The sequence below is a fragment of the Pomacea canaliculata genome, linkage group LG13, assembly GCF_003073045.1.
Source record: "Pomacea canaliculata isolate SZHN2017 linkage group LG13, ASM307304v1, whole genome shotgun sequence".
NCBI classification, from domain to species: Eukaryota; Metazoa; Mollusca; class Gastropoda; order Architaenioglossa; family Ampullariidae; genus Pomacea; species Pomacea canaliculata.
Window position 1 is genome coordinate 9,466,177 of NC_037602.1, and position 72,089 is coordinate 9,538,265.

At 38.4% G+C, this 72,089-nt stretch overlaps 2 protein-coding genes across 2 annotated transcripts; both read right to left on the minus strand.

Annotated features, from left to right (window-relative positions):
* Positions 1-15,184: 15,184 nt before the first annotated feature.
* LOC112554397 (mannose-binding protein C-like) lies at positions 15,185-20,289 on the minus strand. Its single transcript, XM_025222157.1, has 5 exons — positions 19,875-20,289; positions 19,647-19,759; positions 17,708-17,842; positions 16,475-16,564; positions 15,185-15,417 (listed from the first exon to the last, which is right to left on the minus strand). The coding sequence occupies exons 1-5, from the start codon at positions 20,093-20,095 to the stop codon at positions 15,185-15,187; spliced, it is 792 nt and encodes a 263-aa protein (XP_025077942.1). The 5' UTR covers positions 20,096-20,289.
* A 13,079-nt stretch (positions 20,290-33,368) lies between these two features.
* LOC112554398 (cartilage matrix protein-like) lies at positions 33,369-44,408 on the minus strand. The gene is given in 12 exon segments (XM_025222158.1): positions 33,369-34,912; positions 35,208-35,416; positions 35,718-35,756; positions 36,011-36,322; positions 36,806-36,856; positions 36,859-37,050; positions 37,238-37,306; positions 37,771-38,047; positions 38,175-38,316; positions 38,503-38,668; positions 39,071-39,092; positions 43,925-44,408. Coding segments are annotated over 12 exon segments (1,899 nt in total). The 5' UTR covers positions 43,976-44,408; the 3' UTR covers positions 33,369-34,543.
* Positions 44,409-72,089: the final 27,681 nt, after the last annotated feature.

Sequence of the window (72,089 nt, forward strand, 5' to 3'; positions counted from 1 at the left end):
CTGTGTTTAACTTCATGTCAGTAAAGTTCTTCTTTTTTGGAAGCAAACGTTTGGAAATAAAGTAAAAATAGTTTTTACGCCCTATACAAATTTTATCTTGATCAAAGATGTGAGGTCTGTATTTGTCTTTCCTTGCTCAACTTTTGTTTCGTTAAAAAATGAAATAAGGATCTATAATTACAGCGTAAGGGGTGCAGTAGTTAACGCTAGCAATATATATATATGTATATTATATGTAATCCAGAAACGGTTATAGACAGGTACATTTGTGTACTATGACATCCCACTCAAAGAGCAATCCTACTTGCAACAGTGGCTTGACTATGTAAGTAATATTACTTGTAACAGTGGCTGGCCTAAGTAAGTATTATTAACTCACCGTGTGAACTTCCTACTCGTAATCAAGATATTGGAGGTAAGTAATGGTCTGCTTAAAGTTCGTATTAATGTTCATGATTGATTATGACACATCAAACTGTTATTTTATTGGTAAAGCCGATGTATACCTTATCTTTTGCAGATCCAGTGAAACGTGGACACAGTTCTTTTATAAAAACATATTACTTAGATACAAAAAAAGCAGCCAAAATCGTGTTAGACATTTAATCTTTAAAAGAAAGAATAATGCCACCAACAGTGCCGAACATGATAAACATTACAGATATACTTCTTAAATCAACTGAGTTTAGCTCCCGAGCAGACCTAAGCTCAGCGTGGCAAGTCCTGGTATGGATGGCGAAGATCACGTGTCCATTGTTACTGGTCTTTGGTACGTTTGGTAGTGTGATGACCATTGTTATTTTTCGTCGCCTTAAAACACGACGGAATGTATCTGTGTATTTCACGGCGCTAGCAGTGTCAGACTTAGCTGTTCTGTATCTAGACTTAATACCATATGTATGGCTCCCGTTTAGTTTTGATATTTACATTCAACATTTTCATTATTTAATTGGTTTATTTCAATATTATATTATATATGTTAGCATGTCGATGTCGTCGTGGTATTTGGCTATACTGACTATACAGAGAGCTATATCTGTGGCTTTTCCTCATCGTCATCACACACATTGCACACACAGGAGACCTGAATTTACTGTTAGCCTTATTACTGGGATAATATTGTTGGTATATGCTAAAATCGGTTATGACGTAACGTATCAAAACACAAATAGCTCAAAGAATATTTCACCTGACTTTGAGAATTATATGATATTTAATGTTTATGTATGGTCTTGGGTTGATGTCTTGATTTCATCCATCATTCCTTGCACATTGCTGGTAGTGTCCAACTGTGTCCTGGTGAGACAGGTGCTGATGTCGGTGACATTTGCACGACTGAGACTTACATCCAGCAGCACAAACTGCGCAGGTGAGGTCACGGGAAAGAAAGGTCTCATCTCTCACATCGTTGATTATTATTTTGTCCTTGAAATGTGTACTCTTATCATGTCCAGATCGTTTTATCTCTTTGTTATAATTTTGTCAGAACCGACGATTTGGACGAAAGGATTAAGCAGAACATTATTTTTACAATTTTGCACTTGTTACATATCTGTGGCAATGCTTCACATTGTTATGTGTGCTGTTTAAGTGGCTACAAATTTCGGTCAGAGATGATAAACATCCTGTCATTTTTTGTAAATAAAACCGGTTCTTTTAACGGTTCAAAAAGTATGAACGAAAGAACACTAAACAGCAGTTCTATCCATAGAAGTAACTAACTAGGTTCTTACTTAGTATCTTGGAATAGTTAACGAAAATGAACGAAAAAAACTACCCCGACTATAGTCTTCCTGAATGAGTTGGCTTGAAGATAGACCACTCTCTATTTGATTCTTCCTACTTCAGCAAGTTATTCTGTTCTTCAGAATGTCTGTTCATGTGTTGTCAACAAGTTGTATCAGTGTGTTAAGGATGCAGCCTGTCACCGTTTTGACAATGTTTCATCTCGCTACAATGTCTTTCATTGGAGTCAGTCTTCTTGTCTGACATTCCCCTGATATGTTTAACAGGCACTAATGTGGCCTCTATAGCGTAGGAGGTTGCGTGCCACGAATTTTTCATGTTCTGTTTTACTGGTGGTTTGTGTTTCAAAACGCCTCCCCACATATGCTGTTGGATGTTTGGATATGAAATCGCGGATAACAGATGAACCCTTTATGAATGCCATGACTAGATGGTAGTAAAGTCTCTTGGGCAGTTCAGTGGAGGACGTATGATGAAACTTAGGCAGAAATAGGCAGCTTTTCATTAAGAAATCGAGTAATCAACTCTGAAAGAAAATACAACAAAATAAGTCTCTAATGTCTTCCTTTGACTATAACAGAGATAACAAAATTTACTACTTGACAAGCACCCACGAAAAATAATAAAAATACAACAACAAAATGATTGTCTCACCTCACACACACACACACACACACACTGTTTGGATGTTGTATGATTTGCACGTCGTGAAGACTTTTATTCAGGTTAGAACAGCGATGGAGCTCGACAGCTATGTAATTTATTTTCACTGAACGAAGTTTGAACACTGTATGTATTATTTTCTTCTGCAATTAAGAGTAGTTGATGTAACTTCCACCTCTTGTGTGTTCAGTTGCCCAGCGCTAGTTTCTAGTGTTTGGTGAGGAAACAAAGGTACATTGTAAGACTATGTCAAACACCTTCTATATAATTATACATAGATATTTAAAAATTTTGTTTGAATGAGAACAGAAAGAGCTTCTAGTGATAGCCGATGTTTCTTTGATGTGAGGGCGTCACTGATGGGCTCTATTAGTATAAATGTTGAAGATTGCGACTTAGAGAAAACAGAGCAATTCTTTTCGCCGGATGTGTGTCCTTGTCTGTAGGGAGAAGAACATGAGCTTTTTCTCCAATGCAGTGTTTTAAGTATTGAAAAGACTTCAAGTTGTAAAGTCGACAAAAAATTGACAAAACCGATACGAAGTGGACATTTTTCATGTGAAACCTGTTGAGGTGTTTGGCGCGGTTTTGATTTTTGAACTTGTTTAATGTAAGTTTTTGGAATTGTATTTCTTATTAGAGAACAGTAACAGCGCAAGATATTAAAGGGTGTATTTTTTGTCCAGGCTTTTTCTGCATTCTTTTATCTTTCTGTGTTTGTGTAGGGTGGTAGCTGAATCTAACTGAATTATAATAGGGGTCAACTGTTTAAAGACTGTGTATCGTGGTTCTTTGGTGGAGGTCCGGACCTGTGTTTTATGTATAGTTAAGTATTTATCTTTTTGAAGATTAATTTTAAAAAAAATTATATTCGCTTTTTGAAATTCAAGTTTTTGTTTTTGTTTTGTAAGTGAAACACTGTAAGCATATGATGTTCATTTTAAATTATATTTGTACATTTCAATGTATTACTTTTGTGAACGTATTAATTAAATCCAATTCTACATTTCGTCTTCTTCTTTTCCTTTTTTTCGACTCTAAGGATAGTGTGTATGAAAGAGGGAATGACATTGTATGCAGATCTCATGTGTGTAGACATGTGTTGGAGTGAGCTTGACAAACGTTTATTCTTTCCAATACTCTACCTTCATCTTTCTCGTAGCAGTCTTCTGATTATGTTTTACAGTAAACTCTGGAAAAATAACAACCAAATCAATGTTTTATGCCTCACAAGCTCAGTAGAAAAGAAAAGAGTAGAAGTGAGAGAAAAGAAAAAAAAAAGAAAGACACTTCGTATCTAGGAGTTCACGTGTCTTTTTTCGTGTGCGGTGGAAATTGTTTTCGTTCAAAAAAGGGCTATCAGACGGATCGTTTTCTTAACGAAAAGCTGAACCAATATTAAAGAATTCCGAACATGAATCCCTCATATTTCTGCCTAAGCTTCATCATGCGTCCTTCCACTGAACTGCCCAGGACACTTTACTACAGTACATATTCTATGTGCTCTGCTTTGATTTCTTTAAACACATTTACCTTGCCTATTTCTCCAAACTTCTTTTCCCTCTGAATTCTAGCCGAGCCCTTTACTCTTTGTTTGACCAGCGCATGCTGTCGACTCCTGTAAGTAAAACAATAGTGTATGGTCACTAGTTTCTTGGTTATGGTACAGAAAAAGTAAATCTTCTCTTTTCACCACTTACCACCATTGAATCTTGTATACGCTTCTTAAAAACAAATTATTCATATGAGCACAGTCCACTTGCTCCTATTCCCTGCCATCCTTTCTATTTTTCTTTTTTAAATATCTTTAGTTTATCCAGACGATACGCTTTGTTAATTACTTTTTCTGTCAATCTTTCTTTATTGTTTGTTACCTGTGTGTCTTCATTGTCTTTTATACTTTAATTTTATTGCTGCCCATCTTTCTGTTCCTTCATGGACTGCATATTTTTTTACACTCGCGCGCATTCGAAGGTACGCACGTGCTATTCAACCCCAACCACACCCATTAGACCTGAAAAAACCCCAGACAGATCAAACGTATTCTTGAAAAAAAAGATTACCTTTGAAATGCAATAAAAGATAATAAAACATTAATAATATAAGTGTGCTATTTTTTAAATTTATTCTTTCAAACAGATCCTTCTTTTCAAAGGCACTGTATTTATCTTAGCAAAGTAGTCTGTGTGAGCAATGCCATTTCTTGAGTCAACAAAATCGCCAACTTTATCCTTTGGGGATATAAAGTAAAACCAGTTCATTTGCGCTGCACAAATTCCATCTTGCTGGAAAATATAGGATGTCTCTTTGTCTTTTGTTCTAACATGTGTTTCGTTAAATAGACTGTTAATGTGGCCATGTGATTATAGCGCGCCTGTGATGCTGTAGTAAATATTAAAGGTCAATTTAATCTGTTAAAGATATAAAAGTGTATAAAATACTCACAGTCGTAACAGAAGCAGTGACGGGCTAGTGTGTTTGTGAACTTGGACATCACGACCTGGTAGGTTCATCTTATGATTAGAACCTTTATTTCATAAGAGTAGCTTTAGTTGATGTGAGGATGCAACCAAAATAAAGTTTTAACAATTTTCCATCTTCTCGTAAGTTTGGAGACAGACGATAACGAGGTTTTGTTGCTGTCACTTAGCTTCATCTAATAATATTCATTGCCTTGTGAAGATGTTTAAGAAATTCGAGCGGATAAAAGGCGTTTGGGGCAGTGAGCGATCAACAACCTTAATTATAAGATGGACAGCATATCAATTCGATTGCATTCTCGCCAGTCATTAGATAGCAAAGGGGAGTTGAAAAAAATGATCTCATTAATAGTAAGAATTGGGAGCTCACTTCCATTTGTAACAGTGGATAGATTAGTTCAGTACTTTCTGTAAATGATCTCCATGAAGGAAAGTAATGAATTAAGAGCTTGCTGTTCGGCTCCCAACATGAAAAAGTTTTACAATAATATGATATAATCATATGTAACGTAATATATATAAAGTGTCACGTGTCCGCCATGTTTCTGTGCCTGCCTTTCTCACAGCCCGTGGGACGCACCGGAAATAGAAACGCCGCTTACAGCAGACGACGTTTGACGTCATAGTTCAGGCTATTTTTATCCTGGTCGCGGGGAAAGGTCGAGGCCATTTTTTCGCTGACTGTAACAACGTGTCGTCTGCTTTACGATGAATTTCTATTTCCGGAGCGTACCAAGTGCTGAGGGAAAGGCAGACACAGAAAAATGTCTGACACGTGACATAATGTACACAAACAAAAGTAAGTATTAAACATAGACAACTGCTGTTTCATATTTTTAATTTGGATACGTATCCTTGCTTTGCAGATGCAGTGGACAGTGCTATGAAGATAAACGCACAAAACTTGAAAATAAAAGTTGCAAATAGTTTGATATGAGGTATTCAATCTTTTTAAAAACAGAGAAGCGGTGCTTCAAATGCAAGCAAATATGATAAACATTACAGATACACTTTGGATATTAGACATTTTTACTCTATTTACTTTACGAACAGATATAATCAAAGCTTTGCAAGTCGCATTATGGCTGATAAGGATCGCGTGTCCATTGCTAGTGGTATTAGGTACTTTTGGCAGTCTGATGACCATCATTATTTTTCGTCGCCTTAAAACATATCGGAATGTATCTGTGTATTTCACGGCTCTAGCAGTGTCAGACTTAGCTGTTCTGTATCTAGACTTAATACCATATATATGGCTCCCGTTTAGTTTTGATATTCAATATTGAACAGTTTTCATTTCATAATTCGATTACTACAACAATACGTTCTGAATGTAAGCACGGCCATTGTCGTCATGGTTTTTGACTGTATTGACTGTACAGAGAGCTATGGCTGTAGCTTCGCCTCATGGTTCTAATTCACACTGCACACGCATCAAACCTGAAGTTACTGTTTGCCTTATTACTGGAATAATGCTATTGTCATACTCGCACATCTTTTATGGAATTAACTACCTAAACAAAGATCGTTTACTTAATTTTTCGCCTGATACCGATCATTATTATATATTTGATGTATATGTGTGGTCTTGGGTTGACCTTATAACCACGTCCCTCATTCCTTGCACATTGGTGGTTGTGTCCAACTGTGTCCTGGTGAGACAGGTGCTGATGTCGGTAAAATTTGCACGACTGAGACTTACATCCGCCGTACACACTGCACGCAGGTCAAGTCACGGGAAAAAAAAGGTCTCGTCTCTCACAGCCTTGCTAATCACATTGTCTTGACATTTGTTGTCCTGACATGTCCCGATCGTTTTCTTTTTGCTGTTACTAGTTTGTGAAATCAAAAAAGCTGGACGAATTTATCATGCAGCAAGTCGCTTCGTTTATTAGTCATCTGTTACATATCTGTGGCAATGTATCACATTTTTACCTCTACTGCATAAGTGGTTATAAATTTCGATTTGTGGTGAAAAACATCCTGAAAAGTTGGGCAAGTAAGATATTTTCTTTTACCGGTTCGATAAATGTGAATGAACGTACTCTATACGCCAGTTCCACCAGTAGAATAAACTGACCTTGTATCTTGGAATAACTAATGTACAAAACACGAGTAATAGTACCTCATGATAAAGTTGAGGTAAAAAATGAAAGTAGAACAAGTGAAGTTGCATGAAGTTGTAACTCCTTGATTATATACAAAAATTGTGAGTAGAGTGTATCTTAGGGTAAATTCCTTCTGGATAGAAGACCCTAGGGTTGTCTGTTATAACGGGTCTTGGTCACACCTGCGTCCTGCAGCGACAGCCTGTGTACTTTATTAGACGCTTCTGTTTCCCCCTGACTGCTTCCTAACTACTAAGAGTTACCGATCTTACATAATGAGCTCTGACCAACCCATTAACAGATTCCCATCCTGACTGTAACATAGGAGACATTTAGGTGAGGGGGAAGAACGTAATGGACCTCGAGGTTTCATCTCCCAAGGTAGTCTTCCTGAATAAGCTGACTTGAAGATGGACCACGCTCTATTTGAGACCTCCAGAAAGTAAGTCTGTTCTCCGGAATGTCTGTTAATATGTCGTCAACAAATTGTAGCAGTTTCTTACAGGTTGCAGCCGTTTGACAATGACAATGTCTCATCGCGCTAAAACTCTGTCGATGGCGTCGGTCTCTTCCCTGTTGACATCCCTGGTAGGTCTGACAGGCACTTGCTTCTATCGCTGAGGAGGCTGCGTGTCAAGAATGTTTCCCGCTCTGTTTATGTGGTGGTTTGTATTATTTCGAGACGACTCCCCACATATTCTGTTGGATGTTTGCATGTAAAAGTGCGGATAACAGATGGCAGGAGCCCTTTACATGTGCCAAATATTATCGGTTTCAGCTTTAGTTAAGCGTTAGCTTGGTTAGCCAGATACCCTAAATGTCTAGTGTTGGCAAATGTAAATTGTAACACTGTACGACTTGATTTACATTTTGAATCGATGCGGGTATACTTTAATGTTTTGCTTTCATAAGCGCAACTTACTCCTTTTTTTTTTTCCTCCTCCTCCTCTTTTTTTTTGACGTTAAAGATGGAGTGTAGAAAATAAGAATTACATTGTAAAATGATTCATGTCATACCTTTAAACATGGAAATAAAAGTGTCCTGTTTCTCTTGAGTACACAAGAAATGCTTGGAGTGATTTTGACGAAAAACTTTTATTTTTATCAACTATCCAAGACTCTCTGTTAATCTACTCTTGGCAGTCTTCTTGTTACGTGTTCCAGAAAAGGCTGAAAGCAAGTAAACCCGTTCATCATACAAAGCAGATCAAATGTAATTTTGAAAAGCAGTAAAGGCTAAATTTTTACTAATTTAAGCGTGCCATTTCAACATGAAAAATTATTTTTTAAAATCTTTTTTAAAGAAGATATACTTATCTTAACAAAAGAAGCGTACTTGCAACTAACGATTTTCTGAGTCAACAAAATCGCTAAACTTATCATTGTAGGATATGACCGGAAGCGCATACTTCACCACAAATAAATACTGACTTTCAGTTCCCCCACTGTGGATATTTTCCTTACTAATTATCTACTGTAAATTATCATGAGAATTAAGGATTTGTGACGCTTTTGTGCTGCAAAAAAGCAATTTTATTAATTATTTACTCCAGCTCGTTTGGGTAGCTTCCCAGCAAACTCGAAAATAAGAAACTTTAAAAAAGTAAGAATGACACTTACGTGTGACTATGTACGCTTCTAGATAGAACCTGACAACAACAATAATAATTTTTCTTTTGAAAGCGAAACTATGAATGCTAAAAACGTTTTCAGGTTACTCTTCACGCCTTATTCTTAAACTCACAAAGTACACAACAATGATACACGTTTGTTTCTCATTCATTTGTTCTTCTGCACTGACTGCACTTGCCTATTTATCCAAACTTCTCTTCTCCTGCCCTCTAACTAGCTCCCTTCACTCTTTGTTGACCAGCGCAAGCTATCTACTCATATCAATAAAATAATAGTACGTGGTTACTGAGTTCTTAGTTATGTTGCAGCAAGAAAGTGAACTTCTCTTACGTTTTATCTACCACTGAATTTTTCAAACGTTCATTGAAACACATCTTTCATATGAGAGAAGTTTTCTTACTGCCACTAAAACGTTCTTGATCATTCTCTCTCTCTGCCTTTATTTTCTACATCGCTTAATTAGTCTATCCAGCGGATATTCCTTTGTTCATTACTTTTATCTAACAGTTCCATTGTTGTCTGACCCAGCTGGCACGGCATAAAATAAACAAACATTGTCTGTGCCTATGCCTTACTTCCTTTTTATTTATTTTTTTAGCCCATCTTTCCACTCTTTCTTATAATACCTATTTTTTTTTAACAACGCACGTACTCAAATACACACACACAGTCGTACACAGATACAGATACACGAGCTTCTACTTTCCAACACCACCCACACCGATAGGTTAAACAGAAGCAGAAAGATTTAACGTATTTTCAAATTTCGCAAAAGCTTACATGAAATTAATGATAATCATGAATACCCCTTTAAAATTAACAAAAATCTTATTTTGTCAAAAACTTTTTTTCAAAGTAACTATTTATTTTAGGAAAAGAATCTGTTTGGAAATAACCATTTCTTCAGTTAACTTTTCCCGTTTATTTGCGCTACAAAAATCCTACCAATCTCAAAAATAGGAGCTCTTTATTTGTCTTTCCTTTTTCCAAGCTGCTTCGTTAAATAGAATGTAAATATGGCTCTATACTTTTAGTCTTCCTGTCCTGCTGTAGTAAATATTACTGGGGTAGTGTACTTGTAAACTGTAACATCCTGGTCTGGTATGTTTGTCTTGTACCGTGTTTAAACACTTGTTTTATAACTGCAGCTTTCTCTCTTGTTTACCAATATTCCCTTCTTCCCGTGCGTGTCACAACAAACGTTGCAGACACGATGCATCTTTAAATATCGGCGTTGCCTTGTCAAGATGTTTACAAATGGAGCGAAAAAACGGCATTTGGGACAGTGAGCGATCAACTGATGGAATGACCAGCAGATCCATTCAACTAAATTCTCGCCATGTCATTTGAAAACCAAAAATCCGGTACTATTCTAACAAAAATCTGAATCCTGCTTATACCAGTGGCTATCGTATGTAAGTATTTGCTGTAAATGGTCTCCCTTGTTTTCTTACTTCTATATATATAAAGACAAGGGTATAAAGGAATTGAGCTCTCTTTTCGTGTTCGGTCCTCAGCGTGTAATTAGACAATATTTCACGATAATATTATATAAGGTATAAATATACATACACATAAAAGGTTATAAAAATATTAAGCCGGAAACAGTCGTTTTACATTGATAACTCAGATATATATCTTACTTTTGCAGATGCAATGGACAGTATTACGACGATAAACACAAGACTTGGCAAAGTTAAAAATAGCTTATTTGAGTAATAAAATATTTAATGAGAGGATTAACGCCTTAAGCCAAAGAAAACATGATAAACGTTACAGGTATATTTTCGATATCAAACTCTTCCGGTATACTGTCACTACGAGCAGATATAATCACAGCTTGGCAAGCCGCAGTATGGATGGCAAAGATCACGTGTCCAGTGTTACTGGTATTAGGCACCTTCGGCAGTTTGATGACCATCGTTATTTTTCGTCGCCTTAAAAGCACGTCGAGGTGTATCTGTGTATTTCACAGCGCTAGCAGTGTCAGACTTAGCTGTTCTATATCTAGTTTTAATACCATATGTATGGCTCCCGATTAGTTTTGAAATTCATATTGAAAGTTTTCATTATTTAATTGGCTTATTTCAGCAGTATGTTATAAATGTTAGCATGGCGATGTCGTCGTGGTATTTGGCTATACTGACTATACAGAGAGCTATATCTGTAGCTTTCCCTCATCATCACACACATTGCACAGGAGACCTGAAGTTATTGTTTGCCTTATAACTGGAATGATTCTGTTGTCATACTCTCACAATTTTTATAAAATTACCTACCTAAACGGAGATCGCTTACTTAATCTTTTTCTTGGTATTGATAATTATTATTTATTTGATGTGTACGTATGGTCTTGGGTTGACCTTCTGACTGAGTGCCTCATTCCCTGCACATTGGTGGTAGTGTCCAACTGTGTCCATGGTGAGACAGGTGCTGATGTCGGTGACATTTGCACGACTGAGACTTACATCCACAGCACACTCTGTGCAGGTCAGGTCACGGGAAAGAAAGGTCTCATCTCTCACATCGTTGCTGATTATATTGTCTTTGACCTTTGTAGCACTGACATGTCCTGATCGTCTCCATTTTTTTGTTTTTCAGTTTGTGAGACCAAGTGACTGGAACGAAGCATTATTGCAGAAAATTGTCTTTCTTATTCTGCAGGTGCTACATATTTGTGGCAATGCTTCACACTTTTACCTGTACTGCATAAGTGGTCAAAAATTTCGATCTGAGGTGAGAAACATCCTGTCGCCTTGGGCAAATAAGATTTTTCTCTGTCGTATCTCAAAGTGTGAATGAACGGACACTATACGCTAGTTCCATAAGTAACAAAAAAGATAAAAAAAAAAGAGAATCAGCTTGAGATAAGTAAACAATGGTGAAGGGGCAAAACATGAGTAGTAGTAGTTTCTCATGAAGAAGTAGGATTAGGTCGAGAATAAGTTGCACGAGGCTGTCTGCCATTGTTATCTACAAATGTTTTAAAGGTGTTCTCATGTAATGAGTTGTGTTCAGATCTCCTATTGTTTCGTGTATGAACGGTGTCTTGTGTATGACGTCTTGTGTATGACGTCTTGTGTGCGTCATTAGTTCCACGTCACTTGAAGCAGAAAAAGACGTCATGTATGATGGACGAGTGAGCGGTGAAAAACATCGGTCTTCGTCCGCCATGACTCTCACAGTGAAATTCCTCTAAACTTGTGCCTCTTCGACTTGCTTTACCTACAAATCTTTTTATTCTCATCGTCATCTACGGGGCTCGAGCGTTGTGTGTGTGTGTAATACGTCGTGCGTATGCAAGGTAAGTGTACGTGCGTCTTACTACATCTTATTGTAAAAGTGTAGTTCTTGAGTAGTTTTATATTGTCACAGAATGATATGCAAACGTTTCTGTAATATCTGAATATTTTTCTTTGAGAAACATCAAGGCCCGGTTAGGACCCACAGCTACCTTTTATACACTGTACTAAATTGTACATTTGTCACGAATTCCTTTCTAAAGTAGGACGATTCTTATGGCGGCAGTACTTTTGAAGCGAGGATAAGTCTTTGACTGGAGCAAAATGGAAAACTCAAGGTAAAGCGTCTTGTTTCCGAAGTTAAAAAGAAAGACTCCCTGGGCACTATTTCATGTTACTTTGCCCCAGAACACCTTTTCCACCGCTTTAAAATGCGTTACAGGTGTAAGACATCTACGGGGTCTGGACGGTTTATAATTTCAGAAACAAGAGGATTTTCTTTGTGTTCCCTTTGTTGCTCCAGGGTAAAGACCTCGCTTCATAAGTAGCACTCATGGAGTAGAAAAGTAACTAGTCCTCTTTTAATGTATTTTAAATGCAATTTCCTGTTAGCATGGATCATGGGAAGACAACAGGGCTTACGTGCTTGCCAGCCAGTAGGTATAAGCAATACACTTCTCGATTAGTAAGACAAACTCTGGGTGCGCCTAATGCCGACAGCATGGTACTCCTACCGCTTCTGAGTTTGACTAAGGAATAAATTTGTAGGAACAATCAACCAAAACTGGCCCAGTTTTGACATGATGGTTACAATAAAAACTTCTAGACTTGGCAAATGTTTGTCAATAGGTGTTTGCAGCTGCTACTTTCCCTGAAATCTCAGGGGTTGACCATCTCGAAGGCTTAAGCTACTAGGCTTCTCAACAACCTACAGGCTTATTCGCACACACCTTGTATCATCTATTATTTTACTGACATGAGTTAATGTGGAAAAATGTGTCCAACTTTCCTTAGACCTATGAGAATATCATAAAAATGTCATCATTCGTTGCTCCAAGCTCTGTCTGCATTTAGAAACGGTCACGCACGGTGCAGGAAGATTAAAGTATGTCGTGGTCAGAAGTTTACTGTAACAGTTGATATGTAGTATTATAGATTGTGATCAGCGCTATTGTCACCAGCAAGGGAAGTAAAGCACTTTCTCTTCTCTTCCCTACCACACACGTTGTTTACTTCGGTTTGTTACCCTGAAATGAGAAGCTCTTGCAATAAGATTGGTATTATTTAAGTTTGATATGATAACGGGGATTCTGATTTTACACATTTGGTTTAGTCCTTCCTGTTCAAAATTCTAAAATTGAAGCAGAAACATAACACGTTCTAAGATGCATTTAATACATTTTTTTAAATGATATATATGGAACAGTTTGAAGCAAATGACAAAAGCACTGTTAATTACTAAGTTAATGTACTAAAACGTTGCATAAGTAATAAAAAACTTAATAAAAGTACACAGCTGCCTTAGTACACATCATTTTCCAACGCGAAAATCTCTGGTCTTCCTACGTGCTAAAGGTATTTGGTTCTTAGTCTTTTACTTGTCTCCTTGTTTAAGAGTACAAACAGATGGAGCGGTATGAATGAGAAAATGTGACAGACACTGACAATTTGTGATTTAAATCCAGTAATTTTGCAATAAAAGCCAAAGGCTATGGTAAATCCTTAGAATTCCAAAACCTCAATATAATACTTAAACTTTTAAAGAATATATGACGGAACTGTGTATATTTGACAAAACTGTGTATATTTAAAATTATCGAAGGTAAGTAGAGCGTCTTTATATGCCCCACATTACTTCTAAAGATAGTTCAAATCGATTGGGCAGGATTCCCTTATTTCAGAAGACAGGGGATTGTTTACTACTCCTTTTTGGCTTGAAACAACTACTTAAAAGTTATCCGGATTGTAGCTGAGTATCGGAAGAAGGATGAATGTACTCAGCTCAAACTTGCAACAATTAACCATTTGTTTTGTTGATGTTTAAACTATGAATTAAACAAACAAAACTAAAATTTTCAGGATTAAACCTTTGCTTCCATAAAGCAGTAAAATAAATTCTTTGTTGAGTTTTTTTGCATATGCGTGTTTGTTGGTGTGGAGATAAAAAATTGATAAGGAAGAAGTCAGTAGCAGACAGCATTTTCGATAGATGTATGCATAAACTCTCTCCCCATGGGCAGTATACCTTATAGTATTTCTCTAGCTCAGTGTACCAGGGTCTTCTTTTTGTTGTGAACATTATTAGATTATATTTAATGGTTGTTTTTTTCCCTATTTTATGCTCAGCAGCTTAATTGACTGGGATTTAACTTGTTTTATAGTTTGTGTCTTTTTTTGGCGAGAAAAAACCTACAAGTCCTATGGGAAGAGGTTGGAGAGAGCTATCCGGAGCCCGAAGGGAGGAAAGTCTCCCGGGGTGGACAATGTCCCATTTGAGTTGATCGAATGTAGCGAGAAGAAATAGTGAAGGCCCTTACCGTCTTGTGTCGGAAGCTATGGGCAACCATTACACCTCCGTGTAAAACAGCATAAAAAAAAAGCTAAAATGAAAGTCAACATTTCAAATGATTCACAGAAAAAATGTATGAGTTAGACACAGTTTTTAACTTTAAATAATTGTAATGTACATTAACGAAATATTACACTTTATTTAATGTAATACACTTGCATGTTTTGTACTTAAAGACTTATAAGACAATAATAGAAATCATTGGTGTATGCCAAAACACATGTCAAATTAATATAGAAAAACCGCAACGTAAGAATTGTCATACACAGAAAAGTACACTCATACAACAAATTTTATAGCCATTGCACAGAAAACGTACTGTAGATCGAAGCCCGTCAAAAATAGCAGAAATGTTTTTTCTGTTAGTACGGACCAGCATGTGGCCTCGGCTTGTTTAGAATACTTACCACTGAGCTGATGTTAATTCTTAATAAAAAGCTGTTGAAAATGAAACAAATGAGTTTATTAATCCAGAGTCATTAAGTGAAATTGGAATAAATTGAACTAGACTAAGAAAAGAAGTATATGTCACAGACACTCGAGTACACCCAGACGCCTGGACATTTTAGCGTTCTTTTCTTCACAAAAAAACTCTGCCTCTTTTGAAGGTCTATATCCATTTATTGATACTATCTAAATTTAATTAATAAAAATACACAATACCTTTTTAAATAATAATTTTCCAGTAGGCATACATTAGTCAATTCTTACCAAAAATATTGTCGAAAGTTTAGTCAATGAATATTAAAACTTGTTCCAAGCCATCTTACATCTCTCGCAGACTGAACTGCAGGTGTAATTGCAGGGGACATCATTCCACAGACCGGACAGTCTAATGGTTCCACAGTCTTCCATTGTCCCTAGGTAGTTATTCGGTTCTCCTTGCCTCCAGTTGGTATAGGACAAGGGTCTTCCGCTGGTGAACACCCAGTTTCCATCGTGCGCAATGTCGTTGATTCCTATCAAAGCTACTGTCACTAAAACAAATCAAGATATTAACACCTCAGCGGTAATTTTTGTGGGCCTAAAATGATTATTTCTTTCATTCGTCTTATTAAAACGACCATAATGTACCTTGTGTATACAGCTATCACTTTTTTCCTAAGGCACTACCTGTTAGTTATGTATATTTTAGAAAGTTTAACTGTTTGGCAGTTCTGAAAAGAGAAGACTTTGTCAACTGTCAAGGCATTAAAACACTACGAAAATACAAAACCAGGGAAGAAAATGACTTTTTCTCAATAATGTTTAATCTATAAAGCCATAGTAACCATTCACGCACTGTTCACCACATATACTGTAAGAAAATTCTAGGTTATGTTTAATATTTAAAATCACAGGTAGAATTTCTGGACTGGCCATTACATATATTGCTAAATAATTTAGAAAGGAAACTGACAGTGAACTGTTTTAACAGGTGAAGCAGTTATTACAAGTGAGCAGGGAGTGAGCAGATATGACAAGTAAGCACGAATGACAGCTAAGGTCTTCGGTGTTGAAACTAGTTAGCAAGAGTTTGAAGATCTTTAGAAAACCTCATAAGCAGACCTTTACTACCAGCAGACAAAAGTTCTCACTCCTAGCGACCGTGCAAGGGAAAGAAGCTTATTCTTATAAACTGAAGTCTAAACAGGGACATAACCGTTGGTATTATATTTGTGGGTAAATACACTATGTTATATTTGGATTTACAAATTATTTCCTCGTTTTGTAACGTTTTTAGCAGCGTTTTGTAGGGGGAGTTCTAGAATGACTACATCTCCACATGAAATGTTCTGAATATGTCCTTACAAACTTTGCTGCTAGTCTAGTAAATGTTGTAATCGACTATGAAGCAGAAAGTCGCTGGTTCGACGCCTTGGCTTGAAAACTTCTGTCGACCAAGTCCAGCTGAAACGGGTACCTGATTATTCAGACGACGCAAAGGTGGCAGAAGACGAGGATTAACCTACTGTACTAGATGGTTGACTATTCAAATTTACTTTATTGTACTTTCGGATTATCTTCATCTTAGCCTTTGTCAGTTTCTCTTACCCCCTTTCATGCGGATTAAATTGTAAACAAAATCATTTTCTTCTGCAGAGTCGATTTCGACTAGGTGACTCATGAATTTCTGCAAAAGCTCTGCAACGATTAAAAAGAGTCAAGTAGTGCAATGAGTTTTTTTCTTTATTGTGTGAAAAGAAAGATATAGTAAACGTAACATTACAACATTTACCGTTTTTAAGTTTCATAATCATTTCATAATCTATGTTGCATGTGTAAGGCTATGAAGGAAGTAAGTATTATTTTTTTCAGAATGTAGATGAAAACCACACAAAAATCGTAAGCAAAATGTAAAATGTAACTAAAATGTTAGGGGACACGTTGTTGTAAAATAAATACAAGTTCAAATATGTAAACTAACCTACAACTAGCACATGTGAAATTGTAATGTTCCCACCATACAGAAATACAGATTATAAACGATGAATTTTCTTCCCGAAACATAGAACTATACAATTTGTTCAAGTCCGTTATAAGTCCTGTTCTTTTTTTTTCTCCAAATCGTTTTTAAGACTTTACAATCTTTACCTTAGAAACAGAAATAGTGCATTGTCCTTGCTAACACCTGACACAACATCACTGGAGCCAGGCATAGAGATTTATTCTTCGCTCACTTTAAGCGTACTTCCTGTGGTGTGGATTTTTATAAGCAGGCAACCAAGTGTAACTGTCTAAGTAAATACATGAATTGTAAATGTTGGATTATATTTTATTGACCAATAGTATTAACATAGGTGCGAACATACCTGAGCGTCCAACCAGTTGAGTGACCTACTAATAAAAAGGTAACAAGAGTTGCTGAACAGACTCCACGATGGTGGACACCAGGTCTCTGCAGGCAGAAGAATAAAAGAAGGTTTTAACACTTGTATGGTAGCCGGGATTTTGACAGGCAAGAAAATGAGAGCGAGTTTTTAGACACTTCCGACTCTTATTTCATAGAATATTACCTTCTAGAACTCTTGACATGTCTTCCACACAGGGTTTATGCTCATTAAGAACTTGTACCTAGGTTCCTGCCATCTACAGCGATAATATTTAAATAAGATAAACGAATGATTAGGTCATTGTGTGAGGTCGCTATAAAACATGCCAAGTTAAGTAAGTTCCCGTAAGGCTAACCGGCAATGGTGTAGCTGATGAGAGCTGATATCAGGGAATCGAAAATATTCATTGTGCTCTAACTACAATGTTAATAAAGTTGAGCAGGAAAACACATACCATTTTTCTGTAAAGTTGTTTCGATAAATGAAAGCCTTGTCTTCAGGCTCAGCATCTCGTCCTGCAGAGACTTAATGATGCCTGCCTGTTCTTCGATAGTAATTTCCAAGTTGAGAAGGTTAGCGGAAACATTTCCTTGTAACCAGAAACAAACTTTAACAGTTTAGGCACGAAATAATTCTACAATTTACTTGACACAGAAACTTTTTAATTGGAATAGAAATGAGCTTTGAAATCTGGTTTTCCACAGGGGTTTTCTGAATTGCAACCTTTCAATAGTTATTATCACGCAGATCGTAGATCGTAAATTGATGTATTTGTACTAAATAAGTGCATATACATGAAAAATAAAATAAAACAGCTCTCACTTTTGACGTATTATACCAAATACCTGTGTTGCCTGTTACTTTTGGTTTTTTAGTGTATTCCTCAATTTTTGACCTTCCTCTGATCTCAGTGTTGCAGGATAAAGTAGATATAGGGCTGTATTACACATTCCTATTATTGCGAGGTAAATAACGGCTAGTCCATCGTAGTACTTACACAGTACATCTTTGCGACTTCTGCCAGTGACAATATCGAGAAAGTTTCGCAAGATAAACAACAAAATGGACGGCGTTTGAAACTCAAAACCGTTGTGTTTGACAGAAACTTTCTTGCCCCACAACCCGATCAGAGGCAGCGCCTAGAAAGTAAATTAACTATTATATAACACGTGTGGAGTTTTACAGATGAGGGTCACAAAATTAGGGACATTCTTTCAACACCAGCAAAAGCTATTGTCTTATTGGTCGTGAAATTCTAGTTTTCGGGACGAAAGTGTTTTGGGCAGGAAAACAAAAGAGACCCGCAAAACAATAATCAGCTCTCCTCTATGTTCAAAATACAATTTGAAACAAACCCAATTATCACATATTATGTGGAATCTTCAAGACGAAAGAAGTCAACAGATTAATTGTAAAGGACATATAAATATAGACTTACCACATAAAAGCAAATTTCGACCATCAAATGTGTGAATATCATAAAGACCCACTGTTTTAACCTTAACAATGTCTTTATTCGAAAATTCCAGTGAATTAAAGAGCGTTTATACGTAAGCTCTACTTGGACATACTTTGCACTTTATTTATCTAGGATCATTGCAATATTATGACAATGGCAATCAATGTCTTTGCTTTCAGCCAATAATCGTGATTATAGGTGGTTTAAGTATTTTGCATTATTATTTGGAGATGGATGAAAAGAATCGTAATAATGCGTTATTTATGCGATGAAAGCTTGTGTTTTCTTTCGAGACACGTTCATTTACACCTTCCTTTAAGTTTATTATTAGTTAATAAGGAGAAAATATGTGACCATTAGCGTGACATTGAAGTGAGATGTGAAATGAGGGTAGAGTGTAATTAAATGGTCTCAGAAACACAACAGAAATATAAAAATGAAAGAAATGCGTTTCTTTCCTGAATTTGAACCTAGTAAATATTTGCAGTACAATACTGGTACTATACAATCGCACCATTCCTTCCGATAGACAACATTTCAAGTTTAAGTTAACACAGACTAACCTGTGACAGTCGGCAAAGTATACTTTATTTCTCGTAAAGTGAATGAGTATTATTCGTCTCATTCTAAAGCTGAAACTTTCATATAAGTCGTCTACAACTTTCTAACAATTGTCTCAGTCGCGAGTGTACCTTGATTTCTAACGATGTTGTTATGCTACACACGTATGCTAATGAATACTTCGTATGTTGTAAACCTTATTCTATAACTTGATATTTATATAATACTTTTACTCACTACTGCAGTGATACTTATCTTTACAATAATATGTGTCGTGTTCCATAGCTTTTTATTTTCAGGAAGTATTACCCCTATTACAATAAGTATTAACTGTTCAATCTTACTTCTTTCATAAAAAAAGGGTTGGACATACCTGAGGCAGGAACACAAGGGACTTTGGCCTTCAGCTCAGAGCGCAGGGCGGATAACTCACTCCTGATTGAAGTTATGTCGCACACACCTGCCGCATCGCTGTTTGCAGGTGGACTGAAGTGAAATATAAATAAACACATCTTATTGAATGTTATATAACGTGACACATATTATACACAAGAGCAAAATTGTTGACGGCTTACAAAAATTTCTCAAAAAGTTTCTCTACCTGCGAATCTTGCGCTCTTTAGGTGACGTGTAGCTGTTCAGCCTGTCTCCATATGTTTCTGACTGCTGTTCTGTTCCGGCTATTTTCTCCAACGGAGCCTTTACGTCGGCCGGCAAATCACGGGGAACATTGCTTATCTCTTGTGGAGCACCTCGATGTCGTTGTAGAGCCAGTAAAGAAACCAGGATCGGGAGGAGGAAGGTAGTTATTGTGTGCAGCATTGTCTTCCCTTAGACGTACGTAGATAATTGATGGCTTGGTGGCTTTTTGCGCACTCAGCGACAAAAATACTACTACTACTACTCATGTAGCCCTGAAAGGGGAAGAGAGAAATGACCAAATGCAGGGCCAAGATCCGGTAACAAGACCATTGCCTTTGCGACACCGGTCACCGCTTAACTGATTGGAGAATTATTCAAAGACAGCTCATTACAAACGAATATCACTACAAATCACGTTTAGGTAATGACAGTCTCTGTATCGTTGGCCTGTACTAAGCCTATGACTAAGATATTAAGGAAGGATGTATAATGTTAATAATGATGTTTATCGCTATCGAGGGTCTCAAGGGCTTTGTATACATAAACTGACATAGACGAAGGGTTTCAAGCTCACACATTGCTTAGGGGAGGCAGTAAATGTACCTTCAGACATACAGCGCCACAACAAACACTCTCTCTTTCTATCCTTCTCTTTCTTTCTCTCTCTCTCTTTCTCTCTCTTTCTTTCTCTTTCTCGCTCTTTCTTTCTCTTTCTCTCTCTCACAAGTAGAGGGAGGCTGAGAGATAATACTCAGAGTTGACAGTAAAGAAACAAAAGTGTGTAGGTGGTGAGATTATCAACATTGTGTCAACACTTTTGCCACGTGTACATTCCTAGCCTGCCTGGCACTGCTGAACCAGCTGTAATTTCATGAAGTTTAACAATTCTCTTCTTTCCGACGTTGTTTCCCTTTAAAGTACAAATAAAAGAATGTATTCATGTATATTCCTGCGTTTAAGTGCAACCATGTGTGCTTATATATGGTTCAAACGGGCTTTCGCACGTAAATATAAAATATGTTACAAAACTCCAACTTGACCATGGTTTTATTGAATGTGTATAGCAATTATGATTATGGCAAGTAATTTTGTTTACATCAGCGTTCTAAGGCAAGTGTATATGCACTATAGTACTTTTCCCGTATCAGGTCAGCATCAAACAACTGCCAAAGCTTAGTGCAGACCTCAGGGCCTTCATTGGACAATTGCTGTTATCTTGTCATGTGTTTACTGCCAGACTTCCTGAGTACGAGTATACCAACGTCCTTAGTAAGCGAGTGTAAGACAGAAATAAATACTATAAGAAGTGGTATTAAGACAATCTCAAGAAGTTTCAGTGATAAGACTGATCAATATTTAATAAATACTATAAGAAGTGGTATTAAGACAATCTCAAGAAGTTTCAGTGGTAAGACTGATCAATATCTAATAAATACTATAAGAAGTGGTATTAAGACAATCTCAAGAAGTTTCAGTGATAAGACTGATCAATATCTAATAAATACTATAAGAAGTGGTATTAAGACAATCTCAAGAAGTTTCAGTGGTAAGACTGATCAATATCTTCATGTGACACTCAGATGTGTGTTAACGCTGGCTCTCAACAACCTTTACGAATGCTGCTGAATGTCGGAGCGCAGAGTTATTAAAAACTGTCGATAAAACAACCTCCGAATGATATAATGATATCAATGTTGACTAATTACCCAAAACCACTTTTTAACATAGTAATCTCCCAAGATAAAAAGAAAAAGGCTCATTTCTAAATAGGTTTTACCGCAGAATCTGACTAGAAGTCTGCTAAGGGCAGAGGGGAGCTGGTGTAGCCAGACCACCGATGTGAAGAGGATCCTGCCATAGTCGGTGTATTTTCTTTTACAAATGTCTGGACACATATCAAAGCATCACACTTGGATATCGACTTTTGAGTCTGCTGAAGTGGACTGGTGGAGGTAGAGGGAGGGCTGGGTATGGAGGTTTGGTCAGCGCTATCATGTTCTCATCATGCCGGACGTGACTGGTGTCGGAAGGCCGACTGTTTACTACACATGTACATTTATTACACTTCAGGAAGTCGTAGTAGGTAAGATATGAAGCTGTCTTTAAACCCTAGTTCTCGTCTCTTCTTTAAGCTGTCTCATATTGACGTTCACTGTTCACACGACAGAACTCCCTCACTCTGGGAGATTCCTCATATGAAAGGGGAAGAAGTCTGATCCTATTTTGTTTCTTCTTGTCATTCACTGACCATTCACATGTACACAACTCTAAAATGTACACTTTTGTAGATTCTAATTATGCTCACTTTTCCTGCTGTTATTAAATCTTGAAGAATTATCAATATAGACACTTGAACTGTCAACACATTGTGTATGACTTGAAGACAATGACCTTAGAACGTTTTTTCTTCTTCTATCCATTTCAGATTTACAGAAAGTACGAATGGTCATGTGTCTCTACATCTACTGTGAGACAATCAGCGCCTTTGGAATCATTTATATACTTTACACGATGATCGATAGCATAAATATCCTCTAAAGTAATTATAACCAGAATTTCAGACCCAAGGTACACCTACAGAAGTGTAATCGGCAGACTATTCCAGTGTCCTGCTGTCTTGTCCCTAAGTCCCTCGCTACATGGACCCACCTCTTGCTCCAACGCAGACACGTAGAAATCATAATCGTTCAAATATAAAAGCACCATTTTTTCTAAGAAGAGGACTTTTACAACACACCGAATGTCTATTTTCGGAAAAAAATCCGTTTAATGTCATGTAATGAAAACAGGCTTTCTTTTGAAGCAAATATGCCTTGTGTCAACGAAGCATATTTTTATTTATCCTTCTGGAAAATAATGCTAACATCGTTTAAGTGTGTCGCTCACTTTGTCTATTTATTCAACACGGAGAGTTCTCTGGTTTTTTCTTTCACCTTCTTCATCCGCCAAACGTCTCTATTTAGAGACTTTTCATGTCCTCGTGGTAAACAGAGAAAGACAAATAAAGGCTTGAAAAGCTGCGTATAAATGATACAACTTTCTTTCAGAGCTCACACAAAACGTTTTTACTTACAACTTAAACAGTTTGTGCTAAATAAGTGCATAAATATGTGTAAATCCTTATGCGAGAAGTTATAAAAACGTTTGTAGTGGAGAAACAACTGAAGTCTTCGGCGACTGTAGCAGACAAAAGGTAAACTAGTTCAGAGTGGACATGACGATGATTGTGCCAAAACCTATTTTCTGCAATCTTTAAAAATGGAAGACAAAGTGCAGACGACAGGTATGTCAAGCAACAATCGTTCTTTTGTTTTTTTTTTTTACATTACGTGTTGTCGAGCGTCTTACAATGGCTACACTACGTAAATACAGGCACGTGCAGCACGGGGTCTTTATTAGTGTATGTTTGTAATTATTAGAAGTGAGTTAAAGACAATGTATTAGCATAAAAAAGATAAAGTAGCGTTGCAGTATATCTATTGACAGAATATTGTACTGAGTGTACTTTATACAAAATAATCTTTTACATGATCTTTTAATATATAGATATTGATAATTCTGACATTTATTTTGCAGATTCCGTGAAAATGGTAACCATTACCGCTTCAAACTTTAAAGGAGTTACCAACTGAAATTAATGTTCAATAGATAGGCCAGGATAAAAAAAAACTATGATTAACATTACTAATACCCTGTGGATTCAACTATTCTTGTCTACACTTTCTAAGCGCCGATTTGATCATGTTATGGAAAGGTACCAAAGTGCTGTCGGAAATCACCTGTCCAGCTTTGTTAGTCTTTGGAACCTTTGGCAGTGTGATGACTATCATTATTTTTCGGCGCCTTGAAGCTCGTACTGATGTGAGTGTGTACTTCACGGCGTTGGCGGTGTCAGACGTGGTTATTCTGTATTTTGATTTAATCCCAAATATTTGGCTGCCCATTCAGTTTGGTATTTACGCTGACAGGTTGTATTATCTTTTGTATTTAATTCAGTACTACGTTTTGAATGTTTCCCTGGCGATGTCGTCGTGGTGTGTGGCTATACTGACTGTACAGAGAGCTGTCTCTGTAGCCTTTCCCATCGTTTAAGTTCACTTTTCATCAGCCGGAAACCAAAAGCTAATGTCTGCGTTATTGCTGGAATAATACTGTTGTCATATTCGCACAATTTTTGCCTTATTAGATATTTAGATCCTTCAATGAACGCTTCGATTAATACCGATTATTATTATATATTTTATGTATACGTGTGGTCCTGGGTTGAAGTCTTGATTTCGTCCATCATTCCTTGCACATTGCTGGTAGTGTCCAACTGTGTCCTGGTGAGACAGGTGCTGATGTCGGTGACATTTGCACGACTGAGACTTACATCCACAGCACATACTGTGCAGGTCAGGTCACGGGAAAAGAAAGTTTCATCACTCACAACACTGGTGATTGCTTTGTCATTGACCTTTGTAGTCCTGACATGCCCAGATCACTTACTTTTATTTATACTTAAGTTTCTTCAAAGCTATGATGAGACTAATATATTCGTGAAGAACACCGTCTATATCATCCTCCACCTCTGTCATCTCATGGGCAACGCTTCACATTTTTATTTATATTGCATGAGTGGTTACAAGTTTCGGTCAGAGGCGGTGAAAATCTTAACAGGTTGCAAGAGAACATCAGCTTTCTCTGACAATTTCAACAGTTTTAATTTACAAACAATACCTGCTAGTTCTACTGAGTGTAAAAAAAGCTTATACAATTAGCAACAGAATCGAGATGAATGTCTCTGGTTATAATCTCGTCCTCGATTGAAATCGTGAAATAAAAAGTAAACCCTGACTCAATCTAGCTTGTCGGGTCCAGTTAACGGATATATAATCTCGGTAAAGACTGTTATGAATTACAAAAGACAAGAGAAAATTGCCATCCAAAGTAAACAACACCCAAAATAGTAGACAATTAGGAAATATTGCAGGTGTTTTTTTGATTCCAAAGATAATAGATTAAACACTTGATACACGGTTCATAAACTAGTATACTAAATAGCTGTAAGAGAGAATTTTTCATCTTCAGGCCTCTTTTGGAGTAATGAGTAGGGAGGATTGGTAGATCTGTCGGATGGATCGAGTAAAGGAGGGATATGTTTAATACTGAACTTTTTTCGGATAAACAGCCATGCCAAGAAACCTCGTAAAATTTCAGTATAAACGAGACCCAAACGTTTGTGTATTTTGCCGAGGGCAGACTTGCCTTAATGAGACTTGTAATTGTAAATGATAAACTACGTCGAGTATCTGTATGTACAGAAACTAATCAAGAACGTCGATATGAATAAAATTATGTGTAGTTTTATATTGTATTGAAACCTCGGTTTGGTATGTCTAGAGATTTATGTTTAGCGTGCACCTTCAACTACAATTTATTTCACCATTATTTTTATTATTGCCCACATGACACTATAACATTTCTTAATTTATTTTATTATTTGAACCTTAAAATACTAAGGGTTTTTATAGTAACACTGGAAAAAAGCCTTCCATAACGTGCTTGGTAATTATCTCCTTGATTATATTAATTTTTTTATAAACCAATGGTAAAGACGAAGTTAAAAAGGGTTATACGCTATATTTCTAAGTATAATGATATAAATATATGTGTATAGCATGGTAAATTAACCTAACATAAGAATATCTGCTAGTTTCATGATCATACTGTGTATTAATAAAAAAAAATACAGCTTACACTTTATTAATGAGATGTAACAATTTAAGGAGATGTAAGAATTTACAAAAAATGTATGTCAGTAGGAGAAAAAGCAGACGAACTGTGACATTATCCGAGTCCTTTTCTTTTTATGTGCTTAGAGTTTTGCACTTATTAGAGCAGCACACGATTACCTACACGATAAAAAAACACCAATGCATATGACTAAGGGGATAAAGAATGATGTATTAATAAAAGTAATTATGTTCAATGATGTAACACTTCCATTCTACACAAGGCCAGTCACAAAGCCTTTTATATTTTTAATACATAATCTCACATAGAAGAAGGATTTTGAGGCATTGTCTAGCGAAGAGAAGAAATCTTCTTTCCACGCTCTCTCTCTCTCTCTCACTCCCCTATGCACACACAGTGACAGAAAGGAAGAGATCAAGCCAGGTGTAAGATGACTGGTTGATGCTATTTTACGGAGTCGACAACAAAATAACATTACGGCAGTCTGGCCCTGAAAACATGTGCAGAGAGAAATGACAAATGCAGGGGTGAGACCTGGCAACAACATTCGTGCCTCTGAGACAAGTTTACTCAAATGTCACTTCCGATGTTTAACATGACAGAAACAGGAAACGTGTGGTAGCACTTAGTGACCGACTGGCGGCACTATTAAAATGTTACATTATATAATATATTAAAAGACAAATCATATGAAATTGTGTCACGATAAAAGGATCGATGGATAGTTGTTAAATAGATATCTCATAAAATACCTGATCTAAGTAATTTCAACGATTTAAATTATTGATTTTTTAGAGATACTTCCAGTGGTCTGAAAATATTGAAATTTATTTGCGCTGCTCTATTTTTATGTTGTTACTAATAAAATAGTAATTACTAATTTCATTGTACTGTAGATGTCATAAACTACACTATTTCATGACTGTGTCAATTAAAAATAAATCACTGAAATAAGCAACAAACCTTTTTCTAGTATCTCTTCAAGACCGTCAACTCGAAAAAAGTCTGATAAATATTCAAGAAGTTCTAGTATGGTAATTTGTTACCTTCTCATTCACTGAACATCCACATGTACACAACTCTAACAGGTACAGTGGTGTAGATCCTAGTTGTGCTCACTTTTCCTGATGCTATTAAATGTTATTAAATTCTGTGGAAAGTAGAAATATAGAAAATCGAGTTGTCATCTCAGGTCTTGTATATGACTTAAAGAGAATTTAATGTTTTCATTTTTCTCTATATATTTCCGACCACATATGTAGAAAGTGCAAACATCTTTCACCTCTGCATTTACTGTGAGCTAACGCCCCCTTGGAGCCTTTATATATATATATATTGTGGGATACACGGAGGATCAATAGCTTAAATATCCTCTAAAATAATTATCAACCTCTTTTCAAAACGAGTGTTTGTTGGCAACAGGCTACATCTACAGAGGTATAATTGGTATACTATTGGAATGTCCCGCTCTCTCGTGTCCTTTTCTCAGTTACTCCCTAACCAAACAGAGACCCACCTCTCCCCACACACAAACACACATTCAATCATATCCAGATACACGGGCATCCAGTCTCCTCCCCACAGCCCATAAAACAGTTTTTGACAATGAACTAGCTATGAATCAATTGCTCAAATATAAACGCCCCGTTATTTTAAGAAGAGAACTTTTGCAAAAGACTGACTGTGTACTTTCTAAAGAAACCGTATTTAGTGTCATTCGATGAAAGTATGATTTCTTTGAAGCAAATATATCTTGTGTCGACGGAGCACAATTTTCATCCTAACTGAAAATAATGCAAACATAGTTTGAGTGGGTCGCTTAGTTTGTCTATTTTTTCAACCTGGACAGGTCTGGGCTTTTCTTTCCATTGACGTGCTGTCAGGTCTTTATCTTTTCTATTTGTTGTTTATCTTGCGTTCAGTGGTTTTGTACAAATGTCTCTATTTCGAGATTCTACATGGCTTCGTAGGAAACATAAAAAGATAAATAAAGGCTCAAATTACTGTAAATTTAAAATATTTTTCAAAATTCCTTCGACAGGCTTTTACCTACAACTTAAACAGACGGTCTGTAGTAAATAAGCTTATTTGTAAACTATTACTTGCCACTTAAATATGTAGTTACACCAATTATTACAACGTTGTTTCTAATCATTGTATATTTATCTTTAATATCTGAAGTTTTATAATTCTCCTCTTATCTGGGTAGGCAGCCAAAAAATATTGAAGACAACATACTCGTCTTTGCTTAGGAATAGTAAAAAATATTATTCAGATTTCTTTACGGAGATCTTGTTTGCATACCTTTCTCAACGAAGTTCTAAGAATGGAAATTTTCAAGTTAACAAACATTCAAATGAATGCTTTGACTAAACTAATTTTCTGCAGTCTCTAGAAATAGAGGACATGGCCCTAAGTGATTCAGTGCAGACGACAGGAGTGATGCGACAATGGTTGTTCTAAGTGTGGTGGTGATTCTTTCAATGGCTACACTACGTAAATACCAGTACGTGTTGTATGCGATCTTTTTAGTGCAGTTTCGTAATTAAAAACAATTAACTAAAGACAAAGGAGCTCAAGCTGAAGTTTAAACGATAATAAGATGAAAAGTTGAGTGCATAAAAGACAATTATATCAGTTAGATATTAAAATGTCGATATCGATAGTTCTAACACTTACTTTTGCTTTTACAGATTCTATGGAAACGGTAGCTCTTACAGCATTATATTTTGGAAGAGTTAACAAACGAAATTATTGCGAAATATTTAATTAGTGTCAGGAACCAGATGAACCATGATCAACATTACCGATGAGCCCTGGGGACTCAACAATTCTCGTCTCCTCGTTTTAAGAGCAGATATGTTTATAATATACCAAGCCACAAAGCTGCTGATGCAGATCGCCTGTCCTATTTTATTAGTCTTCGGAACCTTTGGCAGTGTGATGACCATCATTATTTTTCGGCGACTGAAATATTGCACTGACGTGAGTGTGTACTTCACGGCGCTAGCAGTGTCAGACATAGTTGTCCTGTATCTTGATTTAATCCCAAATATATGGCTACCGATTCAGTTTGATATTCACATGGAAAGGTTTCATTATGTGTTTTATATAATTAAATACTACTTTCTGAGCGTTTCCACGGCGATGTCGTCGTGGTGTTTGGCGATACTGACTGTACAGAGAGCTGTCTCTGTAGCCTTTCCTCATCGTTTTAATTTATTTGACATGAACCGGAAACAAAAAGTTAATGTCTGCGTTATTGCTGGAATAATACTGTTGTCTTACTCTCACATTTTTTACATAATTAGATATCTTGATCCTTCAATGAACGCTATAATTGGAACCGATCATTATTATTTATTTTATGTATACGTGTGGACTTGGGTTGAAATTTGATTTCGTCCATCATTCCATGCACATTGCTGGTAGTGTCCAACTGTGTCCTGGTGAGACAGGTGCTGATGTCCGTGACATTTGCACGACTGAGACTTACATCCACAGCACACTCTGTGCAGGTCAGGTCACGGGAAAAGAAAGTTTCATCACTCACAACGCTTCTGATTGCTTTGTCATTGACCTTTGTACTCCTAATATGCCCAGATCGTTTTCTTTTATTTTAATTCAGTTTCTTGCAAGCGATGATGACGTTGATATGTTTGTTATGAACATAGTCTATGCGATCCTCCACCTCTTGCATGTCATCGGCAATGCTACCCACTTTTACTTGTATTGCATGAGTGGTTACAAGTTTCGGTCAGAGGCGGTGAAAATCTTAACACATTGCAGAAAAGCAGTTTCTTGGTCTGGCGATTCCAGCAGTTTCGATTCATAAACAATATCTTCTATGTCTATAAAATAAAAGATATAGCTAGTTCTAAAAAATGTGTTAAAAAAGGCTGAGACAATTAGCAGCAAGTCTTATAGGAATTAGTGTTCCTTGTTTGAAAGCCTGAAAAACGTAAACCCTGAATTAAACTTGTCAAGTCCAGTTCTACCTAAAATCTGGATAAAGACAGTGGTGACTTACCCTAGACAAGAGAAAATCCATCCGAAGTAAACAACTCGTCAAATAGTACACAATTAGGAATTATTGCAGGGTGTTTTTTGGATCCCAAAGAATAAATGAAAAATTAGGCACAACGTTAATGAACTAGTATACTACATACTAAACAGCTTTAAGTTAGAGAAATTCTAATATTTTGGTCTCTTAGCTGTAATTACTAAGAGGATTAAAGCTAAGATTTCAAAGCCGCGACAAAAAGTTGTTGTTGGTTGACTAAATAGCTCGCGTGCCGCACGTCTGTCGGGTGGATGGAGTAAGAGAAGGGTATGTTCAGGGTTTATTTCTGTGTCGATACACGGCAGTCAAGAAAGCTATGGCGAGAAATTTATGCTTAGCATAATTATAACTTTTATTTACAGTCAGCTACAGTTTGTATAGCTTTTAGTTTTATTATTACACAGGTGAGACGTATGACATTATATGATTTTTCCTTAAAACCCTTAGGGTTTTTATCGTTAAGATTCACTAAGATACTTCGTAATTGTCATCTTGATGGTAGTAATTGTTTATAAACTTTCAGCAAAGTTAAAAAGTGGTTAAAAGATAAAATGCGATATGTTTATTTATTTCATTTTTCAGAAAAGTATATATATAATGTATATCCGTAAATCGACCGAGTACAAATATCAGCGACTTTAATTGTCTTTCTTATTAATTAAGCGAATAATATGCAATCTGTATTTTAGTAAAGTTTTTCTTCCAGCACGAGTGTCCTTTCTAAAAGTGTTATTTCAGCCCGTAGAAGACATAGTGTGACATGATCGGAGTCCTGATCATGTTCTTGGTTTCCTGGTTTGCGCATATTTTGATGAGATTTCGCGTTTAATTATCGAATCGTTGACTTGAAAAAAATACATCTAACGGGTTAGGAATGCAGAAAATGCTAATGATTATTCACTGTCTGTAGTGTTCGTTATGTGCTTTTGTCACAGACGCTCACATGCGCCCAACACTCAGGCAGTCGCCCGGACATTAGTGAGTACATATTCATTCTGAACAAAGACAACTATGTCTGCCTCTTGCAGTCTTGTCTAAGTTTTAATTATGAAAAAAATGTTACAAAACTACCTGTGTAAAAATAACACAATAAAAGGAAAAGGAAAATATCTTAACTCAATTACAATCCAAAGATTCTAACGGACATATTGTACTAGCAAGTGTTTGGGGTCTGGATCTGAAAAATAATAGTTCAGTGAGTAATCACAATGTCGCTGTCGAACAACGCTCACACAATGATGTACTCAGGACACAGTGCGGACTCTGAATCTACTTATGTATATATGTATATACCAAGAATACCAAAGTAAAGCGGCCACCTCTAGAGAATAGGCATTGAACTCCGGCGCCGCCTCTAGCATGCGGTGACCCACCATCTTTTCTTTGCTGCAAAAACAACAACAACAACAACAACAACAACAACAACAACAACAACAACAACAATAAAAACATTTATATAGCACTTTTCTAATGATTTTCTCAGAGAGCTTTTAGTAAAATTGTGCAGTGACCAATCCACGTAATCTGAATCACTTAGAACCATGTACCCGAATTCACATGTAACAGACTCGCTCACTTCTACAACACACACACACACACCTAATCATAAAGTAAATACAGAAACATGCACATCCATGTTCACGACAGGGTGGCAGCGAATTTGCAATAAATATGCCTTAAGTTTGGACTCAAAGCTTGTAATGCTGACTCTTGTGTTAGCAAAACTGATCCGTCGAAGGTCCCTTGTTTTATGAAATTTTTATTGTTCACATCTCCTCCTAGGATTAGTTGCTCCTATGGCTGGTTACTCCTATGGTTGGATGCATTTTCTCTCGATGAAGTCCCGGCAGCTTATTATTTTTCATTGCTGTTACTGTCTCTTGTTTAAATAGAGAAGATATATTTTTTCTTGTCAGTCTGGATTACACTGTAATGATGTTTTATATTTATTCAGCATTACGTTAACCAACTGTGCCTAGGATGAGATTATTGGTGACCTACCTCCCAGACGTTTGGATAACCAAAGAGGAGGTTACTTTCACATTATAATATAATAGCAAACTTATGATCATTGGCATCAGCGCAACAGAAACCTCTATGAACGGGGTGAGATGCTCGAAGAGGTAAACAGCTCCAAGTACTTGGGAGCCTCCTCCCCAAGGACGGTAGCTCCGCAACAGACATCCTCATCAGGATCACATCAGCAACAGTGGTATTGGCGAGGATGGACAGGGTCTTTCACAGCCATACATCTGCTTTACTACAAAGTATTATCTGTACAAAGTCATCGTAGTACCGATTCTGCTTCACGGATGTGAAACGTTAATTCTCGCGGATTGGGAAAGGAGAATCCAGACATTTTATTAGAGCCTAGGGATTCTCTTCTGCAGCTTATTCAAGGAACAAAACCAATGACTTTTTTGCGTAGAACACCAGGAACTTCTATGCATTTGCAAGTAGGAAGGAACCTCGAGACTCTTCGGTGTTTTGTCTGGTTAAGGAGAAATTAAAAGGAACCAAGACCTGCGGGAAGCGTTCATTCCTGTGTGTGGAGAGGCCTGCTAATAAATAAACTTTCGCATTTTTTTGTAAACTATTAGCACTGTTTAATTTTTTATTTACTTGAACTGATGTTAATATTTTAAAACAAAAACTATGGTGCTAATATTAATATGTTCTATGCTGGATTATGTAACATGATGGCTTACTGATGGCTTTCTTTTCTGCTCCAGCGCGCATAGGGCTTACCTTGTATAGAGAAGAACTTTTTCATATCACTCTCGTAACTATCAAACTGTGGCATTACAAGACAAGCACGGCACAATAGCGATCCTGAGAGAAATACTTTACTCTCAAGTTTCATTTTAGTAAGTGAGAAAACTGGTGTCACAGGCATACGTCCCGCCGAGCTACCGTCATTTGAAATTCCCGGCATGCTTTTCACCATGGATGCGATCATTGTCAGGTATAGACTTACCCATTATATAAGATTCTAGCCGTTCGTGCGGGCGGAATCATTAACAGATAATTACTAAGTAGATGTAATTATTGGATAAAAGGCAAATAACTCGATCGTGTGACCGTAAAGTTACGTAAGAGGAAAATTATTTGTAATTTATGGAGAGGCGGAACAGCCAAACTATTATGCATTAAAAGATAAAGTGTCGCTTTGTCAATCCAGACCTCATTATTGGATCACACATACAGACACACAGACACACTGTCTCTCTCGCGCGCGGAGGTGAGCTGTTGTCACGGACCACACTGGTCATGAACTTACGACCGTCGAAAAATTTAGAATAAGTGAGATCTGAATGGAATTATTTTCGTGCGTATGATCACCATCCTTGGTGGCTTTTCCTGGGGGTAGATAGGTGAAGATTTTTAATTATTCATTATTTATTGGTATAATAACAGTTTTCTTTTTGTTATTAAACAAAAAAAAACACGAGCTGATCGTTTGTTGTGTGTTGAAACAAGAAAGGCATAAATGTCGAGAGCCTGTGTAGAGATGTTGTGATGGTTTTTTTTTGTCTTAAGCGTTATACATCCATTGTAACCTGTCAAAAGAATGACTAGCCTAAAAGTTAAAGGTGTATAGCACTTTACAAATACATATAACCCATACAACACAAAAACAACTCGATATTGATAAAAAGTGAAAAACATTTAATACTCATATAAGCGAACGAAGTGTCATAATATACTTCGTCAATCACAGGAAATTCATGCTTTTTAAAAAGTGTTACGAGTAATTTAGATATTTAACAAAGGTAAATACATCGCAGAAGAATATACATTTTGAATCCAAAGTCAGCAGATTGCCACATAAACACAGACATGTTCAGACAAATGGTAACGATGACAGCGTCCATGGACACAGTTTTATTATCACAGAGTGAGCTTATTGTGTGTCCAAATACTTTTCACTACAAGATTTGGTCTTGTAATCACAGTTCATACCCTCCAGCCTGTCTTTACTTTCCCCATTCTTCTACGTCCTTCTCTCAGCTGTTGTTTGAGAAGTGAGTTTACACTTCTCTGCTTCTCTCTCTTTCTTTCATTTGTGATCTCTATCATTCCAGTTCTTGTCGTCTAGGACTGAGGCGATTCTTCTTTTCATTACCTGTCCATTCATTTATTCCCATTTTCACTGACATCGTACAAGAAACTTCACAGTCCGTGTGAGTATGTGTTCAGATGGGGTCCACTTCAACACGAGTGTAAAATAATTTTAAAATTAAACACTCTTAAAGTAGCCCCACACATTAGAGTGAAAAGATATTCTGTTTGGTTTCAATGCTTTTGAGCATATTTAAAAACAGTAGATCAAGCATGCAGTAAATAAACCGCAGGAAAGTATTTATCAATCTGTACACTTCACAACCAGTCAAAGGAATCAAGGTAAGTTGCAAAATACTTTCAATAACATTGCACATATACCCATATTAAAGCTCTTTAAAGTTTTTGGTTTTGCAGTCGGGTTGCGCAGTTCCCTGACCCGCTTCACAAAAATATAAACAAGAATGAGCATACAGAGGAAAAATATTTCGATTTTTTTTTTTTTTTTGGCTTCGTAAGAGAGGAAACTCAGCTGTACTAGACAAGAAAATGAAGGCAAATTTCATCCAAATAACACTAAAGATGATTGTATATCTCAACATCTATGTTTGTGCTTGAGTGTGTTTGCTTCCTTGTAAATAATTAATGAAGTTTAATGCATACGCAAGCAAATTGTCGATATTTTAAAAATATTTTAAAAACCAGAGGGGACAGAGAAAGTTAAAATTAAGCAGGAAAAAGTTAGATTCTCTCAGTATCTATTGTGACTAAACAGCAACTGGTCGTTGCCTGGCAACCTCGCAGAACCGGTTGACTAGCTGTCCTGTCAGTGTGGACAAACTGTCGTAGTCGCTGGCCCACACCAGAGGGGCGCTGGCCAAGTCCTGTAGTGGCTGCAGCACCTTCACGTCTTTGTCTGAACCCACAGCCACCACCAGCAGACGGACACCCTGAAACTGAAGTCTTTTTATTTCTTTCTCCACCTCGGAAATCTTCTGAAGCTTGGGGCCCACAAAGAGCACGAGGAGTTTCTGAGCCCTCGCTCGCGTGTCGTCATACACGTTGAGGAAGCCACGCAGACGAACGCGCTGGAGAAGCACTGACAGGCCGTTCTGATGAGGTTCTTGAAGGAAATCCTAGAAAGACATAGATACTGTGTTAGCTTTTATATAAAAAAACAACTTCCTCCTTCCCCTTCATATTCCATAACATTAATTGGGAGAGACAAAAGATATGGACAGAGAAGCCGACAAGTATTATGAAAGCGAAAGAGGAAGGAAAGCAACATATTTTTTTCTTAATTTAAAAAAAAAATTTATTGTATTCAAGTGTGTTGTTTTGAAAAGTGATATTTTCGAACTTTTTGGGTTGACAGCTATTTCAGATTTTAAGAAAGTAAGCTGACAGCAGTCTAAGGGAAGCTACTCTTACCTCTATGGCCTGTGCATTAGCACCCGTCTGGAGATTGATGTTGTCTCCCTTGTAGCAATTTTCCCGCACCAGACCGTATCTCACAACGTCGTCATTTTCTATATTTTGCACAAAATCAGATATGAAACCGGATATGATGTCACTTTCCACCATATTCACAGCAGCTGAGTCGTAGACGAAGACAACGTCAGTGGGTTCGGAAACACAGTCTGAAATTAAAAGAAATGCATTAATTTATTTTAAAATATTAAATTAAAATTGGTCAATATTTATTACTGATGTGCATACTTGGCAATTCATTCCCTTATTATTTTATATCCACTTGATACGAGAGTCAGTAAAATCAGAACTGATTTGTAAACCAATTGGACAATAAACACGTCTTTAAATCAGACCCTGTATTTGAGAGTTGTTTTCAAAAAGTGTTATAACGTACAATACCTATAAAAGAAGTATGTAGGGAGACACAAAAAGATATGCAAACAGATCAAAAAAGCATTTCGTACTTACTGTGTTCTGACTGGTCACCGGCATCCTCTGACGGACCAACTGAAAATATTTGTACACACCTTTAAATTAAAAAAACCATAAAGAACTCAAAACATTATTTTCGTTGAAAAATATATATTAACATCAAAAATTTTTACTGTCTAACCGATCAACTTTAGTTACGAATTTCTAATTCATTACACTTTTTACATCAGATAGAGATAGCTTTATGTAAGGTAACTTATTTACTTGACTGTGATGATGGCGTTTTAGTTAAAAAATTATAACTAGAATTCTATCTCACTGAACTTTACCGTCACAAGCTTTGATGGCTAAGAGCTCTCGAATGTTCCTTAAGCTCGCAAAGTTGTCGACATGGAAGACAAAGTTCTCGTTAGGGTCGCTGGCGATGTCCATCAACTCAGTGACGTCGGTCTGCGCTCCAATGCCGACGGCGAACACATACACACCCATCTCACGTAGCTTTTTCGCTTCCTCAGCCGTGAGTGTCGAGTTCTTTGATTGGCCGTCGGTCAGAATGATGGCCACGTGCGCCACCTCGCGGCGGGCAGCTGGAAACACCCGTGTCCTGAGGTGCTCCAAAGCGCCACTGGTGTTGGTGCCACCTGGAGAACAAAAGTGTATATCTCAAATAAAGTCTTCTGGGCAAAATCTTGAAGAGAGAACTTCCTCTACCATTTCTCCAAAACATTAGTTAATGTGAGATTTGCATACAACTTTAATCAATTCATTATCTTGACCAAATTGGGTGTTTAATTAAGTCAGAGAGACTATTCTACTTACAGAGGAAAGTGGGTGAGATTTATTTTGGTCTAGTTCGTGGAACATTAATATTCAGAACTATATTTTGTCTGGTTTGCCTCATTAAACATCTCTCATATTCCTGAAATTTTTTTAAACTTTCTCTGTTTTTTTTTATACTCTTCACAAATTTTCTCGGCCTAAAATCAGCTACATATTATCTCCAAAATGCAGACATTCATCCTTGGAATAGCCTCAGTAACTGCAACTCCATCAACTGCGCGAATCCCGCCAAATTGTTTACAGCGATGCCGACCAATCCAAAATATAAATAGGTAGCACAATACCTGACAGGAAGAAGGTGTCTTTCAACACAGCCTTGATTTCATCCAGTGTGTGACACTTTGCAGGGCGACGACCTCCTTGACGTCATCGCTGAAGAGAGCCACGCCCACTCGCGTGCGGTCGGCGTCCAGATCAAAGAGATGGAGGAGCTGCGCAACGAAGTGCAGCTGCTCGGTAAACTGCACCCTCTCGATGCTGTTGGAGCTGTCCAGCATGATGTAGACGTCCGCTGGCTTGCCGCCACACCCTGGAAGCAGAAGGAATAGTGTGATGTGCTTTTTACAGGTGTTGATAGTTTGTAGGAAGCAATATGTTTATTTATACAGGTGTACTTATTTTAACAACACTTTTAGTGGAAACTAACTCTTTCTAGAGTGTTTCTTTACTTATTTAGACATATCTAATCCATGAATCACCAAAGAATAGATTCTTACGTTTTTCGGCAGTAGTCTTCGGGTTGGTTTGTTCCTCGTCACCTGTCTCTGGTCGAGTCCAATTACCTTCTGAAAGAAAATTGAATCGAAAACTATCAGACCAAATTTCATTAGTGTAGTCGTAGTATAAGGAAAAAAATCATCAAGGACTCGAGAAAAAATCTTTTATCCATTCAAGTATGCTAACAAATCATCAAGGTTAATCCGGAAGAATTGTGTCAACTTTGATTTGGACCGCTTGATGATTTTTAATTCTTCCAAGATTACAGAACTGGCGGCAATGCACATTAATGTTATTGTTATTATATATATATTAAAAACAAAAAAAGTGAAAAGCCCACAAAATATCCAGTTGCCGGGTTTTAATGTAGACATTTTGGGAAAGTTAAAATGAATCATCAACACGCAAATGAATAATTAGTGAAAACTTCAGACCTCTAGACGATGAGAAGTGGGTGAAAAATAGCTCCACAGACAAACAAACATACGAAGAAAGATAAACATAAATATAAAAGTGTGAAAACGACACTAACGGTGTTGACAAGCTCTTGTCGATACAGCCTCCTCGATGTTGCTCAGCTTCTCGTACTGGTCCACGTTGAAGACGTGCATGTCCTTGGGCTCGCTGGCGATTCCGTACAACTCAGTGTGGCCCTCATACGCAGCCTCCTTGACACCGATGGCAAAGATCTCGATGCCCTTGTCCCTGGCCACGGCCGCCTCGTGCTGAGTCTTGTTGGGTTCGTAAGAGTAGCCGTCCGTGATCAACACCAAGATGTGAGCTGCCCATGGACGTCCTCCGTTCTCCGGCTGAAAGCGTTCGTGAATAGGTGCACAGTCTTAATGAAGCTGAATAAAAAGCTCTTTTAAACATGGACACTTTTAACGAGGCTGAAATTGTTACGAATCAAATGGTTGAGAAATCCTTTTGTCTCACCTGGAACATAGATGTGTGGACGAAATGAATAGCATCCCCCGGTGCGTGTGCCACTCTCCATTCGGTGATCTTGCTGACAGCGAGTCGCAGGTCCTTCTTGTCCATGTATTGGTTCAATCGAATGTCCAGCCTGACGTCCGAGCTGCGCAAGCAGTTTATAAGGTAAGTAAAATACATGTACGAGACAAACATGTCAAAATTCATGAATAAGATATATAAATAAGTGATTGGAAATGAAGAGACTTGGACACGACAGCTCATACGAATAATGTAGGTCCTACTTATTTTTAGTGGACACCTACACTTAAGGTCACAGCAGGGTTCATACCTGAAGGTGACGACGCCCACGCGGATGTTGTTGGGCCCGATGGTGAAGGAGTGGACGATATCCTGAACAAAGGCCAGCTGGGCTCCGAACTCTCTCAGCCAGAGGCTGACGGAGGAGTCCAGAAGAAAGACGATGTCTGCTACTTTCTCCTGGCATTCAGCGCCACCTGTACAAGACAAGGGACGATGTACCACAGTGTCGCCAAGAGGAAGTACATTACAGGTAAGGGATGGGGACAGGGTCAAAACTAATCCCCGGGGAATATGAGACTGGAAAGGCGGGTTGACGATAGGGTCAACCGGTGCAGTGTCGACTTCGCAAAATAGGATGGTGCACTTAAAGGGCCCTTGAACCCTCTCACAATACCTGTTCTGTATTAAATTCCCTGAGTGTGGGTGTAAACGAGGTCACTACTTACTTAACTACCTAATGTTCATGTGAATAATAGTGTAAATACGATGGTGCAATCTCGTAGACTGGTTGTATGTGTGAGTTGTCACGTGTAGACCTCCTACACTACACATGTACATCGCCATTAACTAAATATGAAACAAGTTAATCTTCTTACCTTGGGATTGTTTGATGAAAATCTGAAACAAAAATAAAGAATATGGATAAAGTCAAGTGAAAGCATTTTCCATGTTCAAAGTATTTATCAAAACGTTTAGGCTCATTGGTTTCAATTTAATAATGAATTTGATTTTTGCGGTCAACTAGTTAAACAGTTGAAGTTAATTAAATTTCTCTGCTTTTTTCAAAGTTGTGCAAGCTTCGAAGCTAGTTTGATCTTTGTGACAATTTGGTTAAATCCTTTTTAAGAGAAATTACTTCAATTTTTTTATGATAACTGGAAAAATAAGAATAACCATGATTGCAACACGCATATGCACGTAAGTTAAATTTCTGAAAATGACAGATAAGTTGTAAAGCTGGTTCAAAATAAGAATATTGTGATCGCAAACACGAACATGCGCAGTTAGGTGCACTAACTGATCCCTATGATCCGGAACTAATGGATTAACCCTGCTTGGCTTTATCTGATGTCGACTAGCCTTCACCTCATTGCCTGTAGGCGTCTTAGTGTTTGAAATGCCTTGCTAACTGCTTTAATTTTTAAATTTCAAAACTGAAGAAGCAGGGCTAATTTATGCTCCATGATGAGTGACACGACATGATGAGTACCCGGATGGCTGCCTGGTGGTTTTAGCCTGTTACAGCGCGTGCAGGGTGTATCCTGTATGTTTAGACCAGTAGGTACTTTCCTAGCCCTCATAACTCTCAGTGCATTTCATATTTTCGTGGCTGGCATGCATCTGTGACCCATCATCCCACGCAAGCAAAGGTCGTGCCTTCATATATAACAATAAGCCTGACACTGACTCGCTTTTGCTTTGTTTTCACATCACACCCAGCAAAAGAAACGACAGAACCTGGAGGGAAACAAGAAAAGGAAACGAAAAAGTATTGTTTATTATAATCAGATCTAATAACGGTTGCTAGGAAAACACGGGTGGGGGAATGGTGATATGATTTCATGTACAGTCAGAGAATGGAGGATGATAGCGAAAATAGAGTTTATAAGATATCTTTTGTCGAAGGACAAATTAATAATATACATTACACACACCGTTATTTGAATTTGTTAGGTCTTTTAGTAATAATACTTTGTTCTAATGTTCTAATTCCTAACTCTAACCCTTTTATCTTCCTAAAACAGAGAGAGAAGGGAATGGTTGTACAATGTTCTCTTCTTCCCATCCCATCACTTGTGCCGGAGGTACCAGTTGTAGGGGGACACGATGCGACACAGCACAGGTGAACTCACGGGTGGTAGAAGAGGTGCGATGTCTCTAAACTCGGCTGCGACCGAAACAGGATGTTATACACATTGCTGCTTAACAACACTTCTTTTCTTTGCACAACTGGCTTGGCGGCATCCATTCCTCTGTCCAAGTTCCTCCACAGACCGCCTTGGCACCGGTCCCTGGCTCGTTCTCCCTTCGTAGCAAGTTTCACCCAGCGACCGCGTGTCCTGGAGGATGCTTTCATAGAAGAAAGTGTTTCGTATTTACCTCTTGATTTTCTGTCCGGGTTTGCTCCCTTACTCTTTATTCCCCCCCCCCTCTCCCCCCGAGAGTGCCTACGGGGAGCAGGACCAGGTCACGTGCTTGCGAACCTCTGAACGGAATCTTTTCTCGTGGAAGGCTGACTGCCCGGGTACCAGAGTGGTGTCTATCTTTCCGAAGACATTAGAATGGTTTCTTTCACCTAAGTGACTAGCACTCATTGACGTTTGTTTCCTTCTTGTATTATTATCTTTGGTCTTTCTTCACCTTCTTGACTGTCATCAATGTTCTAAGCTTTTATCTGATTTTTCTTTTCTTTTTTTTCTCGGGATTAATTTAACTTACTGCTTAACTTGGCGACAAAACATTCCTCTAGCAGTTATCGGATCACTTACTTCCCTTGTCCCTCCCATTCGCAGGCAGAAACCAGGTATCACGTGACTACGAGATCGTCTGGCCAAACCTAGCAAAAGGATGGGTACAAGCTCATTTTCAGGTATCAAAAATGTCCCCAAGATTGAAATCTTTCCTCTGGACTTTTCCATGCATTTATCGTCTAAGCCAACACAGTTGTCCTCCGAAATAAAACTACCGGACAAATGAAAAAGGGAAGAACCGGGTAATTGTTTGCTGCATCCTTAAGGAGAGGCAATGGGAAGAGTAAATGCCTTCAATACAGTATAATCCTGTCCTTGGAAGTAAAAAGGTCCAATCAGACATCGTCTTTTAAACGGAAGTTATGGGCATAATAAACACAGTGGGTAGAAAATAAAAACACGAGGAGACGAGGACGGGAAAGAATAAGTTTTGTTTGGATTGGAGAGAAGCGGGAAGCAGCTGCTGTTTTCTGATTATTGGTAAAAGAAGAAATGACGAATGATCGCAGAGAGATAAGGAAGACCTCTAGAGTGAACACATCTCATAATCATCCTTGAATCAGATCCTGAAGTAAAAATAAAGGCAAAAAGAAAGAAAAATAGACGACACAAGCAAGACGCTGTTTTGTTAACAAAGCGCACTGTTCTCATGCTTGGTATTAAAGGTCTACTAGGATGCAAAATTCTTTCTACTTATTGGGTAAAACAAAATATTATTTTGACCAAATTTGGGTGAAGTTTGCCAACTTTTTATTCCAAATATGTATTCAAGATACTTTTATGCTCTGTGTGAGAAGACATCCCTTCTGTTCTCGACATACATGTCTACATCACCATCATCAAAAAGGCGTTAACAACACTCTTCATAGGATGTTGATCGGATATGTTTACATTATAAAGTTTTCATTCAATTGAAAATCTAGACTTGAAAACATTGCTTCCCACTATTTCTTTAACTGGAAAGAACAGTGGAGAAAGAGATAAAGCACCCAGAAATCGGCGAATACAGGCCCGCTATTTCTAAATGAAACACTCGTGCCTGGTATATGTCAAGTTTATTTTTCTTTAATTCCCTGCGGCTGCTATGGAATGAGCATTCTTGGAATGGCTTCGGTGCTGACGGCCAAGCTCTCTGGAAGAACCAGAGGGATGGATGTAGCACAAGGAAATGTAAAATTACATAACAGTTTAAGTGGACAACGGATCTTCGTCACAAGTGTATATTTTCTGCAATTTTTTTTAAAAACTGAACCGAACAAAGCTTTGTGGTAGTTTCAACTTTCTACTATCTGTACGTGTCAAGACACGAGATAAGAATATGTCTGACCCAGAAAACTACTGGAATCCGAGCAAGAAGTTAGAGCTGTGAATACTTAATGATCATAGAATGGGATGAAGTACCCGGCTGATGTGTAACATTATTCCAAGATGAAAAATCGAGAAGACGGGACAGTAGAAATCATCGTCAAACAAAAAGGCTGACAAGTGAAAGATGAAGAGAACTTAGACCTTGTTGTAAGAGGATCTGTCGGTAGGTCTGTTTGTCTTTCTTTATTGCTTCTTTGTATATCTGTTGGTTTTTTATTTTGTTTGCCTACTTCGTCAGTCCTTTTTCTATCTATTCATCCGTCTTTCTTTCCCTTTTCTCTCTGATCTTGTGTTATGGTAGTCGTGGATGTTTTCTGAACGGAAGGGGGAAAGGGGCTGACGATCGCGCATTTTTTTTCTCTCGCAATTTAGTCTATATTTAAGCCTGGAGATATATTTCCAGGAGAACTCTGGCATCACAAAACAAGGATTGCACAATAACTATCCAGACAGGAATCCATTGCTCTCAAGTTTCATGTCAATAGGTGAGAAAACTGGTGATCATCGACATAGTTGAAATTCCCGGCATGCTTCTCACCACGGATGCGATCGTTGTCAGGTGTAGACTTACCAATTATGTAAGAGGCTAGTGCCGGCGTAGTTATTGACAGATAATTACAAAGTAGATGCAATTATTGGATAAGAGGCAAACAACTGGATCGTGTGGACATAAAGTTATATAAGAGGGAAATTATTTGTAATTTCTCGAGAGATGGAACAGCCAGACGGTCAAATTATCTGCGACGCATTAAGAGATACAGTGTCACACTATTTATCCAGACCTCATTATCAGATCACACACACTCTTTCTCTCTTTCTTTTTCTCTCTCTCTCCATCGCAGAAAGATATGAAAGACTAAAAATCAGGGAAACAGAAAACACTGTAACAAACAAGAGTAACTGGCGGACTGACTGTACTGCCAAGTGCTTGAAAGAACTAAAGACTGACTCAGACTCGACATGAAAGATGGAGAAGCCGGCAAGCCGCCAGGTACTGCTCCCATCATTCCATTCTCGTGCCTGGCAGCCTTTGACGACATGACGTCAGGATGCGAGCGAAGCGCGTGCGAGCTGAAGGTCACATGACTCATTAATCAGCCCCCGTGGCGCGAAATTCTTTCGTTCCTGCCATGACACGTCTGGCACCCGAAAGGTCAGAACGGTTTGGTAAATATGATATGGGCATTCTGTTGACAAACCCTTTAATTAACCACAGACCGCAAATTGCTGCTTTGACAGGATCCCGGCTACAAAGTCTTTATTTTAGTGGGGTGGGGAGGGTAGAGGCATCCCAGAAGGCCATGATGCTTTGAAATGAAATAATAAATAACAGTTTAGTTTTTCAAAATATATTACTTCTTCGTTATCATTGAAAATTTTTTCGTCGTTGTTAATATCAGCGGCTTATTATATGTGTCCTTAAAACTGCAACCCCACTCCAGCATCTACATCACCGTCACCAGCAACTGCCTCTGCAAGTACTACATCACCTCCGTCCGTAGCTAACGGTATTCTCACAACGACTAGTCTGTCAAACACCGACACTTGAACTCTACACGCGTGTGATGGATGACAAAGTACGCGGAAGGACAAAATGCTCTTTGTACTTACTGCTAGGAAGCAGGAAAGGACTGTAGTCACGTGCAGCCACTGCATCTTCATTGTTGAGGGTTAGTCACACCTGGCCTTGATGCTTTCTCGCTCTCTCTCTCTCAATAAGTCTCGTTGTCTTTTTTTCCTTCCTGTTCTTTTCCCCAGAAACGATGGACTACAAATTCTGTGTTCTTTATACAAAGGAATAAATATACTTTGTAAGTCAAAGTGCACAGAGGAAAATATGATGAACAGGTCAGGTCTCAGTCTGGAGATGTCAGCCCTCACCCTCGAGGTACGAAGTTGTCGAGGTGATCTGGTCGTAATACGTCGACCACCGCATGGCCCGTAGTTATATACATCGGATGAGTAAGACCAATTCATCTCCAATCCCGGCGGTCATGCTTCTAAACAAGCCAGCGGAAGAATACACATGAGCGCAAAGAACATAGTGCCAGCACTGGGTGTCGCGACATAGTGCCGACTGGGTGTCCCCCAGATTAGTGTGGCGATAACTTTTTGCGCTCATTCATTCCGCCGAGTTCCTGGCGCAGCGCCCCAAGCGGGCGTAGTAGCATGTCCATATTTGGAAACCACGGGGGCGTCTTTCGGAGCTAAAAGGTCACGAGGTCGCATTTGGCGTGGCAGATACGGTTTACTTAGCATAGACGTCACAGATTACAGACATAAAAAAGTTCTTGTAGGGTCATTTAGTTCCTTACCGGACTTTTTTTAAGGGGTGGAGGGGATGGATTACATTACAAACTTGAGAACAGGGTCTGAATACGAGTAAGAAAGTAGCCATGCATCGCGCCTGATGAAGCTCTTGCAAGTAAAGGGAAAGTAAAGTGTTCTTATTGAAGTGTTAAATTTAACTTCACTGTCCATCACTTAGGCGCACCACCGGAAATGCCTCTTGACATATTTGAGTTCTAAACCAGTCAATGGAGACGACAACAGGAACATACACATTCTACTGCTATACTTAGTGTAGCTAAAATTGATCAATCGACTTTAGTGGAAAGGCAATAATTCAGAGAATAAGAATATTTTTAGCGTTGAAAGGTTTTGTTTCAAATTTTAAAGGAGAGGCTATTTTAGTAACCCTGACACTTCAATATCTCATGCATAAAAGAAAACACGCAGACAAATGCGACACACACACACATCTTTCCCTTTTTAGTTATTATAAACACTTGTCCACTCTACCCAGAGGATGATAACCACTCCCACCCCATTACAACTTTTTATTCTTTTTCCAATACTCGTCAATCTTTACATTTTCAGTGGGTAAAACGGGTGAGAATTTCAAGAGCCGTGGCATCGTCTGTCGAGTGTTCATCGTGTGAAGAGTTTGATGCACTTGAAAGTTCACTTGCCAATTAAAAAAAAAAAAACACCCCTCTAAAAAAAATCCCGAACCTTTTCAACACTACACTTCCACAAGAGCTTCAAACTAACATAACCTATAAAATATTTTAACAGTAGTTATATTGTCGCTCCTATTATTTAATAACCACTTCTCTATACTTCAGCGGCTGAAAAAATCTTTACTTTCTTGTGTTCTTCTTTTCTTTTTTTTTCTTTTTTGAAAGATTTTTGTTAGTGTTGTAAAAAGGCCTGGCCTAGACTCTCGTCATTTTTGCCAAGCAGACATTGCCTCAAGCACTCGTTTTATGAAATACAGGAAATGTTTTCAGTGTGGCGGCCGATGTCGTGCACAACAATGGCTCCTACATTCACCGGCGCCTCCAGTCGCCCCGAGCAGACGTCTGCCAGAGTCCATAATGCACTGCGGGGCGAGTCGTTGCCAAAATCCGGGTTTGTCCACAGCAGGCCTCCTCGCATTCAAACTGCAGCCGCTATTTTCCCCCTGCGATAGAAAACTGAACCTTTCACTGAAAACAGCTTTTAACGGACGAGGTTGCTGTCGTCGTCTGAGGTGCAGACATGTCGGGAGCTTTTCCGCCGCATAAACTTAGATGTTGGCGACGACCGCCACGACGACGGTAACAATAGGAGGGTTAGTCATTGTAGACTTCTTTCTCCTTTCTCTCTGATATGGCGAATGATTGCTTTCTCCCTTCAATGCCCCAGACGAGTGAGAAAAAAAACCTTAATTGAAGTTAAGTATGAACATTAGCATCTTGCTTCAAAGACGAACGCCAATGTTACTTTTTAATAGATTGAACAATGTTTTTGTAGTTTTTAGATGAACGACACTTCCGGTCCAATATAAAAGCTGAGCAATGGGAAGGGAATATCAAAGAATTGTATAAGTGTTAAGGTATACAGAGCTTCTTTTATGAAAAGAGTTCTTTTGGTCCGGTGATAAGCAGCCATGCACCCCATGCCGCTAGGTCTAGCAGACGAGATGTCGTTACAGCACGGACCTCCGGGTGTGTGGGATCCTGACACCCGAATACTGAGTCAGCATCATCGAGTATTTAGAAAAAAGTGTTTTCCGGAACGTGAAATCATTTGAAAAAAAAAATCATCCATTTATTCATTTATCTGCTGTTTCATTTCGTCTTTCTTCCTTTCTTCTCATTTTTTAAGAAGTATAGCTTTCTCGAAAGTTTGCATTGATGGAAGAAGACATGCAAAAGAGGCATCCTTCTATCAAAGTAAGGAAGTCTAAAAAAAGTGTAATATTTTGAGAAGATATCAACGAGTATGAAGTTTGTTTGTAAAGGGTTAGATGATTTCTTTCTTGACTCTAATAACAATGTGGTTTACCTGGTCAAATTTCACTCACCATTTCATCCAAATATCTTTACTTATTTACATTGTCCACATTGCTTGTTACATGTTAAATTATTTCCACACAAACTGACCAGTCATTCATCAGTTTGCTCATCTAACCCTACCATCCACGCAGCCACACAAATATAACAGACATTTTTTTTGTAAAGTTATATGTTGAAGTCGTGTGCACAAGACAATTATATTCCAGTGATGTCAACACAAACTATTTCCTAGCAAACAAAGTTGCCCTCCCTGATGTTGATTGGACCTTGTTACAACAATGAAATGGTAGCCGTGCATTTCAACAGCCGCCTCGGCGGGTCACGGGGGAGTAGGGTCCTCCTGGCAAACCTCCAGGGGGAAATTCCCATGATACTAATACTTTTGCGTAGATGTTGGAGTGGGCGGGGCTGTCTGTCTTGTTAGGAAGATTTGTGTACTCGAGCTACCCGAGCGAGCCTAATTGTTTTCTGTTAGTTTCCCCCACACTCTGTGTCCCCATGCCTAGTCTTGTGGTCTTTGTATTGCGACATATACACGACGAAATTATCAGATTCCTGTTCCTTTTCCATTTCTGAATCGGTTTTATCAAAATAACAAAAATCCTTAATTATAGAGATGACAAATATAAGCGTGGCCATTCCGAAAGGGTAAGAGAGGGTATTTTGGTGGGAATCATGTGAAACATGGGAAAGGAATGTGTTATAAACATCTCCTTTATTACCGAGAACAACGCCTTTGTTATACAGGACTACATTCAGCTGTTGTTGAGAAGCTGTTGGTATCTGCTTGCAACACAAACACTTGACCTCCACCCTTTTGCTGGCTGAAGACGCAGACAGGCTTGAAATAAATTCTAAGTGTTGCCGACATTTGGTTGGATGTTGTGCTAACATTTGAACAGGAAGGCGGCAATGATGATGACCGTTTCTTATAAAGGTCAGGGTTAGTTCAGGTCAACTCAGGTCATCTTTGGTTGCACCAGGACATAGAAGTGATCATCATTTTGTGCTTTAGTAACAGGTCTGTTGGAGAATCATGGAGAGACGCTGTTTATGATTTGTCTCAGAATGTTTTGTCGTTTGAATGATATGAAGTGTGTAATCAGTGGGAGGATATATGATTCGACTTATTATAATTATAATTTGGATAATAAAGTGTCTTTCGTTCGATGTTGGTTGAAAATGTTGAAAATTTTTATCCATGCAATAGAGTTTAGTGATCTTGTCAACCTGTAAGACCTACAATATTTTCCAGAACATTTTACAGACTACGAAAGTAGTTGTAGAAGCCAACTTAACAGATCGACATATTTACATCATTAAAAAAAAAAGACAGTTCTAGCTTCCGATTGTGTTTTTCTTTGCGACAGCGTGACTAGAGAACCGAACTTATTTAGCACTTAAAGACCAACCTGAATGGTTTGCCTTGTTTTCAGATATCGGTAGATGTAGGTGATATAAACCTAACCTGTGAATTTCAGCCTCCAAAAACCATTCATTAATTAATTCTCCTCTAGCAAAGTACGCGATTCGCACCTGCGATCAACGAGCGCCACTAACAGTGTACTACGTCACGCTCTACGTCACGCAAAGAGTGTACTACGTCACGCTAACAGCTGTCAACACCAATCAGAGTGACAGTTCGAGTTATTGGGACGTTGAAAGTCTGCATTTCTCGTGCTACACCAGCAGGTTTTTTTTTCAGAACCACGAGAAATGCAGACTTGTCATCTGCCGCTCTTTCTCTCTCTCTCTGATTGGTGTTGACTGCTGGCATGAATGGTGTGCAAACGTGACGTAGTACACTATTCGAGTGACGTAGTACACTGATGAAGCCTTAGACTAAGAGACACGCAGGGAAGAAACAAAGAACAGTCATCACACTGCCGTCTGTAAAGTGCCGACGATTTTTCTGTTACTCTTGTCACCCTGCTCTAAAATCATCCCCACACCCCATCCCCCAGTCCTACACACACCCATGACGGATCCTCCTGACCACACAGGATACTGCGTGGATACTTTCTCTCTCTCTCGGGGGGAGAGGTGCGCGTCACCAAAGCACTCTCTGTACTCCATCAGCAGGAGAAAACCATCAAAGGCCCTCGTCAGTGTAACCTCACCGCCGATGTCCACACCTCAAAAGACTGAGATGAATAGATGGTATTCAAGTTTTAAACGTCCTTTTGGTTTCCACCTTTATAATTGTTTCTTTTTTTCTTTTTTTCTTTTTTTTTGAGGGCAAGGGGTAGGTACGGGCTCACGAATGCCTTTTTTGGAAGGGGTCTCATATTCTGCAGATCAAGCTCAAAGTCATTTTCTTTTATATGCGTCTTACAGACTGAATTACTTTTCCCTTCTCGCCAACACGGCGGTGTTCACTCATGCGGATAAATAATCAGATAGATTTTAATAAAGTCTTTTGATGTACCCGGATGTAATGGAATCTTAGGGAGGTGGTGTGTGTACGTGTGCTTTTACCTAAGAGAGAAGGAGAGAGAGGGAATGGGAAAGGTTAAGAAATTTGCCAAATTGCAATTTTGTATGTGACGACAGAGGGAGGTAACTCATACGACAAAAATGTCGTAGGTTATGTAGCGAGGGTTATTGCTGGCGCCTTCGCGTAGGAATAAATTACTGTTATGAAGAGAATATTTAAATAGAGTGATTTGAGCAACGGAGTTAACTTTGGTCACCTTTACCATTGGACGAATTCTAATGTGGTTATTATGTAAATAAAATACAGTAAGTATTGAAGACACGAGGATATAAAACATGAAATATGCTAACCACATTAACTAATTGTGTGTGAGAGAGAGAGAGAGCCTGTGAGGTCATAGACCATGAAGAGATGAATGAGATATACATTCCGAGATAAACTTTCAAAGATTACCGAGTGCCCGCCACAACACTTAATATTTATTTATCACAATCATATGTTTGTTGAGTATCATCATTAAAGTACCCAAACTGTTCACGTTGTTACAGCAGGAGATACGAACTTACTTGAGCATTCCAAAAAAAAATTTGTTTTCTTTGTAATTGAATTATTAACATGATATCGAAGATGACAATAACGATGAATGCACCTGCGCAAAAAATGTCTTAAAGAAATTGACCTTTGTGGATAATTGTTTACACTATAAAACACATAGATATGGTTAGCTAAGATCAGCCCTAGCACATCAACATCTTCAAAGAAATAGTTCCTATTCCAAAGACATTCACCATACCATACACTTTCCCCCTCTCTCTCGGGCGGTCCGGTGGCGCAACGGTCACCAGTACAGCGAGAATTGACTGTCCCGCGTTCAGATCTCGTTTCGGGCACACTGTTCTTTTTCAGCATGTGAGATTTTTACAGGCTGCTTTGTCGTGATTTATCCTTAGTCACTAGCTCGGGTTAAACCACCAAGGTCCCCCCTCTTCTCTTCCTATTCCTCTTTTCCCTCTCTCTCGCACAACGGAAGGCATATAGCGGATGCAAGCTATCTTAACGACCTGTTGGCGAATTGCGTAAAAACATTATTGGCTGACTGCCAGCGCCAGTTGGTTCCTAATGACATGACAAAACAGACTCGTAAATCCTTTGCCATAGAGGGGGCCGTGTGTTGCAGACTCATAGCGACAGCCCCACTGTCCCCAACCCCAGCTCCCTCCGACCCCTGACACACACACAACGTCCTGTTCACTAAGTCCACGATGTCAACAGGCAGCAAAAATAAATTGGATGGAAATACCCGCTCTCTTTTTTTAATTATCTAAACAACACCGAAGCATTGTGCCACTGGAAATAATGAAATAATGTAAATGTATCTAAAGATACTGTAAAATCCTTATCATCGCCTTTCATCATCAACATTGTCATCAAGAACCATGACTAATACAAACGATTTTGGTACTTTAAAAGAAAAAATCCTTCTCGAGACGAGGACGGCAACGAAGACGAAAAAAATAAAAAAAATAAAATAAAGAATAAAAAAAAAAAAAATAAAAAAAAGTGGGAATCCATCGGCTTGCGTGACGCGTGGAACTGAATCATCTCCCCCGAGACCCGGAGGCTACCACGCTCCATCTGTGACAGGTGAGATGATCAGTGTGAGCTGGCCAGACGATGGAGATAATAATTTGTTGCCCTGGAAGCTACTCTTGGGAATGGGGATGGCTTTCTCTTTGATTCGATGCAGACGACCCAACCGTCAAGGCTCAGTGATTACACAAGACCGAGTGGCGATTATTTCCCCCTGGCCACCCCTGAAATACCCGCAACTTAACGCCGACTAGCATCATTCTATTGATTCCATCGGGTATGTGCTCACCGTGGAATAACCACAACTCAGAGTAAGAGAGGGTGGTGTTGATTGTGACTAAGAGTTTGAGATGACTTGTGAATCATCACAAAACATTTCCACTGTTATCATAGTGATCGTCTGCTCCTACGGGAGGAATCTGAGGAGAGGCTACTGTTGTATGATGGGAGGTTGTGAGTTCTGGTTGGTTGGTATTATAGGGTAGGTCATAAGTTGCGGAGCGTCAACCATATTTTTAATTATTTCATTTTTAAATCAAATGCACACATTTCAAATTGCAAACACTTATGTTCGGCAAGTCTTGTTGTTGCTTTTGCCGCCGTCACCGCCGATGCTGCTGCTGCTGCTGCTGATGATGATGATGATTATGATGATGCTGATGATGCTGATGATCATGATAAGAAAGATGATGAGGAGGAAGACAACGACAACGATGATGATGTAATGACCAACCATGTGGCTAACTTTAAAGAATTTTTTTTTCTAAAGCAAGTCCTGTCAGTATAAATGTGTGAGGATCGTATCCAACATCAGCAACTTTCTAAAACAGTTTTCCTTTTCAAGACAGCATTTTAGAAAATTAAAATTATGGGTTAGATTATAAAGAGTTATTTCTTTGTCTCTTTCCTGTGATGTTATCGTTGATACTCTCCTTCCTCACACCTAATAGTTGTATAGAGATGCTACACAACAACATCTGGGGCTGTTTTCGTCGAGTGTATTTATGGCCGGGGCAGTGTACCCGGCTTAACCTGGCTTGCTTTCTGCTGCTAGCTCTTCTAAATGTAATTTTGTTGTCATTTTGTGATCTCATTTCATTTGCACCAAGCATATTGCTTTTTTTTTTAGTGGAGAAAAATAGCAAAGCACTTGTACTCCGCATGTCATGATGGAGAGATGGTTCATGTTCGGACCGACATTTGCTTTCGCTGATATTTATTGTACAGTGGCTGCTACTTAACACTGTCTAGACCCATAAAACACGATTACATCATATGTCATCATGTAATGGTTTCGGTGACCTAGCAGAGTTCAGAGAACATTTGCCCTCCACATTGTGTTTGTTAAAATAAGTATTATAACAAAAACTATGACAGTCCATTGTCAAAGTATGTTATGAGGTGGGTGTTCATCTTTACTGACCTTTACTTAAACTAAATTTAACAAGAGGAAGTAACTGCACCTGTTTAATTTCAAGGATGTCTGCATGGGTTGCGTTTATTTTGTTTTTATCCAATTACCGGTAAAATTGGTGTTTGTCTTTTGTCACTCTTCGACTAAGAACACCCACATGTATATTTTTCCTCTTAGAGGCTTATTATTCTAGACACACTCACGCAAACACACACTCTGACAAAGGGGAAAGGACACACTCCCACACGCATTCACGTGTAAATCCGGTTTCAGCGTCTGCAGTAGGGAGATAAATGTAGACATGGTAGGCTGGTAACTGATGGCAAGAGAAAAGCCAGATTAGCTTCTTTGTCCTTCGAGCATCTCGCGACGGATGTTTACTTAATGTTAAACTATCCTCCAGTAGTATTTCATTGCTCACTGCTCCCAGGCTCCCTCCCAGTGTCTTATCTTTCCCTCAGATTTCACAATCACTCATGAAAGTAGTCCCCCAACCCTGCCTTCTGGGTCCTTACATATATCTGTATAGCAAAACGAAGCTAAGCAGCCTTAACGAAAGATTGTGAGTCATTAAAAGATAAGTGATAGTTTTTTCTTACATTTCTCTAACCCTTTGTACGATATTTCAATGTTACGTTGGAAAAAAACTTCATGGAAGTAGAGCAAAAAATTTGAAAAAGAAATTATGTGACAGGATATTATGGAGAAAACATGTCCATTTCGTACTTGTGGGTAACAATTCACTTTATAAAGTTTTCCTTCATTTTGATTACTTAATGCTTTTATTGTCAAAGATCAAGAAGGATAATTATTTTTAGTCACTCTTCTTTCTTTCCTACATATCAAGAACATCAAGAACATAAGCAAAAGATGTTTCTCGTTCATTTGACTTAATTGTGGAAATAAAGTACAGTTGGAAAAGAAAAGTTGCCGGCACACAACTCATATCAGAAAGATGACATAATAAGGTGCTGCGAAGTTTTGACAGTCAATAAAAGCATGTCAGAACAAGGAGAATTTACAACAACAGCAACAACAAAATTAAGTGGCTACTCGATTTCGTTTTCATACATTTCGTAGTCACAGAAAAGTGGGGGTCGCCATGCAGTGCAGAAGAGATGGTGGCAAGGGAGTTGGCCATGTTCCAGATGTTCACTTAGAACATCAAAAGGGCGTCAAGCAGCTGTGGAAATTCTTGTGGTGGGCATGGTATCTGATTGCCGTCTGCTCACAGGAGGAACTTTGCTGGGTTTCAGCGATAAGGCGCCCACCGCACCAGCCTCCTGCCGATGGACAGAGTCTGTCTGCATCTGATGGAAATCCCTTAGGATGTCGCTGTGTCACGTGGGCGATATCAGGACATGCGCAGTTGACTGATGCTCACCCTTGACCCGAGCACCAGGGAAATGTTTCGCAATCTTGTTCTGTATCCCATTCTAATCCCCTTGAACAAAATCACTTAACAAAAAGGACAGAAAATAAATACAAACTTAAGACAGCTGCACCCAACTGACTCTCAAATCTTTGGAGTTGTTCTGATCTTCTCGTTACAGAAGGAACCAGAGACAGATACAATCTCAAGTAATGAGCTTTTTCAATATTATAGCCGATATACTGTGTAAAAGTCAATACAGTGGTTGTAGGGAAGATAAACAAACCTCTGTACAGTTGCAGTAAGTGCTTGTATATTCTGTTCATGTAAAAAACGATTTTGTTTGCTGCTATTGGAAGGACACAACTGTATTAACTGACATTTCAATTAAGCTAAAAATAAACACAAATAAACACTACAAAAGGACAGGTGAAACAACAGGGAAAGGTGGGGTTTATCAGCCATGAATCCATTATTTTCACTCTTTGAGAACAATAAACATTGTCAACCTGTGCAAGTGAACTTGCAACAAACCTAATTATCCCCAGAGACAGCAATACCACCCACGTAGAATATTTTATGAGGTGTTACACTTTGCACCGAGACAAAACAACAGGAAATACCTGTGAGCATCAGTGTGCCTCCTCCCATTACACCCCACCCCCACCCCACAAGTGAATGGGTGCTTGGCACTGTCAGAGTGTCACAGGACACTGTGGTGAGGACACCGGGGGTGGTAATGAAGTGACTGATGAGACTGGTGAGCCCCCGTACTAAGCACGAGGATGGGTGGTGCCGATGACAGCTGCTCACCTGTCAACTGGGGTTGGGGAAGGGGTGGAGGGACTTGATGAGCTACCTGGTGACACGCCGCGGATGGTACGTGGTTTGTAGTCGGGTGGTCTTTTGACCTGCAGCACGTAGTCATCTGTCAGCATGATGATGTACAAAGAGCTGATTGATGGCTTTACTGCGGTTTAGGATGGCCGCAAGAACACCACAGAGAGCGCCACCTGCTTAGGGATAGCAAAATACTATAGTAAGAAACAATTGTTTTGAGAACAAAGGGACTCTATGTAGACGGTGGATATCAACTGGATGGAACGAACTCGAAATTGATATATATTTTCCGAAAAAGGTTGTAGTTGATTTACTTAGTTATTCTGCCGAGTAATAAGTGTGTGCACACATAAGTTTCTATCTTACATATTGTCTAACATCTCCTTACTTTTTCCTATACATGGTGAGGAAAACATAAAATTAACATTCAGAAAGCAGAAAAGTCCTGATATAGTCATTTCTTTCTCCGTCTCGGTCTCCATCTCTCTCTCACACATACGTACTACAAATACCACTCAACACACCACAGACCACGAAACCAACCAAAATTCTGATTTTCTACCTCTCTCTCTATATATATATATCCATGTGAGAGTTTTTGATGAAAGATGATGTATATATCTACTGAAAACAAATACCGATACAAATAAATAAAAGAACGAAAACACAATCCTTTTCAACATGCAATTAATAATAATTGGAATTTTATAACCAGCAAAAGAAAGTTGGAAAAAATAAACCTTATCAACCCTCTCCCCACCTCTAAACAAACAAATGAAAATCGGATTTTTGGACATTTTTTCCTCTGTGATTACTTTAATTAATGATATCCACTGAAACCAATTCTCAGATGAATAACGGGCACACTATGTGTACCAAGAGCGATAGGAGCGCGCTACCGACGTGATCGTTGTCCCTGTCATCAAGAGGTTTGTTACATATAATACGACCTCGTTGGCGGACATTCTTCTTCAGAAGCATGATCTGCTGACTGATTCTGTAAGTGGGCTTGGGTTTCGAATCTGTGTTCCCAAATGTTAGTTTACGGCAGTGAATCATGTCTTCAACAGACATCTCATACGGGTGTGTGTTACAGGCACGAGAGCGAAACGTTTATCCCCTTTCGCGGTCTGCTGCTCCCGGAGGCACTTAAAACCATAAAGGTGACAGGTAATTTAATCATGCGAGGCTTGGGGCTGTATAGACACTTGGGTTGTGACTCTTCACCTGAGCATAAATATTTGTGGCTGCTCAGCGGTACTGACAGGTGGAGGGGCATGCTTGTTAAACCGTAACATTCAAGTAAGAACCTTGCCTGACTCTCGATCGTAACGTGTTAGGGAATTCGCCTCCAGTTTGGAAAGACAGAAACAATGAAGGTTTGGTGGGATTGATGCTTTCACATGACAGAAAGAAAGGTATATTCCAGAAAAATAGCCCGTAAACCATTTACAAACGAAGTAGGGAAGAAAAGAAAGAATGAAATAACCTAATGCTACACAGTGGAGCAGTTACAAAAAGTCAAGATTTATCTAAGTCTCTAAGAGATACTGCACTGTAGGTTTTAAAATCATAATATTTCATGTTTTACTAGTTTGATACATTCCTAGCATTCCTTTCTCCAAATTATTCTTGTGGTAGTCAGACTTTAAAGCACAAAAAATTATACTTCCTCACATTTTTTTCAAAGTGTAATGTAATTATCATTCTGCAATTAATATATTCAACAAATAAACAAACAAACAAACAAAAAACAAACAAACAAAAAAAAAAAAAACAAAGCAAAAACTAAAAAACACCAATAACCACAATTCATTTTTCAAAACTGAAGTAAATTTGAAAGAAACTTTTTTTTTTATTAAATGTTGACAAATATTTTAACACTGCAAGTCATACATTCGGAATGTATTTGCTGAAGAAGATTCTTACTGAAACACATAGTCTGGGTACAAGTCATCAATGTGCTGACAAAGGGTTAAAGTGAACAGAGTCAGTGAACATATACATTTCTGCTGGGAACGGTTGAGCATCACACCTCGACTGGTGGGAGTGATATCACAGAAATAAGACACGATAAAACTGCAGATAACGAGGCTAGAGAAAACATAATGTAGAGGAAGAGACACACAGTGGAGTGTCGAGAATTTCCTTCACGAAATGTCTACCCAGTAACCCTTGTTAACTGTGTCATGATCATACCGCCTAAAATAGAAAAAAAAAGTCTCACATTTCCAACACACCCAACAACAATCGCACCTGATCACGGCGCATAAACATGTCCACCAAATGCAAAATATGTCGAACGGAGAAGGGAAAAAAAAAGCTTTTTTATGCACTAAATCGGAAAAGGTGTGTAACTGGCTACTCCTGCTTATATCCTCCTTTAATTCTGTCCCTTTTATGGCCCTCTTCGTCTTGTCCCTCCTTTGAGGCAAATGGCTGTTAAATGTCTGAGTTAATGAGACTCTTGGTGCAATGTTCAATCATTATGTGCAAGCATGGCGGTACTTATATTCACAGAAGTCTTGAGGTGCATGATAATAAATAAAACTACTCACCACGACAGGTTGTGCATTCCCATAGGTACAGTATATCCACAACTTACAGGCGACTGTCCTCAGGTTGCACTGGGGAGGGACACCCAACCCAACACGGGTCCCGTGGCAGACGATTTTTCCAGGCCCTTTGCATTAATCATGAATTGTAATCGTTTGTTATTTTTTATTCTAAGACAGTGTGTTTAAAATTCGATTGGTAATATCTACATTTAGTTTAGTAACGTAGCATAGAAAATGTTAGAATATGTTCACACAACTAGCATCTGCATGAGATAAACATTAAAGTACTTTGTGCAGGTGAATAGTCAGTAAATGGGGTGAAAATGAAGCAAAACGATCAAACTATTCGCACCCCTTCTATAAAAAAAATGTCTCCAGTGGACGTAAACAACTCACAGTAAACAAAAGAAGATTAATGACAATCCAAGGTTTACACCTTTCACCCTAATGTATCCGTAATTTCACAGTCGCCACAGTTTGGGGTATAATTGCAGGTAGCAGTAACTCTAGTAGGGGTGAAGCCTACGCTGTATAACATTCTTTAAAGTCTACCTTCATTTGGGTTTGTTTGTTGTTTTTTTTCTCTTGATTCCTTTTGCCTTCGCTTGTGTTTAAAAAAAAAATAAACGAAAAACATTGCTGGCCAAGCCCGGCCCGGGTACACCTACCCTCCCGACCCCTCCCTCTTGTCAGGCCTGTGCGCAGGTGTAGATGTCTTCGAGCTAAGTAATGGAGACAACTATTTCTTTTATTTCTAAGCCTTTTTCTTCGCCATTGTACATTTTATTTTCGTAAGCTGAATAATTTCTTAAAATAATTTCATTTAGAATAACTTTCTGAAAAGCTAAGCTTGAGTGGAGGCTATTAATTTCTGATAAAAATACAGTTGAAGCCGGAAATAAAATGAAACACGCAGAAACAACTATCATACTTTTCTTAAAATTTTGCTGTGGAGATGTGCTGCTTTTTTTCACATTTCCACGAATCGCGAGGAAGATGCGGTGCCTGGAGGAGAAATTAAGGGCAGATGCACCGAGAACAATGGCGCACCTCCTGATGTGTGGGTGTAGAGTGAGTGAGGGAATGTTCCGGAACAGAAATGTAACTGGACAGTTGTGCGAGGGACCAGGTGCTTGGTATTAACTGTCACAAAGCTGTGAAAGGACTGCGTCAAACACTGCAGCTGAAACTCGGTTACCTATTTATGACCCCTGTACTCAGCGACTTTTGCCAGGTCACGTGAATAAACAAAACAGTAGCATGACGAGAGACATGATCATGTGCTGCACAGAAATTTGAAGAAACAATCGCTTCTGTGTTCCGGCTTTGTGCTTTTAATTTGTCTTTCTGCTGGGTGGTGCGTGCGTCTACCTGTCTCTTTGTCATGACGTTATCTTTCAATATGTGGATAAAAAGGGATGCCGTGACGACGACGACGACGACGACGACGACGACGATGATGATGATGATTGTTTGGTACCGTGCTTGAATGTGGAGCAAAAAAAAAAAAAAAAATCAAAATTTTAAGACCTGCTCTTGCTTGTATTAACTTCCCCTATCCTCCCCACAATTCTCTTGATATAATTAAGTATCCGAGTTATTAGGGAAAGTAACAGCAATTAAATATGATGGTCTCTTATGTTTCCTTGCGTCGGTATAGTTGGCTGGTGTGCTTATGCGTTGCCGTATTCTCACATACAGACTAACCGACACGTCAACGCTGAGGCAGTAAAGAGGTGTGCAATGGTTATCGTCACCCGCCCTCGTGATACCCTGACTTATGGTCTCGCCTTACCGTTGGTATTTTTAAAACCGTTTTTTTACGCACCAGAAAGCACGTTTCAAGAACATGAGTGAACTCGTGTGTTTACGGCGATTAAAATCACCACGCCCCTCGTCAAGATACGGATGACACTTTGTTTGCAGCTCTGGAGGCTGGTTCTGGCGAGTGGCTGATGCAAGGAAGGTTGCAGCCACGGAGAAGCTTGTGCGTCGTTCTGTCTGTCTCCTCCTGTTGCTCCATCCTTCCCCCAGTCTCCGTGATTCGGTCTCCGGCTTCTCTCCGCGCATGCCGAGTCACACGTTCACTCATTTTACTTATGTGTTGACTGGACTGATGAATGTTTGTTTACCTGATTAGTCATTTTTGGTTTCCGCCCCGGATCTCCCTGCTGACCGTTTAAGGGACCGGCCATTACCAGACAATGTTGAGACAAGAGTCAAATCAGTGCGTTTCACTTTTTTTTTTTTTCTAATTTGAAGAACTGTTCTCGTGAGTTTTAAAAATCTTTTAGTTTTTTTCTTTACTAGTTTTATTTATTTGATTTGTTTTCTTTCTACATCTTTGACATTTCTATCACTATTATTTATTACAAGTTTGTTGTTTCATTAACATTTTATTTGGTTGGTTTCGATTTGTTTTCACCTTCCTATAGGAAAGGACGTATTTAAAAAAAAAAAAAAAAAATTTTGACCGATATCCTTTAATCCAATATTTTTCCCTTTTTGTTCTTTTTCTATTATTCCTTTCCCTTCTGAACGTTTTCTACATCTGTGAAATTTGTGTCGATTTGTTTTAATTTCTAACTCAGTAGAGACAATTCTAATCAAAATGTTACTTATGGGTTTAGGACAAGTATGGGGAGGTCCTGCCGGAGGGACGTATAAGGCCCATGAAGTATTTGGTTTGTCCCTTCCAAAGCAAATGTCTGTGGAACCCTAAGTTCAATAAATTTAGTTTTTTTCATAGCAAAGTAAATTTATATTATGTGAATCATAATTACAAGGAAAATTTTTAAGGGACAAGCAAGGAATGTCCAGTACGGCATAAAAGGTCACTTATACCTGACCACGAAAATGACAGTTTGATTAACAGCAGTAGGCAGTTATACGCAGCGAAGTGTGTTTACTTACAAAAGTACCCAATTAAACACATGCTAATTGTAAGAGATAAGGCAAGTGACAAAATACAAAACATGCAATAATAAATCAGAAATGTGTCCTAAGACTTATTTCCAATATCACACACCATTCGCACACACAAGTGTCTGTTCGTGTATGGTTGAGCAGCTGTATTGAAGGGGCTACATACAATTTCAAGTGCCTATTACTTCTGCAAACAGAAATAGTATAGAGTTTGCTGTTCTGAATAAATGACAGAGGAGGGTCAATACCAGGCTGTCGGGGAGTGTACACGTTGCTATGTACACTATGGCTTGGTCACATTGACAGGCTAATTTTAAATTGGTATGTAAGTTTGGTATGTCCAGCAAATAATGTTATAAATATTCAAATGACCATTGGCAAAAAAAATGTTTACCACTCTTGGTTCAAGACGATAGAAGAATAACAATTACTGTCAAACACTGACAAGCTGCCCCCCAGACACGCTGAAAACCAGTAATAATATTCTAAACCATTTTGAACCTGCGAATGTTGTAAAAAATATATTATTGTAAGCACTATACACTTCTAGACACTTGGGAGAGGAAGACTCAGCGTTTATTCAGGAAAAAAATTTTTTTCTGTTTCGTCTTTTCTTTGCTGCAGGTTTAATAGTAATAAGATGAAGCTCCAGTTTCATCAACTAGGGCCAGTGCCTGGCATTCATACTGTTTTTATTGTAGTTAATATTCTCTTTGTCACTGTTTTCACCTCACCTTTTTAATAATGCTTTATTTCTTCTTGAATTTTGGGAGGGGGAAAAATATGACTCGCAAATACATAACACAGATTTTGTTCATTCTTTTTCATCTCCATTTTAGGGGAGTCTCTCTTTTCACGCCCTTTGCCTGGGAGTGTGCAACAGTGCAGCCCGGTGGCTCTACAAATTATTGTAACTGACTAGAACCTCACCAATCAGAGCTATTATTTTAAGCTTTTAATTAAATGCATTGATATAATGCTCAAATCGTGAATACTTTAAATTGTCAGAGCTTTTAAATTTTTCGTGGGTGTAGATTTCTAAATAAACTGCAATGACTTAAAAAAGAAAATAGAGGGCTTTTACCTTCATTCCTTTAAAAAGAAACTATTTTTTGACTACACCTGTATCTTCCATTTGTTACTTTTGTAATTTACTCAAACAGTTCAACTGCTCATTCAATATGCCAGTCTTTCATAAAAAAAATGATAAACACAGGACAAGATACAAAGATGACAGATGCACACAATGGAAACAACTAAAGTTTTACTACTGATGTCACAATACCGTTCATTCGCATTTGTAGTCATTATTTACTAGAATAATGTAGATTGCATTATGTAAGACAGTAATATTAATTCTGCTGATGTAACTTCAAATCTCCTATAATATTGTTACTGATTTATTCGTTGAGGATTCTGCTAGTAGTTGGTATGGGCTCGTCCACAAATTTTAGACGAGTACAGAAACACTTTTTAAAGGGAGGCTAGTACAATAAAAGATGGAGTAGAAGATTGAGCATTTACCTCCCTTTAAATCTTTTTTTTTGTATTGACATACATCTGTCTCGTACTTTCCAGTTAAAATTGCTGGATTTTCGTGTGGATTCATCAGTGTATATTTACTTATCTACCTATTTTCACAATCTTCTTAGATACCTATTAAATAATGTGTTTCCCTGCTATCTAACTTGTGTTGGGTTTGCATTTTTCTGGAAATTAGATATACATAGTTGTTTTAAAATCAGAACACTCCACAGCGCAAGACATTTATGAATGACTTTTATTGCATTAGCAAAGGGAAAGGAAGAAAAAACCTCAGAAAGCAGTTAAAACAAAAACACAGAAGCAAGCAAACTCATAGCAACAATGGTGTAACAAATATCCTGATTGCAAATCAGTTCATAGAGAAAATATAATATACAGTTGTCTGTCCAAGACTAAAACAAGCTGAAATGTATAAACTTAAGTACTCAGTGTCGTTCAGCTGTAAATTGCCAACGTTTACAGTCTCAATTGATAAAAACATAGACTGATACATTTGAGTGAATTGTTTCAGTCTAAATATTCCTAAACACTTTTTTTCATACAAGATTGTTTATTAATATCAAGGCATACATGGCATTTTTATCACTGGTTTATTGTTTTAATTGTCGTTAAAAATAGTGTATACATTTTCTAATTGATTTTTATTTTTTTACTATTTTCTAAGAAACAAACCACACAAAAGCCGCACGACATCTTTTTTAAATTTTTTACCAGTGAGACAATATAGATAAAAGTTGGCAGCATTGTTTGTAATACATACAGTGTATAGCAGGTAAGATACTATATTCATTAGACCTCTTTTGTGCAGGTGCCTCAATAGTAAGCAAAGGGTCTACAATCGTCTGCACACGAAATGGACCGGTCAAGACAAAGAATGTCACAGACAAAGTAATCAAGCGTGAGTGACATAGACGAGACTCTCCTCTCACGTGCAGTCACGTGCATCGACTGACCGAGCGAGAGTGTCTGACGGACATTTCTCACCGAGGTGAGCACCGCTCTCACAAGAACAATGTTGGAGACAAGCAGAAGCACAAATGGTCCCAATGAACCCACCATCAGATCCACCCACGACCATATATGATAGAAGAAATAGGAGTAGTGTACATCAATGACACAAGTACAGTTACCGATGGCACACGATAAACTACAGCACGTGGACATGGAGAAGCCGTAGAAAATATGAGAATATAAAGCCAAGATGACCAATGTTATCCCAACCGTCACCCCTTTGGAAACATGGCGCGTGCAGACCACGTTCACACGATGGGGCCAGACGACTGCCATCGCTCTCTGAACCGTCATGGCAACCAGGAACCAGGAGGACAAAGCCGTGCTCATGTAGTGCACAGCAATGACCATTTTACAGATGACTGGGTGCAGGCACACAATAAAGACATTGAACTGATATTGTATCCAGGTCTGGGACAGCATTCCAAAGTACAGGCCACCAGGTCAGAGACGGCCAGGGCAATGCAATAGGTTGATATCGCAGGGTAGTCCTTCAGTCGACAGAATACAACTATGGTCACGATATTGCCAAAGCCTCCAATGATGAACAGGAGAGGAGACGCCACCTTTATAATTAAAAGAGTCACCTGACCTAAAGATGTCATGTTTGTCTGTGTCAGAAATAAACTTAAATATAAACCGTGGGGCTTGTCGCCGGCTGTTGTTCAAGCTAGGTTGTAATGGTAGGAGGGAGGTGTCTGAAACAATTAAAAATGATAATACAGAGAAGACTACTACAGTCATCCTTCAAAACATTTACTTGTCCTGTGCATGCAGTCGTTTCTCCATCACACTCCTATTTCTGCGTTCCTTCACATTCTTGGTATTTTCATAGTTATTGTGAAGAAAGACAAAGTAGCAAAACGTAGATAAAAGACACTAAAGGCGACGGTTACTAAAGATTTAAATAAATTTACTAAATAAATATTTCAAGCACCTTGACAGTTAGTCATGAAATATTTTGGAATTATTGTTTCTTCAAAAAATCTTAGAATCTCAAAAAAGAAAGAAACTGTAAATTACCTGCATGAAATTTGTCTACACATAAAGTTTCCACTGTTATATCTTTAATCAGCATACACATTATTCTTGCATTTTATGCTTGCTAAGCAGGTGAGAAAGAATTAAGCTCCGAGCACTGAGAGCTGTACTTACATTACTCAGATGACTGCTGACTTCAGGAGTAAAGGGGAGCAGGAGTTAAATAACTTGTGAAAGTTACATTGCAAAATCAGATCTTTATGTAGATATGTAAGAAAAAGGTGAAGGGAACTCTGGCCAGTCTTTTTTAAACTACACCTAAACCCACTCCATGTATTCACAGAAGAATCGTTAACATTTGATGTCTGAGCTAAGAGTGTGTAAGCAGACATTTATTTTAACAGGCAGGGCGGTGATGTTTGCTTAGAAACAAGGATAGATAGATGTTTAGATTATTTATAGAATGGGAATTATTCACCCACTCTTGTACGTTCTTTCTCGCGCTCACCATTTACCACCATCCTACAGAAGTGTTTAACGCAGCAATTATTACCAGAAAACAGAAGAAAGCAAAATTGTAGCTTTGTCCCGAAGCAAAAAATGTTTATAAATTATAAAAAAATTCTGTCACAGTTTTTTAAATATTCATCTGCTGTGTTTCCATTTTTTGAGCGTTTGCTTAGCGTGCATAAGTTTAACACCTCGGCAAGAGAGTGTATCATCATCAGCATATTTATCATCCTTAAGCTTAGCATCGGTTCGACACAGACCAGTCCGGCCCCCCTTGCCCACCCGGAACCTGTCACATTGGCGGGTGGCTCTCGATGAGACGCAGCAACAAAAATTTAATCGTCGAGACAAATATAAAGTCCTAGAAGGTTGTATTTTCTAGCTTTTCCGTATAATTATGATACTCATCGACCCATGCACTAGTTTTAGTTCACTTTTAAGGTAATGTTTTTTTTGTACCAGGGAGAGAGACACTGTCAAAGGTAGTTATCTTACACACGGGTAGTTATAAAAAAAATTCACAAATGCTCATTTATTGTAACCGGATTTTATAAAAGAGAGGGAAACAAAACGCGAGCAGCTGCATTTCTAAACTTGGTTCCAGTTAGACAATAAAGGAAAAAGTTGACAACATAATTTGCAGCACACATGATAAAAATACATGATGAACCGATTTGGTGGTAGAGTTCAGGTAGTGAGGTATGGTGTGACCGCTTTGAACTCTTACAGGACCTGTTAAAGACAATGAATGTCACAGACAGAACTATCAATGTCACTGACAAAGATGAAGCTTTATTCTTCGTGAAGTGATCTGCATAAAGACTGTCCGACAGCAAGTCTGCTGCCTACATTTTTTACCGAGGTAAGCACTTGGTGAGGATAATGTTGGACACAAGCAGCAAGGCGAATGGAGCAAAGGAACCTACTATGACATCTACATACGGAAAGAAGTGATAATAGAAATGTTCGTACATGCCGTTCACAGGAAGACATTGGCAGGTGTTGTAAGGTGAACCATCACTCGAAGATGGCACTGTTGAGAATCCGTACACAATGTGCAAGTAGAAAGCCATGATGACCACTGTCATAACACCCGTGACCACGCGGGAAACTTTGCGCGTGCAGACGACGTTCACACGATGAGGCCAGACGACTGACATCGCTCTTTGCATCGTCATGACTGCCAGGTACCACGATGACAAAGCACTGCTCATATAGTGTACAGCGACGCTTAGTTTGCAGGTGATGGTATTGACACAAAGGATGTTGATGTCGAATTGTAAATGAAGCCAATACTGCGATGCCACCCCGAAACACAGAGACACAAGGTCTGAGATAGCAAGTGCATTGAAGTATGTTGACATTGCAGTGTCATCCTTCATTTGATGAAAAACAATAATAGTCATGATGTTACCGAAAACTCCAAGGACAAACAGAACAGGGCAGGTTATTTTTATTATTAAAATTACTACTTTCACTAAACTTTCCTGGGATTCATTTCTCGATGTAATGAACTGATGTGAATTGGAAAATAAATCAAAATGACAAAGGGCCAACATGAAATGTTTTGTCACTTCTACCAACGATGGATTTTTCTACCAAAAAACTTTAAAGTCTGTTAAAGTCCTTTTGCATCAACCGTTTCGTGTCAGTTCTAATTTATATACCATGAATCTGTATTGTTTTATTAGTAGTTTGACTAGCATTTGTAACCTGTCTTAGCTTGACACATTCATACTTGTCTTGGTTGACAATAGTCTTCTTTCACCTGAAAATATAAAAGATAACTGATAAATAGAAAAGCTTGACTAACGTGCAACATAATATATCAAAATCATATGAATTAAACGATGATAAATGAAGTAATCTTTCGACATAATTTCCCAACACCTTCTATTGTCAATACACAAGCCTAACTCAAACAGCTGGAGTTGTGATATTAGTGACAACGATAAGTTTACAAGAATAAATGAAGTGTTGATGACCGTACCTGTGGTCCATTCACTGATGCAGAAAAAGAAGCATAGGTATTAATAGATGTGTTTTAAGAACTAATCCACTTCTCAAACAAAGCCTTCGGTCAATCAGAACAAACGGATCCCAGGTGAGAAATGTAAGTTGTACGAAGCACTGCAGCGAACAGGGGAGATAACTTGGCTACTTAGGCCTGGTCTCATTCAGTTATTTAATGTGAAAAATAGAACTTTTAAAAAAAAATCACGTGACATATATATGTGTGTGTGTGCATATATATATATCTGAAAATTTGAGTTTCGGGTAAACAGCATGTGCACTGAAGTAATTCATCATTAATTTCTTTCCAAGCACGTGACTATTTGCCGTCAGAAGCTAATGTACGAAGGAGGATGTTTATCTTTGTTTAGCTTAGTTAAAATTGAGTTAATTTTGCATCCACAACATTGCGTGCAAGAATGTTCTCCCACACAAGCACACACACACACACAAAACATGCTTTCTTGCTCGACTACACCTAGTGATTGTTACAAAATGCTAAGCTTCACATTTTTTACAAACCAGGTTTGTAGCCTGTATATATATATATACAGATAGTTTTTGGAAGAGTTTCCTTTGATTTCTGTTGTAGTTTTGTTTCATTTTTAAAAAAATTTTTGTACGTGTCTTTACCTTTAGCTTAATATTACTCTTGGCGTCGCTGGGTGTCTGTCTGTCCGAACAATGGACAGACACTCATTTGCGCTCTTTCTATAAACTTGTGTCTATTTACACCATTTCACACGTTGTTTGCCAAGAACTCAGGATTTGCTTAGGATGTTCATCATGTGACTGTACTCTTGATAAAAGGAGCTCTAGGCATGTTCCTCTCTCTTTTACGTCACACAGCTACATTGAAATCGTGGACTTGAAGGTACTCCATTATCTTGATCGTTGCAATAAGTTTGTTGTTTTCACTTTTACATCAGTCCTCATTGCTTTGATCAATTGACTTTTATGTTTGGTTTAGGAATTTCATAAGTTAGAGCTATGTGATGATACACTTCAAAAATTTGTATTGAATTTTGAAAGTGTGAGCTATTTTCTCCAATTTTTTCAAGCGCATTCTCTTAAAATATCTTCTTTTTTTTTTTTCCCTTCATTCTTTTCTCTTTGTTTTCTGCTTTTTTATTTTTGTATTTCTTTTCTGTATTCTTGTGTTTTATTTCAGTTTCATTTTCTCCGTTATATCTTCCTCTTTCTTTGTATATTTGGTGCTTCTGTCGTATCATTTTTTGATAAGATCCCACTTTGACTGTTTTAGATTTTTTATTGAAAACTATCTAAAACATTCTTAATAACACTTGCATGTTTCAGTCAAGTGACCTGCATCATGACTGCCTTGTCGTCAAGACCCATTCCTTAGCATCACATGCTATAAATCTTTTGATTAACTCCACAATAGGAAAAACATGAATAACAATGTAAGCATGGAAGACCCTATTCTTTGATGATTAAAGTGGTCAATCCTGTCTTTATGATATTTGGAGGGTTTGGTAATATCATGACGATAATTGTATTTTGTCGACTAAAGGATTATTCCGCAGTTTCCACCTACTACATTGCATTGGCGCTCTCCGATCTGATGTTACTTTATTGTGGAGCTCTGACTAGTTACTGGCTTATGTTCCAATTCCATGTCTTCATTATGCATATACACACTATTATATGCAAAGTGGTAGTTGCTATACACACCATAGCCAGTGCTTTGTCAGCATGGTACCTGGTTGCCATGACGATGCAAAGAGCGATGTCCATCGTGTGGCCTCATCGTGTGAACGTCGTCTGCACGCGCAATGTTTCCCGCGTGGTCACGGCGGTTATAACACTGGTCATCGCCATTTTATACTCACATCTTATGTATGGAGTTTCGTTGTCAGATACTACGTGTAATAATGTATCTTGCTACAGCTGCTCGCTTGATTTGCGAGATTTAAACTACTTGAAATTTTTTACTTACATTTGGTCATGGGTCGACCTCATGGTAGGTTCACTTGGACCCTTTCTTTTGTTGTTGGTATCCAACATTGTTCTTGTTAGAAGTGTTTATGCTTCTTTGAGAAGGACACGTCACAGACTAGCGGTCGGTCAGTCGATGCACGTCACTGCACGTGAGAGAAAAGCTTCTTCTTTGTCTCTGATGTTGACTGTTCAGTCCGTGACTTTCATTATTCTGTCCGGTCCTTTTCGAGCAACTGCAGTAACAACTTCCTTTATTTTTACATATTATTCTAGTCCAGACTTTTACAGCCATAGTCTAGCATTTTTTATTGTGCTTCTGCTGTATACAGCAAACAGTGTTCGTCAACTTCTATCTTTATTGTCTAGCTGGAGAAAAGTTTAGAAACGAAGTTTTACGACTTTTTGCTGTTCATTAAACTAAAGTGTAACAACCATTAAGAGACAAAGTTAGATGATCTTTCCTATAATTATGTTGCCGTCTGAAAGCGCTTACATATGTCCTTGTTATTTGCTCTTTATACTCCCTGTATTGTGGAATAAAACGCTTGATTGTCAACTCTGTAGTCAGAGGCTTTGGGTTCACATCTCGTCTCGGTACTCTTTGTACATGACACCTATTTGCAGATGATCTGATTTCCTTGTCCTCTTTCTCTCTTTAAGGGAAAGCCTTTCTCGTCACACTAACCAGCGAGGAATTCTCTATGGTTCCTTTGAAATGTATGTCTGGTTTTTATCCTCGTTTTCTTCTTTGCGTGTTCTATAGGTTTTATTACATATCTGCACTCCTATTTGTTCTTCGTGTGTTGTCCGTGTCTCCTTGTTTCTATCTCTGAGATCAGGTTCATTTGTGAGCGCTGCATAAAAGTAAAATGGTATTTTGTTGTTGTTATTGTCGTTTTTAGATGTTCAAGTTTCAATCACTAAACGTTTACTATTCCTCGGGCTTTCTTCAAAACTTTGTTTTGTTTCTGTTGGTTTTGTTGATCTGTTAGAACAGACCTGGACAAGCCCGTGGGCCGCATCCGGCCCGCCTCCTGTCTGACCGGCCCGCCCTGCCAGTTTATATACTATATATACAGTATTGCGTGAAACTGAGTTAACTATATTAGTCTAGCCTTCTAAAACCATCCCAATTTTTCATGCGGCCCCTTGGGAAAATTAATTGCCCACCCCTGCTTTACACTCATGTGTCTGTTATTCAGAACAGATAAATATTAACTAAACTGTATACAATATATCGCCTCACACTGTTTTCCGACGATAAGAATTTTTAAAGGTTGTGACCCTGGCTCATCACTGACTGCCAAAACCCTCCAAAAGACATATGGCACACCATACTGACATTAGTAGTAACAACGGTGGAGAGCCACCCGCATGCTAAACTCATATAAACAGGTAAAAGCCTAACCCTGCATAAGTTTTTATATACATAGGGAAATATACATAAGGGGGGAAAATATATACTGTATAGGAAAAAATAATAATAATAAAAAAAAACTGGTGAATAACCACCGGTACTAGGAAAAAAAGGGCGGGCAGCATAAGCCAAAACAATACCTCAAATAAATAAAAGCCTAGGATATAGAAATAGGGCAACAAAAAGGATCTGGCAACCCGGATAGTACACCACCACCGCGGACTTACCAGGACTCCAGGACAGCACGAGCACAGCAACTCCGATGGCAAAAGGGAACCAACACCAGTAGCCAACACCTGCAGCAAAAACAACGAACGACAACCCTTCTCCCACTCCCTTCCCCTCCTTACCACCGTTACCCTCCCCTTTCCAAACATTTCCTGAAAATTCCCGGCCCCCCTCTCCCACAGTGCGAAATCGCCTTGAAGTGGAAGCACTCTCCCTTTCCAAATTCAACAACAACAACAACGACGACATCTTTCCGTTCGCCATATGCCTCCACCAACATATCCAAGATCTTTTTGGGTGTCTGTCGCGTCATGCGGGAGCATCAACACTCGCCGTCTGGCAGGTCCCTCCAGCGCGCTCAGGATATAACCACACGCTGCATCCAACACTCAAACCAGAAAGGCAGGAACCATCAGCAGGTGCACAACTCTTTAATGCACGGGCTAGAACAACAGCCACGGCTGCGTCGCTTGACTTTGCGCCTGCTCTTCTCCGTTTTCTCCTCTGTCCTTTCGTCTCAGCTCTGCCCTTATATACCTCTCGGGCGGGTCACTTTTCGCTCTTTCACAATCGTAACTTTTCTTTTCTCGCATGCATTAGCACTTCCTTCCAAAACCTAACAAGCGCTGGTCTACCGGCCCTCTACATTAAAATGGTTAATAAATGGTAAATATGTCAATTATTATTATTACTTAACAAATTGTGTATAAATTTGGGTGAAAATGAGTGGGAAAAAAAGGACGGAGGGAAAATATTTTCAGGAGAATTGCCATATACAGCAAATGTAAAAAGCTAACTTCATTTGTGTAAGTTACAAGACTATGGGTAGGGCAGATCCCTGCAGTCTGTATTTCAATGTGCAGATATACCTCTTTATTGTGTATAACAGGAAGTAATAAGAAATTATTGATAGTTCTTGTGTTTTTTGACATGGATGGCATGCTTTGCTGGTGGAGGTTTGTGTACTCTTTTAGAGAACTGTTTTATTTCCTTAGCTATATATTGCTTGTATGCATAATTATTGAGTGTGCATATGTTTATATAAATGTATATATTCTTTAAATTAAATTGTGTATTATTCTGTGAGTATTCTATAACACTTTTACATTAAAATATTGTAGATAAATGTGTATAGAATACTTTTTCTAAGTTTAACCTTCTGTAGATTTCAATATCATTTATCATGCTATTTTGGAGGGTGGGTGGGTCGGTGAAGAAAGTTATTAATGCTTTACCTTTATGGAGTACAAATCATCAATGTGCGATAAAAAGCTCCATTGCTTTTAAATTTTTATTTTTTAATTTGTATGAAATAAAATTAATTGTTGAACCTGTCAGGCATCAGGTTTATAAAGATCTTTTCACATAGAGTGGACTGCAGCAGACTTCAAAGGGCATTTTAATATCATTTAATACACTAGACTGGAAGTAGTTGACATCATGTGTACAGCTTGATCAGAAGTAAACCAGAAGTGTGAAAGTCCTTGAACAAATTGTCAATGGGTTTAATCAGACATTTTGGACAGCACAATGTCTGCCATGAAGAGGGAGGCACAGGTCCCATGTGCTCTCAACATTAAGAGTGAAACAAGAACAGTAGATGATACAGAAGAAGACCTAAGTACTGATGTAATACTTAAAACAGAAATTTCAATTAGCTTTGACTCAAAGAAGACAAATTCCTTATGCATTAGTTTTTGTGCAGCCTGATACCATCTCTGATCAGGTACTGCATCGCACACAAAAAAAAAAAATTGATCAGGCAGCATGCAGCTGGAATCACGAGAATGTTCTAAAATTGGAGTTAAACTTTCAAGATGTTTCTTGTTTAATTAAAACTGAGCTTGAACACTTAAAAAATGATCAGGCTACACAGACTCAGCATTAAAACTGTAAGCTTGAGAATGTTGTTATGAATGTTGTTGAGTGCAACTCTCTCGAGTCTGCTTCTTCAGTTAAAACTGAGCAACATTGTCTTCACCCAGTAAAGACAGAATGGCCATGCGAGAACAAGCCTTGCCACATAATAAAAACTGACACAGAAGCATACAGTGAAACACAAAAAAGCTTGGAACTTGCAGGCAGACAGAAAAATGAAATTCCTACAGTACAAAAAGGAATATATTTCATCTTCATCACCCAAATATCAAGATATCAGAACATCAATAGTGATACTAAATCCAACTAAAAATGTAGTCTGTGTAGGGATTGTATTATTTTCAGTTTCTCGTGACTCGTTAGTAATGTGGCCAACCGTTCTTTGGGAGACGCCTGTACACACACACACAGACCACACACACACATATTCTGAAAGGCACCCGTTGCATTAAAAACAAAGAGCAAGACACACTTGCAATGTAGGTGTGACATTGCGCCCCCGATTTGTAATTACTAAGTCTCCTTGTATGTCATCGACGATCGCCAGGATGTCATTACATCGAAATTTTAATCGTTGATAGAGGGCTAAATCATCCCATGAATCGATGGGATTAGTTTGATCTTGAAATATTCTGTTTCTGCGAAGATTTCTCGCCACATTCATACAGCATCAAGTATGCCGCAGCCATCTTTAGCGAGCCTCACAGGAGTTACAGGCAATAAAGTCTGATTTGATTTGTGCTTCGGCAGCA

What these genes read in the sequence shown, in the direction of transcription:
- LOC112554397 (XM_025222157.1), bottom strand. Translation starts at nt 20,095, where the DNA reads ATGCTGCACACAATAACTACCTTCCTCCTCCCGATCCTGGTTTCTTTA. An exon ending in AAAGAGCGCAAGATTCGCAG is followed by an intron (nt 19,760 to 19,874) that starts GTAGAGAAACTT and finishes ATTTCACTTCAG; the next exon opens with TCCACCTGCAAACAGCGATG. An exon ending in CCCTTGTGTTCCTGCCTCAG is followed by an intron (nt 17,843 to 19,646) that starts GTATGTCCAACC and finishes TCTGGTTACAAG; the next exon opens with GAAATGTTTCCGCTAACCTT.